Genomic DNA, 72,089 nt, shown 5'->3' on the forward strand with positions numbered 1-72,089 from the left:
GTTCAGAGCTACAGAAACATAAAACCTATTCACTTTGGTTTTCAGCTCACAGAAACGAACATTTAGCTGCCTCTTTGAGGTCCATTTCGTATTGGTAGGTTAGAACTAGCCAATTCATATTTGTTCAGAGCTAGAGAAACATAAAAACCTATTCACTCTCAATTTTCAGCTCAAAGAAATTAACATTTAGCTGCCTCATCGAGGTCAGTTTCATAGCAGTAGGTTAAAAGTAGTCAACTCATATTTGTTTTGATTTTCAGCTCACAGAAATGAACATTTAGTTGCCTCATTGAGGTCCATTTCGTATTGGTAGCTTAGAAGTAGCCGACTCATATTTGCTTTGATTTTCAGCTCAAAGAAATGAACATTTAGCTGCTTCATTGAGATGCATTTCGTATTGGTAGCTTAGAAGTAGCCGACTCATATTTGCTTCGTCTTTCAGCTCAAAGAAATGAACATTTAGCTGCCTCATTGAGATACATTTTGTAGCGGTAGGATAGAAGTAGCCAACTCATATTTGTTTCGATTTTCAGCTCATAGAAATGAACATTTAGCTGTCTCATTGAGGCCTTCGTATCAGTAGGTTAGAAGTAGCCAACTCATATTTGTTTCAATTTTCAGCTCACAGAAATGAACACTTAGCTGCCTCGTTGAGGTCCTACAGCGATGAGCTTAAAGCAAAAGAACCCCAATCCGATAGGAAGAGGAAGAAAGTACCTAGAAAAGAGGACAAGGGTATCGACGGTATGGTGAATATCCCTGATCTTTGATTCTAGGTTTCTCTTAATAGGAGATTTTATGCATAACCAACTCTTACCTGAAAGTACTGAACTATACTTATGTCATTACACACTAAAAGCTTGTAAAAACTTATGTTTAATGGTAATTCAAGTTGTAATACAACCTATTTACTAGTTGCATGCTAGTGTCAAATTTGTATATGTTAAACTACTTTGAGAGTCTTTGTATCTCTCTACTATAAAATCGATTTTTTTTTACATTTAATTTTGAAGCAAATAGGTAAAATTGTATCCAATAGAACGTTGAAAAAAAAAATGATAGATTTGTCGTATTTCAAAGTGACTTTGAAAAAAAAATTGAGTAATTTAGTCATTGTTCGAGTTTTGAAATATGTTGAATTTTGGTTTGGTTTTTTTTACGAGTCACTTTAAAACATTACAAGTCAATAATTTTTAATGTTGAAGGTTGATGTGGTTTAGAATTTTACACAAGATAATTAATATTGTACTAGTATATGCATTATTTTTCTACTGGAACTGTTGTATATTGGTATTGGTCCGTTTCAGTATACCATTTTGAATTTAGTAATATTTTTGAAAAAAATTTAATATATACATATAAAAATATTTAAAATAACCGATGAATGGTACTAAATAAATTTCAAATATAAAATATTGATGCATGTACAATGTTTCTTTTAAAATTTTTATTATTTATTACCATTTCGGACAATAATTAGATTTTTTTTTTTTGCACGGATTTATGCATAATATTTTGATCGTTACAACCAAAATTGGGTGGAACAAGTTGAAAATTTAAGCGGCGCAAAAAAAAAATCATCAATTAATTACTAAAATAATACGCATAGACCGAAATAGTCATAACTGATGCGGAACTGAAAATTAGTTAATTAAGTATTAGTTGTATTAATCCTAATGTTCGAAGCAAGTATATGTAAGGTTGTTTTGTGAACGGATAGTTATGTTTATTTTTAAGAATAAAAAGAATCATAATACAAATCATTGAGATTTTATTAAATAATATTAAATACAAACATTCGAAAATAAATTAATTATATTTTTATTATTTGTTTATAAAACCAATAAATTTTCCTCATAATTGACGATTATACGAATAAAAACTATCTCAAAGGTGCATCGGTTGTTAGTATGTTTTATAAAAATATTGTTATTTAAATAAAATTAAAAATATTTAATAATCACAACCACAAAAAGAATAAAAGTTTTAAACTCTTGTAAAATATTTTCATTTAATTGTTTTGAAGTTTAAAACTTATAAAATTATTTTTAAAAATAGTGTTTCAAAAATTTTAAAACTTTTAAATATTTGTTTATAAAACCAATAAAACTGTGAACTATATATAAAAATATTCCACCATGTTGTGATAAGATAAATTATTAATGAATATTGAAGAGGAAAGGAATATATAAAATGGAAATCAAAAGGAATAAAAGAACCGACAAAAGCATGTTGGAAAAGATATTAGAATCCATAATTAGAGGTACTTAAAAAGTGAACATGCCATGCTGTATTTTTCTAAGCATTTTTTGTTTGGATAATAGACAATGGATTAGGTTAATAATGATGGACATAAATTTGATCCATCACATGGATCTTTATACTATTTCATGCTTTAACTTGTGGGGTCCATTTAAGTCTGCCTAATTTAGGTTTTCCATTCATTTTGTGGTGCTGATTCAATTGGGGCATTACGCACTTTATATTTAAATTAAGGTTGGATTTTTTTTATTTTCTTTTTCTTTTTAGGTTTAGGGTAATTAATTTTTTTATTTTATTTTATGGAAAATGGACTTCATTTAATATGCTTTTTTTTTTTAAATTTAGGTCTGGTATTTTTTTAATCACTAATCGGTTAGGGTTTTGATTCGGAATAATATGTCGAATTGGTTAACTCGAGATTCGATTGAATTGGATTAAAAAAATCAGTTGAATAGGCGGTTGAGTTAATTTTCTCTATTTCTTAAAATAATATATTTTTAAATTTTAAATTTTAATACTTTATTCAATTTAACCAAATAAACTGGTTGGATCAATCGAACCAGTCGAATCGAAAAATAATGATCTAATTGATTCGGTCACCAAATTAATTATAAAACCTTGATTTGAATTGAAATTTTAATTTTATTATAAATGAGATTTAAAAAAATGAACTCGAAATTGCTAATCACCTTATTCAAAATTATATTATTTGTTATAGTTTTTTTACTAATAATTTCATAAAGATATATTATTTTGTTAGAAATTGAAACGAAGCTGAAAATTCAATCAACAAATTATATTGATTTTGTGGTGGTAATTGAATTGGGATGAGACATTTTAGATACAAATTAAGGTTGGAAGTTTTTTTAATTAAAATTCTCTCAGGTTTCTTAGGGTTTAGGATGATTAAATTAATTTTGGATTTTTATGAAAATGAAATTAATTTAATATGCTTTAAATTTTATGTCTAGTTAAAGTTTGGAATTTTTAGTTTAAATAACTGTTTGTAGAATTGGATTGAATAGTTGAATTGGAAATTGGTCTGAGTTTTGATCTAAAATAAGATGTTGATCGGTTGAGTTGTAAATTAATTAAATTAGTTGAATTGGACTAAAAATTCAGTTAAACTGGTGATTAAATTGAAATTTTCTAATTTCTTGATTGAACGAAAACATTGATTTAAATTAAAATTTTTATTTTTAATCAAATTTAATTTATATTTAGGAAAAAAACCCTCAAATTTATTCTATCACCTCAATCAACATTATATTATTTATTATATTATTTAATAATAATTTAATGAAGGTGAAAATTTTAAATTTCAGAAACAGATTTAAGTAAATTTATTATATGACCCATTTGAGGGTTAAATAAAAGTGTAGCAAATATTATCCTAATTTTATTTAGTGTTTTAAGACATCATATCCATGGTTTCATGGAGTTGTCTATATTCTTATATTGCTTTAGGATTAAAAGATTATTATGTTGAAGTCTCCCCTTTTTCATGAAAGGTCCTTATATTTTTCAAAGATTCTATGATTTCTTTGACTCCTTTTCTTCCTTCTTTTTTTTTTCTATAAAAGAATTTATAAAATTCTCATTTCCTCCATTTTTTTTTTTTGTTGTTCAAACATTTCCATTACATCCTTGGAATGAATGTTTGTAGGATGATCTATATACACATCACTTTCCACTACATAAATTAAAAAAAAGCCAACCAAGAGATAACCCCCAAATATTAAATTAACATTTAAATAAATTTTAAATTTTAATTTTATCCCTCAATGAAGTATTGGTTAAATGATAAAATTAAAATATTGTATTTAAGTTTCAATTTATATGGATCATGTGTAAGTTTAGTCTAAATTTATTCGGGTAAATTCAAAATTTTTTAGGCAATCGATATCGAGTTATAATTTTTAAGTTATGTATTAATTTATAATTTCATCATTTTGAAAAGACTAAACATATATATTTTAATTTTGGGAGTTAATGTGCAATTTTATTAATCATTTAAAAGAGAATTAAATTTATTTTAATTTAATTTTGAATATATTCAATTGATAATATTAATTTTGATTTGTGATTATTTAGATGCATCAATTGTAATAGAATCTCTTCATTTTTTTTTACTTTTGCATTTAAACTCTTATATATTTTTTGGTAGATAAAGACCGTTTAAAGTAAAAATCAAATAATACAGTAATATCTCAAAGAAATAACATAATCTATCTCAATTAAGCTTCTAGTTGATTGTGGGCGATTTTCAAACTAATGAATTTATGTGAATTTGTTGCCATACACTTGACAATATAATCAGCAATAATATTTTGGAACCTTGGAATATGACGAACAGGAACATTCCAGTTTCGACTTAACAAATGATGAACAAGCCGTAATTCAACCAAATAACTTTCCACAGCTCCGTCGACTAAGATCAACTAAGATTTACTTTCAACTATCGATAACCCTTTCTTCATGATAAGAGTAGACCTTGTAACAAGACTATTATCTCAATCTTAAAAATTAAATATTTTCCTAACTACATCTAAAAATCAACTAAACACTTTGCGTCTACATCCCTAAACACTCCCCAATATTTACCATGCATCAATATTTCATTTAAAACACTTATTCTATTTATACAAAATACAAATTAAAAATAAAATTCAATGGTTTTATTATTATTTTTATTGTAAATTTTGCTCTTATCAAAAAATCATGTTAGGTGTATTTGAACTACTAATAGATGAATGACACGTGGATATTAAGACAAGGACGTAAATCTTATACGTGGAGCTTTACAAAACTAGATGGCGCCGGATTGAAACTAGCTGGCTGGCGCCTTCAAATTCTCATGCCCGCCTTTGCTTGATTTCGTAAATCTGTTATTATTATTTTTTATAAAAAATTATTAGAAAACAGAGTTAAATATGAGAAATATTAATTATCAATTCTAACGTAAACAAAGCAGTTCATAATTACCTACAAAATTTCTCTTCATAATTAAAACAATTTATTATTGTTTTCGGGATAATTGCATTTCTCGTCCTTGAATTATGATCTAAAATCTAAATTACTATTTGTACAACAAAACAATCTAAGCGAGTCCTTAAAGTATTAGTATCGTTAAGGAGGGTTGACTTATTCGTGAGAAGCCCTTGAAGTGTCAACCACAGGGTAGCCAACCAAACTCTAATAACAACATGTATTGTCCTCGTGTTGAGGTTTTGTCTCCCTCCTCTGTCGAGAACCTTAAAGGGTTCTTGAAAGGGGGAGCATCTCGATTAGCAGAGATACAACTTGTAAGGTATGACACATAACATTAATTATGTAAATCAACTGTGCTCAAGGCACTATTTTTAAAATCAAACTAGGAACCAATTGAGATACTAGTCTGGAATAAGGGGTTGGACTAGTTAAATAGATAGGTGAACTAGTTTTCTCTAATATATATAATAATTTATTCAATTGAATTAGATAAAATCGATTAGGCTAATTGAATCGAGAATTGGTGGTTTGATTGGTTTGACTACTAGTTCGATTCTGCAAATCTTTTGGCACTCGAATTCAAACCACCAACCTAATATAACTCAAGTGGAACCATACTTGCAAGTATGTGACTTATGTCCCTTGGCACCTAGGTTGATATTTAAAAAATTCAATTACAATATTTTAAAGTTTGAGACCTCGTTTAGTAAAATTAACCATATTATTTATTTCTAAAAATATCTTTAAAAAAAGCAGCTCAATTTATTATATCCCGGTTACTACTAGCCACCAAAATTTGCGGTCGTGTTTTAAGGGACGGAACTTATTTATTTATTTGGTTAAAATGTACAATAGGTCCATGTATTCTTCACAAATTTAAAATTTAATTCATATTTTTTATTTTTAAAAATTAGTCCTTTATTTTTCTAATTTAATTGTTAACATTGTTATTTTTTTGTTAAATTTGTTTGTATAATATTTTGAAATAAAAAAACTAACTTAATAATAATGTAACTAAAAATGACGTTAGAATAAATATAAATTTAACAAAATAATTTTAACAATAATAACCATTAAACCTGAATTTTAAAATAAAAAAATAAAAAGACTAAATTTTTAGAAATAAAAATATAGGAACTAATTTTAGATTTATGAGAAGTACAGGGATTTATGGCACATTTTAACCTTATTTTTTAATCGAGAAATGTAAATAAATAAATAAATAAAAACAAAATATAAAAAGCCGTCGCGCCAGCGCGCCTATTTATTTTTTATGTTCTTTTTCCCTTCAAAGGCAACTAACAAAGCAAAACACTTTTTTTTTTCCGTTTAATTAATTAATTATATATATTTCTCTCTAAAATCCAAAAATCTAAAATTGATTCTCTCTCTGTTTTCTCTTTTTAAAGGGAAAACTCAGCGACCGGCGAGAATCCAAATCTCGCCGGAATTTCGCTTTTTCTGATCGTCAGAATTTTGTATTTCTTCCTTTTTCTTTAAAGCTGCCGAGAGAATTGAATTTCATTTTTTTTTTCAAATTGATGTTAAATGGTTATGTAATTATGGTTTTGTAGAAGAAAACAAAAAACCAACAAAAAAAAAAAGGGGAAAAGTATTCTCTCTCTCTTGTGGTGAGTAATGGCTTGCAATGCAGGGAAAAAGATGATGAGATCCCTTGCTTTGTCTTCTTCCTCTATGCCTTGATTTTTTTTACCCTTTTATCTCTCTCGGAATTGCTCTTTTTTTTTCAAAAAAAATATTTGAATGAGTGTTGCTTTCGACCTGGGTATCAATTCATGCAACGGCTTGCAGAAATTTGAACAAATTTTGTTTTGGCTTCAAAAGGTAAGGTTTGGTTTCTGTTTTATTGAGGTCAAACTTTGACAAATTTGGGTTTTTAAAGGTTAATTTCAGACTTTAGGCATTTTTCATGACTAAATTCCTCGATCTGATCAAATTTAAGAAATGCAAGATTGGGTTTAAAGTTTAAACTGGTGCTGTAGGTAACAAATTTCTTTTCAGGGTTGAAGTTGCATAAATCATTTGTTTTGTTTTAGCTGCCTACAAAAAGGTCGTGGGAAAAAGGGAAAAGAAAAGGAAACTAGAATATAAATATTGGGAATTTAATGATTTTTTATAAAAAATTTGTAATTTTTATTTTGGTTCGCAAATGGAAAATTCACCTTAATCAGCATCATGTATGTTTCTTTTATCACTTTTAAATTAAGTTCCCCATAATCAACATGTACCTTTTCTTGGAAACCCAACGGGGGTAATTTCATTTGGTCGTTGGTAGGTAAGTGGCTGTCCTTCTAATGTTACATGTTTCAATTTATTTTTGAATTACCACAAAGTAAAAAAAAAAAAAAAAAATGGCCTCCTGTTCTTCCTTTAAAAATGCTTTTAAGTTGCCAAATTTTTAAGAAAGTAGGTAGCTTTTGTGTCTATCTTCTGTTCTTTCTATGATTTTTGATATATTGAAACGAAAGAGTTTAGAATTTAAATTAGTAAATTCATGTTTCTTTCAAAATTTGAACTTCTTGTAATGTTATATTATCTTTATTTTATGAAAACTTACAAGTTTATTGATTAGGAATTACTGGTTGTTGAATGCTTTTTGATATAAGGCCATCAAGTCAGGCGGAGTTGCAACTGACAAATGTTGGGCTTTTAGCTTTCAGTTTTTCAGATTGTCTGGTGTTAAAACCGAAAAATGCCATTCGAGGTCATGGATCAAAGTAATGCATCGGCATCAGCATCGGCATCGGCATCGGCATCATCCCGCTTTTTAGAAGACATTCTTTTCCCAGTTGAGGTATTGTAGGGAAAAATGATGCACCCAATTTTTTATATTTCTTTATATTTTGAGTTTATTAGTGGGTCTTTTTGTCTTGTTTTAGACAAATTGTAAGGTTCCTGTATGTGCTTCTTTTTGAATTGTGAACATTTTCTTCTCGTTGAAGCTTTCAAGTCACTGTATCAAAAAACAGTAATTTATTTCATGTTGTTTAACATTTACTTCTGTTGGGCAGAGACAAGTTGGATTTTGGAAGCCGAATACAATGTCTGATAATCAAGGTGAGAACAAAGATATGGACAAATGAATTGCTTGTTCTCTCTGCTTCTAATTGGTTTATTTTAAATGCATTGATTGTTTAAACTGGTTGTCAATTTCTTGCCTGTAGGCTTAGATTAGAAAAACTTAACTTGTAGCTTTTGTCATTGTTAAACTTAATAGATGACCAGTTCAGTCTCTTGGTTACTACGATGACATATGCATCCTTGACTTAGGGATGACATATGGGGTGTATTTAAGAATCACCGTTAACCTTTATGGTTTAGTGAATACTACAAATATATTAATTCCAAAAGTGTGTGATATACTCGGTTTAATTGAGAGCCAACAATTGGTGTTGGTCTTAGTTTTTTTCCCCTTTTGCAAATGCTGTATTTATTGTCAGAATTCACCCCTTGTGAGATCTCTCTGGGAACATGAGGTTTATCCCTTGAGATAGCATACATGCATATTAACCTTGATAGGTTTAGTAAGTTCACTTATTTTTCTTATTCTTGTTAGCAATATGTTTCTTGTTTTATGGAATTTTTGCCGGTGTCGCATGTAAAACTTTGGATATCATTTCTATATCTCGGATATTTTAAAATGAAAACTTAATGTACTTTTCTGTGCAAAAAACCTTTTGCATGGTTTGTTTCCTGTTTGTGTAAAAAAAATTCTGGTCTTTGCAGACAAGATTGTTGGTTCATCTCCGATGGAACAACTGTCTACTGACTATATGGAACAACCCCCATCAAATTTGGCCAGAGATCAAGAAGAAAAGTTAAGCATTGGTTGGAAGGGAATTACCAATTTGTCTGAGCATTCATGGAATTCTGTGAATCACCATCCTAAATCAATGTCAAATCTGTATACAAAACCAGCAGAGAACTTGAATAGAAACAGGACCTATGGCAATGTGATCCAGCATGAAAGTAGCCTGTTTTCAAGTTCATTCTCTGAAGTATTTAATAGAAAGTGTAAGTGTTTTTACCACAAGCATCAAGCTTCTGTGCATATCTATGGGTGTCTGGACTCATGCGTCAAGATGCTTTTGCATTCCATGTTTGCACTGTTTCTCTCTTGATTTTCTGATATCAGATGCTTATATAGCTTTTTATGTGTTGAATCTTTTGATTGATGACTATTAATTTCCTACCATATCATTGCTAAAATTTCTAAAAGAAAATATGAAATTGTTAATTAATCACTTCTTGGTTTGTCTATTTTATTAATCTGTTCAGACACACACACACATGTATTTCTCTATTTGCCTTTTTCTCTACTAGAGGTTCATCCCAGTAGGACATTTTCCCATCTGACTGAAAACCATGGCTGATATCATTCTTCACTGCAATGATTCCTTTTCCCCCAATTTTTTCTGGTTACACACTGTCTTTTTCTTTTCATTAGCGTACAATTAATAAATTTTTTATCTATGATTTGCTTTGCTTTTGTCTTTATGCAGTGAGATTATTAGGGAATGATCTATCTTGTCAACATGCCAGTTCAGCTGCTCCACACGTTGAGGAAGAACCTTTCAAATCTATGGAAGAAGTTGAGGCACAGACTATCGGAAATCTCCTTCCTGATGAAGATGATCTATTCTCTGGGGTGATTGATGACTTGGGACTTAATACTCTTGACAGTAAAGGAGATGAATTAGAAGACTTTGACCTATTCAGCAGTGGTGGAGGAATGGAACTAGAAGGGGATGATCGTGTATCCATGGTTCCGAGGAATTCTGATCTTCTTAGAGTATTCAACATTCAAGGGGGTTCAAATGGCTTAATTGTTGGTGAACATCCATATGGTGAGCATCCTTCTAGGACACTTTTTGTTAGGAACATTAATAGCAATGTCGAAGACTCAGAGTTAAAGACTCTCTTTGAGGTTCGTGTTCCTTTGAATCTGATACATTGTTTATTGAGACTTTCTGCAAGCAAATCCATCAAATCTCATTTTAAAGGTACATGTTCTAGTAAGTTAATTGACCAACCTGTTTTCTTCTGTCAGCAATATGGAGATATTCGAACTCTCTATACTGCCTGCAAGCATCGTGGGTTTGTTATGATTTCTTATTATGATCTAAGAGCAGCCCAAAATGCAATGAGGGCTCTGCAGAATAAATCATTGAGGCGTAGGAAACTTGATATACATTATTCAATTCCAAAGGTTTGGCTTCAACCAATTTGTTCTGGATGGTTATGTCTTCTTTTATTGTTGTTACTCTCTGTTGTTTCAACTTACAACCTTGTTTTGTCCAATTTGTTTCATCTTCATGTGACATGTTGCTGCTTTATTAATTTATTTTCCAAAATCTTGTGACCTCAGGAAAACCAATCTGAAAAAGATGTGAACCATGGGACGCTGGTGGTTTTCAACCTTGATTCTTCTGTTTCATCCGATAAACTTCAACAAATATTTGGTGCTTTTGGAGAAATTAAAGAAGTAAAGGGTTCACTCAATTTCCTTCAGCTTCACAATTCCCTTATGTTTGGGATGATAATGTATCTCATGTAATAAAATTTTGTGGCAGATCCATGAAACTCTGCAGAAGCATAATCCCAAATTCATTGAGTTTTATGATGTTAGAGCTGCAGAAGCTGCTTTTCAAGCACTGAATAGCAGTGACATTGCTGGGAAGCAGATCAAAATTGAACCAAGCCATCTATGGGGCATTGGACGGTAATATCATAAACTTATTCTCTCCCTTTCCATGATCTTGGCTCCTGAAAGTGGGAATTTGTTTTTATTTTTAACATTATGATTCTGTGCTAATTGTCTACTTCAATATGAATATGGGGTTGGTAAATCATGTTTGGTAACTTTTGGGATAGCTTATTTGCATTTTGTGCATCTAAGTTGTATTCTGTTCCTTATTCTTTTTTCTTTTAGTAAAAAAAAGTTCTTGTTTTCTGTGGCCTCTACAAGTAATAATACATCAGAATTCCTTTTGCAGCTTTACACAACAGCCTGAGTCAGAGCAAGATGAACCTAACCTATGCAAAAGCCCTTTTGATGAGTTATCATCGGGAAACTGTGGTATGATTTCCCCTTAAATTTCTGCCATCTGATCAATTCATTATAAACTGTTGTTTCAGAGCAAATGTTTCTGTTGCTTCATATACTCATTCTGACAGTTTCTCCAGGATTGACTGCATCTGGCTGCATGGATAATGGGTCTACCCAGGTTGTTGCACCTGTGAGTACATTTGCTGAAACTCATCGAAGTTCTACTGTGCCAATTAACTTAGCCTCTCCAGCAAGAGTGTCACCGATAGGAAAACCCTTAAGCTTTCGGGAGCCCGACCACGCTCTAGATGAAATGAAGTTTGCTAACCAAGGTGTACCAAGTTTCCATCCCCATTCTTTACCTGAGTATCATGATAGCTTAGCCAATGGTATTCCATTCAATTCCTCTAGTACCATAATAGACATGGCTAGCAGCAGCAGTCCCATGATGGCTGAAGGACTTGATAATAGGCATATTCGAGGAGCAAGGTCAAATGGGCACCTAATGCAACCTAATGCAGGGGGTAAGCTCAGCTGATTATGGTATCCAATATTAATTAAAATTGTTTCCCAGCATCTTTGTTGCACCCCTTTGTGAATTTATAGGAATTTCATAATTCAGTATGTTAATATTTTTTATAAAGCTCACAATTTATTATGTTAAAAGTTCTGACTAATGTAATTCTTCTTTATTCTTGAATTCAATTATGATACTTATGCTTTGGATTTTACTTTCCTAAAACTAACTTTGTGTTACTGATAAATTCCCTAGTGTTTGGGTCATCTGGAAATGGAAGCTTGTCATGTAATGGAAACCATTACATGTGGAACAACTCCAACTCGCCCCAGCAAAATCTGCCAACTGCCATGGTTTGGCCAAATTCACCATCGTTTGTTAATGGCATTCATGCTAATCGCCTTCCACATATCCCAGCATTTCCTAGGGCTCCTTCTGTAATGTTGAATGTAGGATCACCTGTACACCACCACATTGGCTCAGCACCACCAGTTAATTCTGCATTCTGGGACAAGCGGCATCCTTATATCGGGGAGTCTCCTGAAACTTCAGGTTTTCCCCTTGGATCTCTTGGAAGCGTGGGCTTTCCTAGTAGCTCGCTATCACATCCGGTGGAATATGCTTCCCACAACATTTTTTCTCATGTTGGTGGAAATTGCATGGATTTGACAAAAACTGGTGGGGTACACTCTCCTCAGCAAATGTGCCACCTTTTCCCTCGCAGGAACCCTATGATGCCCGCATCTCTTGATTCTCCTAATGATCGTGTCAGAAACTTTTCATACCGCAGAAATGAATCAAATACTAGTAATGCTGATAAAAAACAATATGAACTTGATATTGACCGAATCATACGCGGGGAAGACAGCAGAACAACGCTTATGATTAAAAATATACCCAACAAGTATGTGAACTGCTCCTCAGTCATTTTACTCTTTATGTATAATGCCTTGAATTTTTATTTTTATTTTTATTTACTATTCAAATAATTTATTTCTTAGAATATTTTTTCTGTTTGAACTTTCTCATGCTTGAAGAAAACCGTGCGATGAATTATCTTAAAGTTGCAGATAGCCTGTGATGATTAACAGCACTTTGCCTTTATATCTCATTGATGCTACAAAATGGACTAATTGTCGATGCATCACTAATTTTGCAATGTAGTTTCTATTTGACTACTTGACATATTGGTTCTGGTTCATTCAAATTCATCATTTATAGTAATATGTTGAAGTGAGTTAGCGAAGGTGGTGAATGCTTAATGAATTTGATGTGATGTTATGCTAATGTTCATCCTTTGGATTTTTTATTGCTTGTCCTTTCCCTATGTTTCTTTTTTCAAAATGATTATCAACTTAAGAAAAATGTTGATTTGCGCAGGTATACCTCAAAGATGCTTCTGGCAGCCATTGATGAGCACTGTCGAGGAACTTATGATTTTATTTATTTGCCAATTGACTTCAAGGCAAGTAACTCAATTGGTCCTTTAAGCATTTTCCATCCTCGACATTCTGATACATGCTTGGTTGTGCTACATTTACTTGTAGTTCAATGTTACTAACCTAAACTTTTACAAATAATTATTTTTTGTCAGAATAAATGCAATGTAGGCTATGCTTTCATCAACATGATTGACCCGCAACATATCGTTCCCTTCTATAAGGTTTGATAAATGGATGATATCTCACACTAATATCTCTTAGCTCTGTAAAATATTGTCATTTGCATGTGTGTTGTGTGGTTATATTTTGATAAATCAAACCTTCGGGTTAAACCAATACATCTTTTCAGGCATTCAATGGCAAGAAATGGGAGAAGTTCAACAGTGAAAAGGTTGCGTCTATTGCATTTGCTAGGATCCAGGGAAAGGCTGCTCTTATTACTCATTTCCAGAATTCGAGCTTGATGAATGAAGATAAACGATGTCGCCCTATTCTTTTTCACACTAATGGCCCAAATGCGGGTGATCAGGTAAGCTAGCTTGACACCATAAACAAGCGGTAAAACTACCGTGGAAGCCCTCGTTCTAGGAGTCAAATTGCATTCTGCCCCATTTTCTCAAAAAATGGGCAAATTAATCCTTGTATGTTAGATCAAAGAGCTAATTGGTTCTTTCTGTTAAAAATTTCATCCATTTTTGTTAACAGAAGGACTAGTTTAGTCTTTTGATTTAATGTATAGGGACTAATTTACCCTTTTTTTGAGTAAAGTGGGCAAAATTCAATTTGACTCCTAGTACGAGAGTTTCCATGGTGCTTTTACCTAAACAAGCTCATATCTGTAATGGAGATGGATGTTTCGAGTATTTAATTCCTACTTCTTTGCTTTTGTAGGAGCCATTTCCTATGGGTACCAATATTCGACCAAGACCAAGGAGACCTCGAACAACTAGCAATGACGAGAGCCACTGCCAAGGTAGTTCTTCAACTTTAGCTAACACAGAGGAATTTCCCAATGGGGTCGACTCATTGTTGGTTTCTTCCAAAGATTCTGATTGAGCACTCCACTTATCCATCTCTAACTGCAGAGTACTAAAACTTTTGTAGACAATACTCTGTATTTGATGGTGGACTGATGACTCTTTTTTGGCTATAGAGAATCAGTTTCAGAAAGCAAGATGCATAACCAAAACTAAACTTGAAAATTTTTGTTTTTTTATCAAAGCCCATAGGCCATTATGAGTATAAAGACTCGCGTAATGGGGGCTTCAAATTTTGGATAGTCTTATGACCGAAGGGTATCATGTTGTATAGAAGTACCTGGGCTTATGCACCAACTTTAGGGAATCCTTTGTTGTTTCATTTTTGTACCTGAATTATGTGAATCTCATTTTTTTAACCCCGGGGATTCTCAAATCCGTATAATCCCTGCTTTTGGTCTATTTGGGGTGTAATTGCTTACAGAGAAAGAGAGAGAGAGAGAGATACAGAGAGCAAGAAACAGTATATCTAAGTTTTCTAGTTGTGGAATTTTGAAGCTATTTGTTTACCTTTAATGGAAATATATTCTTGTTCTTTTTTTGGTCTCTTGTATGTCCTCTCTTATTTCTATGTTCTGTAACATACAACTTGGATGACTACTTTATGGTGAACTGCTTTCGTTCGTCGAACTAAGACCCAAAAATAACAACTTGGTTCGAAAAATGTTGTATAAGAGAAGCATTAGATCTTTGTGTAATTTTTGTTTCAATATTTGCCAGATTATGTTAGTAACAGCAACAGGAATTTTAAGGAGGTTTTTGTCTGAAAATGAGGCAAAGGTGAAGCTGATAATTGCAGATGTTTCGTACTTTCATTAGCCATGGAAATTAGTTGAGTTCTTGCTAGATCTGTCAATTAGACAAATTGGGTTGCCTTTTCAAAGGTTTTTAAATTTGTGGGTTATTTCAGTTTTGAATTATTTTGTGTTAGTTGAGTTTTCGATTCAGATTATCTCAGTTCAATTCAGGTATTTTGCATCATTTGATCAAATTGGTTTGAACGGGTTCGGATTTGAATTAATTGGATCAAATACTTTGAGTTCAAGTCAGAATTGATAAATCTAGTGTTAAATTGGTTTCTCATAATTATGAGGAATTTATATAGAGTTAGAAAATTCCATCATTAATATATCAAATTATTATTATTATAATTTTCAATTAGTCTTCTGATCACCTACTCCTTGTGTCAAATTAATGATTGGTTAATTATTTATATATTTATAAAAGAATAAAATGAGATAATTAGAATTAAAAAAATGTTAAAAAGTAATATAGAAAAACTAAAATAATTGCTTAAAGTTACTTCAAACAACATTGTGTTATTTAAACAAGTAAAAATTAGTAGTGTTTACTTAAACAAATAAAACGAGAATTGGTAAAAATAAAACAATTAAATTCTAATATTTTTAATTTGTTAATTGGACCATCGGAATAAACCAACAGCTTAGTCGATTCCACTATCGATCTAATTTAACCACTTAATTAATTTTTTATTTTAAAATATTATCAATTAAACATCAATTATCAAATAAAAATAAATAAAAAATTACACATTTAAAAATTAGACCCTTTTAACGCCAAGAACGCGCCCTAATATGTGAACTTGAATGAAAAGGAACACCAAAGGGGTTTTGGGGTTGAGGAAGCCGAGAAGGTGTGGCACTGTGAGGTGAAGAAGAAGTGAAAAGAAATGAGTGACGGTTCAATGATTTCAAAGAGAGTTAAGCAAGAAGAAGTATATGAAGAAGACAAAAACGACTTAGTAGAGCAAGAAGAAGCATTAGTGGCTTTAGTGGAACATCGCGCCAAAGAAGTTGAACTTCTTCGCCAACGTGTCTCCTATTACAAATCTCAGGTTCTTCCTTCCTTCATTTTTTTGTTTTGGTGGAAAATGATTTTTGAGTGTCTTCTGTGGAAAAATAATTTTTTTTGTGTAAAAATAAATAAATCTTAAATTGGAATAATAAAAGGGGAAAAATGACAAATGTAAGTTAAATATTTTAATTTTTTTTCTTCTCATTTTTCAATTTTACTAAACAATAGATGAAAAAAAGTAGTTTTTTCTCTTTCGATTTTTCATATTTTTAATTTTTTTCTTTCCATTTTACTATGTACGCTTTAATGCCTTCTCTTTTGAGAAACAAAAGTTTAAATAAGTGACATTGAAGTGAAAGGACCAATCTGATAAAATTTACCACTTTTTATAGGCTGTTATCAGTAGTAGAATACAAAGAAACTCTCTTTTCATTGTTTGTTAAATATTTTATTATGGGGTTTATGAGATTATCATGTTGTTTAGAGGCATACTGTTAGTGAACCAAATTGCTTGCTAATAATGTTGTTTCTTTTATCTTGTTGGCAAGTGTGTTGTAAATTGTAATGAGATAAATGTACTATGGAGGCCCTCGGATTGTATTTTGCCTCTTCTACTAAAAGAAGGGCAAATTAGTCCCTGTACTTAGATCATGGAGTAAATTGGTCCTTCTAATAAAAATTTCATCTATTTTTTCTGTTAAAAATTGGTTTATAATTGTCTGGTTATTCTGTTAGCCATGCCAATTTTTAACACTATAAATGGATGAAATCTTTAACAAAAAGGACTAATTTGCTCTTTGATCTAACTTACAAGTATTAATTTGCCTATTTTTTGAGTAAAGGGGACAAAATGCAATCAGACTAGGCCTCTGTAGTACTTTTACTGTGCATTTATATCAGATTGCCTTGTTTTATTGTTTTATTCTTCTTGCTTTTTTGAAACATAGCTTCTTGAAGCTGAGGAGAGGTTTCAAGATTCACAATCTAAATTGGCTCGCCTTCGAGGTCGACGTTTCCTGACATCATCTAATGCTTCGTTGTTGGCTACTAAAAGGGTGACGGTAGAGCAGAGAATAGTCAGTCCTGAACATATAAATATAGGTTCTGAAAACCTATTGCAACCAAAAACGGAACTCATAATACCTAACGTAAGTCCCAAGATTTCACAACCTATAAAACCGGAAGAGTTAGTTGCGAAAACTATCATTGATCTCGAAGAAACTGCTGCCTCTAATAGGGCTGTAAGAAAAAGAGCTAAGAAATCTAATACAAGTTCTACTACAGATGTGGAAGTTGTTGAAATTAAAGATGGAGGAACTAAAAGGAAGTTTGGTAAGGCAATCACCTTGAACTAGATTTTGATTACTTATTTCAATGTTGGATTTTACTTGAACATTACAAACTTCCTTCTCTATAGAAAAAAAGGAACACAAGGACTTGATTCCCTTGGTTGAAAGTAGCTCTTCACCAACATTAATCAGATCCTATTCAAGCAATTTGATCCCAAGTCAGCACAAAAGAAAGTTGAGAAGTGTTGCTGTGTGTCCGGTGAATGATCAGCTTTTTGTAACCAGGTATGTTTTTTTAATAATTGAGACGGAAGGTATGCCTTTCATTATGAGAAAACTTTTGTTTTAGGAGCATGATCGAAGGCCCAATACACTTCATTGTTTGAACTATTAAGCATGCAAAATTCTATAGTTTCTTTATATTCTATGGATCTTATTTTTTCTAGTGTCTTGTATCACGTGCAGTGCTTTGGATGGATTAGTCAACTTGTGGCAAATTCAAGGTAGAGGGTGAGTTAAGGCAAAATTTTCATATAATTGATCTTCAAATTATATCATGGTATGCATTTGATACATGGGTTTATCTTTATATCCATGATGGATTATGAATATGATACATTTGATAGACGTAGTGAAGCATTCATTTTGCCGAAAGGTGTTAACTGTGACATTTCTTCTGCCCTAGGGTAAAAGGGGAGGGTTGTCTTTTAAGTACCTTAGCTAGCATGATAAGGTTAGTGTGGTTAGAGCATGTGAAATGGAGGAAAAGGATAATTGTGGTTAAGGCTTAAATTGTATGCACCATTTTTGAAATGAGTGGTTTATCTTCTAACTCTCTATGGAAAATACAATATCAGGTTGATTTTAGGCTGAGCTCTTCTGAAATTTATCGGTATGATTCATTGATCCTTTTTCCTCCCCTTCATGTTATGATTTAGGCAGGTAAAAGTACCATGGAGGCCCTTGTACTAGGAGTCGGATCGCATTTTGCCCCCTTTACTCAAAAAATAGGCAAATTAGTCCCTGTACGTTAGATCAAATAGCAAATTTGTCATATTGTTAATAATTCTATTCTTTTTTATTGTTAAAAACTGGTCCTGTATGTTAGCATTAGGTACTTGTGACACACCACGTGTAATTGTTTGGTTATTTCATCACCCATGCTGGCTTTTAACAGTTGGAATGGATGGAATTTTTATTAGAAGGGACCGGTTTACTCTTTGATTTAATGTATAGGGACTAATTTGTCCAGTTTTTTTAGTAAAGGGGGGTAGAAGGCAATCTGACTCTCAATACAAGGGCTTCTATGGTACTTTTATTGATTTAGGCTGTGAGTGGCATGTTCATTAATTTTTCTTACTTTTTGCTTTGATGACATTTATGAGTAAATTGAAGAACTGACATGTTTAGATCAGGCTGTGATTTGGTGCTTATTGCAAATATATTTATCAATTGTATCAATTGAGACCTAAGGTTTTCTTGTTCTTTTTTTGTTTATTTGCATTGAACTTCAGATCATCAGCTTCTTTGCTTAGTACCACAAGTTGTGTATCGTCGGGAGAGAGAAGATGGCCAGAAGATATAGCGTGGCATCCACATCGAAACAGCCTTTTTTCTGTATACACTGCAGATGCAGGTGTTTCTCAGATATCGGTACTAAATCTTAAGAAAACAGAAGGGGTAAGTGTTATATATATATATGAATTTATTTCGAATTAATATATTCTTGGATGTATTGAGACTATGGAAGATGGTAAAAGTATCATGAAGGCTCTTGTACTAGAAGCTGGATAGCATTTTGCCTCTTCTACTAAAAATTTGGCAAATTAGTCCCTGTACATTAGATAAAAAAGTAAATTGGTCCTTCTGTTAAAAATTTTATCAATTTCTATTGTTAGAAACTGACCCTTGTATGTCAGCATAAGGTACATGTGACACATCACATTTCTCTGTTTGGTTATTCTGTCATCCATGCTAGTTTTTAATAATAGAAATGGATGGAATTCTTAACAGAAAAGACCAGATTGCTTTTTATCTAATGGACAGGGACTAATTTACTCAAATTTTGAGTAAAGAAAGCAAAATGCAAAATAGAAGAGCCTCCATGGTATTTTTACCTAAGAACAATATAACCTGTAATTCTTTTAGTAAGAACAGTTGTTTTCCATTTTAGTAGGGGACTATCTTTATATAAAGTCAACTATCGTTTTTCTTGCATGTGCAATGACAGAGATCCAATGTAACGTACTTAGAGGATAAGCCTCATGTTAAAGGTATCATCAACAGCATAACATTCACGCCCTGGGAAGATACCTGTTTTGTCACTGGTGGCAGTGATCATGCGGTGGTGCTTTGGGGTGAGCAAGATGAGAACGTATGGAAGCCAAAGACCTTACATAGAACTCTACATTCTTCTGCTGTCATGGGAGTTGCAGGGATGCAGCAAAAGCAGATTGTACTTTCTGCCGGGGCTGATAAAAGAATTGTCGGGTTTGATGTGCTTGCTGGAGGTGTAGACTTCAAGCATCTAATAGAAAGTAAATGCATGAGTGTTATACCAAATCCTTGTGACTTCAATCTATTCATGATTCAAACTGGGTAAGAAACATCTATTCTGTGACCAGAAAAGCTTCTTTATGTTTGTTGACCATTAACCTTTCGTGCTTTTTGAATATTGGTAATGAAATAAACCCGTAACACTTCAAACCATATTCCTAGAACCTTCATTTTGGATACATTTGAGTTAGGCACTCGGGCTGTTATGCATAATTGTGGTATTGTAATCAGTTTTGCAGTTCGTAATTTAAAATATCTAAGTTATTAAAAGTACTATGGAAGCCCTTGTATTGGAAGTTAGATTGTGTTTTGCTCTCTTTACTCAAAAAATGAGTAAAATAGTCCCTATATGTTAGATCGAAGAGCAAACTGATTTTTCTATTAAAAATTCCATCTATTTCTATTGTTAAAAATTGGTCCCTGTACGTTAGAATGTGGTATGTACGGTACACCATGTGTAACAGTTTGGTTATTCCGTTAACCATACTAGTTTTTAAACATAGAAATGTATGAAATTTTTGATAGAGAAGGACTGGTTTTCTCTTTAATACTAATGTATAAGGACTAATTTTGCTCATTTTTTTGAGTAAAGGGGGCAAAATGTAATTTGACTCTTAGTACAAGAACTTTTATAGTATTTATACCTATCTAAATCTTGGATATTTTTGGCCTATTGTTGCTCATGGAAGTGCTTGTATCCTATGCATATTCGGATATAGGTATAGTAATATGACCCTCCGAATACATATTGCGAGGCATATATTGTTAAGAGAGTAATATAACTTTACCTTCCAAAGTTTTAAACAATGTGATGTATCTTTTTACAGGGTCCATGAAAAGCAGCTCCGGCTTTATGATATTAGATCGATGTATGCCGAACTGCATTCATTTGGGTGGAAACAAGAAAGCAGTGAATCTCATTCGGCTCTTATCAATCAAGCTTGGTCTCCTGATGGTTTATACCTCTCATCAGGTTCAGCTGATCCTGATATTCACATTTTCGATATTAGGTACAATGCTTGCAAGCCATCCCAATCAATCCGAGCTCATCACAGACGAGTCTTCAAAGCTGTATGGCATCACTCTTTACCCCTTCTCATTTCCATATCTTCTGATCTTCAAATCGGACTGCACAAAATGTAGAAGTACCTTTCTGTATCTGACAGCATGTTCGTTCCCATGAGAGAGCAACTTCCGCATTTGCTCTCGTTTTGCTCTGTTGCTGCTTGATCCTCGTTTTTGCTTTTGAACTGAAGTCTTGCAACTCATCCAAGAAGAGGAGTTGGTCAATGAACATGTTTTTGATTCTGAAGCTAAACTTATACAGTATCGACAAACCAGTACGGAATCTGGATTTTATTGAATCAGGGGAAAACGTATAGCTCAAGAATGCTCAAAATTTTTAATGTTTTCCCTTTTTTTGGACGTTACAAGTATTGGTTGAAGCTCTACTGTTATATATATCTACTGTTATAATTGTAACATCCTATGTCCGATCCAATCGTCAGATCCGAACTATGAGGTGCTACGCTCAAGATCCGAAATTTCTAACACATTCTTGATTAGTAACATGTTTATATGTATTTCTCTTCCGCCATTTGAACTTAATGCAATCTATAATAGAACACGATTGTCTAATCATTCCTGCCATATGCAATCGAGTTTTATAATCACGTAGTATGAGTATTATAGAATCTCAATTATTTAATGAACCTTGCAGTGGACGTGAATTTACTTCCAATTATGCTAGAACCTCTGATATTTTACAAGTAATCTTCAACATACTGATCATTTGACTAAGCTGGAAAGAGACCTTCTAGATGCAGCTAGTTAAAATTACATCTAAGACCTGAGGCTTTGCCTTAAGGCTGTCCCATCGTATGCAGACTACGATTAAGAGACAATCTGTCATAGCTCGGCGGATTTTGGCTTGATACCTTCTTAAACTCTCAAATTCCTCTTTTTACTTGCAATTCATAGCAACATAATGGTATGTTCGATTGACCCTAGTAAGTAATTCATACCTGACGTTGACATAACATTTATTGAATTAGCAATTTGTTATTCGAAAACCACATGGCTTGCCGGTGTAAGAGCATATCCATCAAATCTTGCTTGCGTAGCCTTAACTGAATAGGTTCCATTAGTGATATTTCGTTGAGGCATAATCAAGAATGCCAAGGTAGAGACGTTAGTATGTTGGCGGGTAATTTCCGCCAATCCTTTCTTCCATAATTTTCCTTGCGGACCCTTTCGCTGTTCTTTACGAAATACTTTTTGCGAATTCTCACTTGCGTACTTAAGAAAGACACTCGTGCATCTATCTTGTGTCATACCTATGGTGAAGGGTAGATCATAGAGAATACCCTCCACCATGAACCATTATTAGTGCTTGATTTAACAGGCTCCAGTACGTGAATCCTTACTTTCAGCCGCATAGTCAGATACAATACTTAATTAAATAAACTGTTTTTTCATCTCAGAAGTATAGGAGAATATCCTTGCATCGTCCCCAAAAGAACCTAGTAAACTGTCATATATAATGTGACTTCCATACAATTTACCTGTACAGTGGGATCAATCATAGGATGTGCTACTAGCATGCGTACTTATAAATTTAGATTTGAATCTCTAACCGAACTTGCAACTTTCACCAAAATGAATTCCACAACTATGGTAGCTGCAAAACTGTAAGAATAAGCCGAGAGATCGTCATAATTTATATCCGCCTCAGTTTATTTGCTACCACGGGCACAATGGCCTACCCAAAATAATAAATCACCTTTTTGCGGATTCATACAAACGGACATAAGGTGAAATCATGTTTACAAGATACTTCTAGTGAACTTTCCTCACAACATCAGTCCTGGCGAACATTTCCCATATTAGATAGTCCTGACAGACTTCCACAAAAGATAGTCTTGACGGACTTCCCACATTTTGGATAGTCCTCACGGGCTTCCACATATACGGTATTGCTATGTCCATAGATTTCCATTCGTCCCACTAAGGACTTTTATACGTCCCACACAAGGGGGCTCTTATATATTGGTGCGCACCTTTCTTTGTACCATTTTGAATCTCCATTCTTGGCTCAATCCAACTGAACCTCCCACAAAGCCACATAAATATAATGCATATGCAATCTCATGCATGACCATCCAAACTTCCTCCAAGCACATAAATATAATGCATAACATACTCAAACACTCAGCCAACGAATATTGCCTATCATGTGACATATAATGCGCCGCCAATCATACCATTCAAGCAACATAGTCATAATTACTCTCAGCCATACTACCCCATATCCTTTCACAACATGCATTATGCCAACATTTCATTCATTCATCCTGGATAACTCACTACCAAATGAGTATTTATCTATCTTACCACACGCAGCCACAATACATCAAATTTTCAACATAACACACTCAACGATTGTATATCTTTAAACACACCGCATATAACACGTTACCTCTGCTTCAGCCTTGAGTTGATTCTTCACTTTTAGAACTCACCTGAAGGTACGCCACATCCATCTACTAAGCCTTTTTCCCTTGTAACACGAGTCTCCTTAGTTGATACAACATAACAACTATTTCAGAATCCAACTAAGACCATTCGTTATCATAAAAATCATAATCTCTTTGTATGCAAGGGCGATATAAATGGTTGTCCGCCACTTTACTCAAAATAGAACAGAATCAATAATCAACTGAAATTTTTAACTACATTCTTTTACTTAATTCTGATAATACAGTGATATTAGAAAGCTTACCAGCTTACAAGATTTCCAGTTTCTAAGACTATATAAGACCTCAGTTTCTCCCCTTCATGCACGAACATTCCCGAGAAAAGAAAAAAAATTAATGATTTAATTGTAAGTTAAACAACTATTCTTTAATTAAACCCATTGACTATAATTTTATATATTTAGTTCATTTAAAATTAAAATAAATTACTAAAGGTTACATAGATATAAAAATTTTAATTACTTTTAATTTTAAATTGGTTAATAAAAAATATATTATTTAAATTTTACTAATTTTAATTAGAATAATATAATGTGAATTCTAAATAAAAGTACGGATGACTTTATTAGTTTAAAATTTTAAAGAATATTTACGTAATTGATTTTTAGTTTCAAGTTGACAAACGATAAATATCAAATTTACATATATACTTTGATAAAATATGCAATGTGATAAATGATCTATGATTTGGTGTAATTATAGATATGAAACTTTGATTATGATTTAAGCTGTATTATGAAACTTTAATTTTGATTCTATTATACACATCTCATAAATTAATACATTTATTTTTCAAATTGAATAAATATAATAATTTTTTATGAAATATGTAAATATAAAATGGTGCTACATTGTTATTTGTGAAAATTGAATCAAATTAAAATTCATATATGTAATCTAGACCTGATCATGAATCGGGCGGCTCGACCCGAACCGAAAGTCCATCCCGAAAAGTGAGAGGGTTTGAGAAAAAATATAGGCTCAAAAAATGAGTTTATACAAAAAATAAGGCCCGTTTAGAAAATGAGTCGGACCTCGGGCAAGACCCAACCCGAACTTGCAAAAAAAAAAACTGCTATTGTTTTTCCATTATTTTGCTATCATTTCACTATTATTGTTATTGTTTGGATATTGTATAATTCTTGTTTTATTATTAATTTTGTTATTATTTTAGAGGCATTTGCTTGTTAAGTTGTGCCTATTTTAGTGTTACTAAGACTTTTTTTTTTTTTAAATTTATTTTCAATTTGTTAGTAAACATTTATTTTAATGTTTTTAGTGTATTTGATGTATTATATTTTTAAAATTTATTTCTATATAAAAAATTTAATATGGTCGAGTCGGGCTCAGGTTTTAATGTTTTTATCTGGGCCGAACTTAGAGGTAAAATTTTATACCCATTTTTAGACCAAGCCTAAAGCCTATCAAACGGGCTTAAAATTTTGTTACGGTCCAACACGCCCCATAATCACCTCTAACTTAATTCCACAAGATTAAAACTCATGCAGTGGAAATTGGTCCAAAGTTAATAAATAGTTATGATATTTATCTCAAGTTCACACTTAAAATTTTTAGTTTTAAATCGCACAAGATTAAAATTTATGTAGCGCACATTGGTCCAAAAATAACGTATAATAATGATATCTATCTCAAGTTCACACTTAAAATTTTTAATTTTAACGATAATTATAAATTTAATTTGTAATAAACTAATTTATTAATTTGCATATAAATATACCAAAGTGTCTATCGTCGATAATAATAACTAATTTTCTTCTGTGAATGCTATTCAAAGAAGTAATGATTAGTTATAAAATGTGCTTCATCCCCATAAACAAACCAAATAGAGGCGTAGCCGGGGGAGGGGGGGTTGGCATGGGCCCCAGCCCCCCTAAAATAAAAAATTTTATTTTAGGCCCTTGAAATTTTTTAAAAATTTTAAATTAGTAAAAGTAAAATTACACTTTGGTCCGCCCTAAAATTATAAAAATTCAATTTAATCCTTTACAAATTATAAAAATATAAACTATAAAAAATTAAAATTTCATCCGGCCTCCCCTAAAAAAATTTTCTGGCTTCTCCCCTGAAACTAAATCCCAAATCTCACGATTAAGGAGTGAGATGAACAATTACCGCACCATATTTCATCATTAGTAATTTACTTCTTTAATAACAAATCAAATAATTGAGTTTTTGCTGCTTAAAAGCATAGCTTAAGGGCTAAATAATAAGCTTGTAAGTCAAAACTGTTAATTTATCGAAATGATGCATAAATTGCGTACAACACATGAGCTGTGATGTGTCTACATGTTGAACCATAATGTGAACCACAACTTTTTGTACATTAACAATTTTTCGATTTGACATTTTTCAAGAAAACTTGTAGTAAAAGAAAAACCTTCAGAAAAACATTGAAACATGAAAAAAAATCCACAGATTCATCCCTCCCTCAACCACCACACCCCCAAAAAAAAAAAAAAAGAAAATTAGAATCCACATTCTTCTCTCCTCCTATCATCACTTCTCCCCCTTTTTATCACAAACGTCAAAATAACAGCACCACAATACTACGCATAGAAGTAGTCTATCAAAAAGAACAGTAAAAAAGAAAAGAAAAAGTCATAACCATTGTGCAATGCACTCCCCTAAGCATGTCTCTCCTTTGTAATAGCATCTCAAAAACCACAATCAAAAGTAGCACAAATAACAACATAGAGCTAACCATACATCTTTTTTGGCCAGGCAGATTATGGTGATTCTTGTGACAACAAGCTGTAAAACAAGTAGAATAAACCAAAAAGCAAGAAAAATAGAACTGTAATCGAAACATGAGAAATCATTAACACCACAAATAAACATCAAGACTTCATTATTTCTTCCCTTACTCCATTCTCTCGTGGTCAACTTCTATCAGGTTTGTTAAAGGGAATGTAGCAGTGTGCTATCTCATCAACAAGAGTTGTAACTTGTGAAATGACAATCTTTGTATCTTCAATCTGATTTATGTGTCACAACTCATGTTTAACTCAGGCATTAACTCATATTTAACTCAAGTATCAATCTGTGGTTTATCTTCATAATTGACTTGAGGGTGAATTTGTTTGATAGAATTTGTGCCCTTAATGTAATTATTCCGTCATATATTACTTATAATATTTCAAACTATTTGAATTAATAAAATTTTTATATGATTAGTTAATATTTTTATATGAATGTCCTAAATGTTATTTTTTTCATGAAAAATAAAATGATTAAGTAAATATTAATTCACTTAATTAATATTAAGTTGTATCATAAGAATTATGTGTAATGGAGAAGATAATTAATAGATAATCTAAACGGTCTAAACTCTATAGGGTCATAATGAGCAAATGACTCATATTAAGACTATTATGTTTGTCTTGACTATTGGAACTGAATTGACTCTTAAAAATAGAGATGTAATTATTCGGACTAACAATGATTCAGATAGGATCCAAATTTACTTAATCCTAGACTCATTTATAAATTAATTCATTTACCTAAATACTGATAAGTGAATAATTGTATGTACAACTTATATAATTTAACACAAATCACGAACTCAAAATAAATATATAAATTATTATTTAAATCGAATTATTATAAGCTATGTAAAATTTAACATAATACAAAAACTAACATCAACACAATATGCATTTATGGACATGTTACAAATAAACTAAAATAAATTTTAACATAATCATATACTTTATCAAACATCAAAAGTGTTATATGCAATAATAAAATATATTAAATTCTCAAGTGGAGAATATATATTTGAACTTTAAAAATAACATTGTTGAGACTAAAGATAGCAAAAACTCTAAATATGAAGAATAAAAAAGCATAAAGGATAAAATAAAAAATACACTTCACCCAAACTAACCTTCTCACCTCTTGACCAAATTTAGCTGTCCAACTAATCATACACTCTAGATCTCAAATTAAGCCATGACAGTGGGACAGCTTTTAAGAATTGATAGATCTGAAATATTGCTGAATCTAGTTGGTTCCTTCGGGTATCACTCCAACTTGTCATTTAAACCCGATGTGAATGTACGAAATAATATGACAGATATAATACGAATGGTCTTGAAATAATATTTGATGCACATTAAAACATGAAAATTAACAGCATGTTTCATCAACTGCTTGGTTTAAAAGTTTCCTAATCTTTCTCAAAAGCGGTCACACACAACAGTAGGATAATAAAACCGGGGTCCATTTGATCATTTAAATTCGAAATAGTGAAAAATCATCAAACCACTTACATGACATCAAGGATTGAAGGGGTAGGGGTTGATGCGCTTGCGTGAAACCACTTGCTGCACTGCCGATGAAGGTGATAAACCCAAGGGGATCCGAGCGTCGACGCATGTGGTTTCTGGACCCAGAGCTTGCACATTATTCTGAATCACTGACCTGTGATATAATGAAGACCTTGCTCTTGTAGATTGATGGTGCTTCTTTTTTCTCTCATGGTAGACAAGTTCTTTAGGCCCCATTGGACTCCCAGGTGTTCGAAATTTCCTCATCTTCCTCTCTAGTTCCCATACTAGATTGTTATCGTTTGCATTAGCTTCCTCCACGCCTAACAACTTTATACAAATAAAACAGTAAGAAAAGAGATTATATCAATCAATTACTATACCGAGCACATTTGCCTCTGTTTCTACCTTACTAGTGGACCAAGTGATACCCTGACATATTCAAAAGAACATGAGGAGAAAGTGAAACAATGACTTAAATTGCCTTCTAATCATTAAATCTGACGGAAAAAAGTACCATGGAGGCCCGAAGTTAGATTGCATTTTGTCCATTTTACTAAAAAAATGAGCAAATTAACCTCTATACGTTAAATTAAAGAATAAATTTGTCCTTTATTAAAAATTCCATCATTTTTATTGTTAGAAGCTAGTTTCTATGCATTAAGATAAGGTACACATGGCACCCATGTATAACTGGCTGTTTATTTTATCAACCATGCTAGTTTTTAACAAAAGAAGTTGATGAAAATTTTAATAGAAAAGATTAGTTTGCTCTTAATTCTAACGTATAGGAATTAATTTACTCATTTTTTAAGTACAGGGATCAAAATACAATCTGACTTCTAATACAGTGGTCTCCACGATGCTTTTACCTAAATTTGACTAATTTACTCAAACCAAGTTATTAGGGGCAGCAATTATTAGTGGCAGGCCTTAAGCTGTACCCATGCATCTCTCTAGTCTGGAAAGCAATGAACCACAATTACAAAGCACAAAAAGGCAGGAAATTAAACCTTGCTTGAGGCAAGTTGTTCAATATGATGGTTTTGTATTGCAGCAATGAACTCATGGTATTGCTTCATTTTCCTAACTTTTTCTTCGGTCTCCTTTAACTTGCACAATGCCTTGATCCTCCCCTCCTCTGCTACTCTGACCTTCTTCCTTGCTTCCTCTAACTCAATCCTACCATTTCTCATACATCTTTCCATCTCATCCACAGTGTCCAGCAAACGTGCACATGTTCCAATCTTCAAATCAGCTCTCAGGCCTTTGACATACTCTACCATTGGGTTACACATTCGTTCAGCTAAGTCTTCCATTAGTCCCTGCACGTTATCCTCAACTGAGCTAAGTACTGCATCTGTTTTATAAAATATGAGTTGAAGAAGCTTCTGCGTGATTAGAAAGATGTCATGGTTTTGACTATGAAAAGCAGATATATAATAAACTGCTTTGCGGAAAAGGTTTTGAAGGGAGCCCCGTTGAGTGGCAAGGCTTTGAAGAATGTCATCCTGGTGAGAATTGACTTGGTTTTCCACTTGTCTAAGCAGGTGGACAAGCTGCAGTAACTGTGTTTCTTGCTTCTCATAAAATTCTTTGCCTGCTATTATTGCCTTAGCAGCACAGTTTTCTTCCTGCAAGGATAAAAAACTGGGTTATTGAATGTGTAATACAAAGGTGTATAATACTCAACTTGTATTTTTTTTTCTACTATTGTTAATATCATCACTGACATCATTAAAAAATCCAATAGTAGGCTAATATAGAATATATTAAAAAGAAAAACAAGAGGCTAACCTGAAATTGTTCTTGAATGACAATATAGTGGAAAACAACTATTTTAATTACCATACTTTCACAGATATAAAAAAAACGAAGTTTCAAGTTTGAGTTCTTTAAAAAAATTTAAAAATTCCACATCATTCAACCAACAAAATCTTTCTAAAGATATTAGTGATCTAAAATATAATATGAATATTTAATTATGTCAAATTAAAATATAAGAATTAAATTCCCGAAAATGAGTATAATACATGGATGAAAAACATAATTTGACCCAAGAGAAATGACATCAAATATTCTCTTTGGCTATACAGCACCATGGCAGAAGCTCCAATCCAAATCAAAAAAAAAGTAGGAGCAAGATAATCTTCATCGGATTATATACATTGATAACATTTGAATGTAGTCTACGAGGGTAGTTATGTATTAAAACCTCACCATAAAGCCCAATATTCTTGGCTAAGCTTTTCTCGTGGATTTAGATCCTTATTCCTAACTTTTCTAATGTAAAATTTTAGCTAATGAATGATTAGAGGTGAGAGGACTTTAAGGTACAAAAAATGGATGCCAGGAGATACTTGACAATACTTTCCCTAACTGATTTGATAATAAGCTAAAAGAAAGATTAGAGATTTTGAACTTGATAAATGTACTTAAATGTTCTTGAAGAATGAAAATTTATGTATTAAACTACCTTTTTGTAAATCTGATCGTTCCATTCTCCTCCAGCTGCAGTTGGTGATTCAGGTGTGAGACTCAGACCATTCCTATGGAATTCCTGGCTCTGCCATGAAACCAAAATTCAAATTTAAAACCTAATCTTAGAATTGTTATTTGTTTACTGATTTAGTTTTCAAAATTTCTAGATTACAGGAGAGAAATCAGCATCGACGATGATCGCGGTGAACCGTCCTTCTTCAGCCATTTCCTCTGTTTTCAAACCAACCAACTTCATCAAAGGAATCGCCAAGGAAGAGAAGACATCCTCTGCCTGAAAAAAAAAACAAAATCAACAGCGATTCATCGTTTTAATTTCTTCAAAGAAACACGAAATCAAACGAGAGGAAAATCACGAAAATCAGAAGCAAATACTTCGGCCAAACCGATTTTGATCTGCGATTTGAGTTGGTGATAAGCAATCTTCACTTCCTCCTGCCGCGAAGCTAGTCTCGTAAGCTTTGCGCCGATCGAAGAAGTTGATTCAGATGCCGAATCCTGTAATCTCCGTCGATTCTCCATTTTTTGGCGGGAAAATTATCCAAACGGTATTTCAAAACCTTTTGATCTTAACTGTTACAGTTCTACAGGTTTAAAAATTTTGGATACCGACGAGTTTTATATTAAGAATTCTCCAATAATAACAGAAGATAAATAAAAGACCAAAAAAACCCTTCAATTTAACAAAAAAAAAATTATTTCAGTAATTATCAAGTTAAGATTGAATTTGAACCACTCAAATTATCGAGAGAGTTAGATTGATGCATTTTAATATCTAATTCGAGCATCTTAGAAACCTAATCAAGTTTTCACTATATCTATTACTATATTATGGAAGTTGTGGGTTTAGTTTATCTACTTTTATTTGACCAATTTTAATTCTTATATTGTTCGACTTGATTAATTTTAGTTATAATAATTTTTGAATTTTAAAATTTTAATCCTAATCCAAATAATTACAGTTAAATCTATTTTTAAAATTCAATTACTAATCCTATATTACACATATATTTGTATATTTAGTTTATATTATCAATTAAACCATTCTAAGGTCCTATATTTGGCACAAACACAAGTCATTAATCCATAAACTAAATTTTTAGCGAGTATTATGTGAAAATAACAAACCGACATATCATTACATATATGATAATATGTTTGTTCCATCAGATTTTGAAAGCAGTAGAATTTAACTTAATAAATTTAATAATAATATTCGGTGAATATTGCAATTTAAAAATTCGAAAAGTATAAATATTAAATTCACAACTTCCATAAAGTACAAGGGCTGATAGAAAAATTTAACCAATCGATTATTATACAGCGAGAGACTTGAAAACAAAGGCAGACAATTTCTTGCTTAAATTAAGTTCAGTTCGAAATAATGTACAGTATACATTATACAATCTGATAAACCTAAAATCTAGAGACGCTAAACTAAACTAAACTACATTAATTCTCAAAGTTTCTAATTCAGTTCCAACTTAAACCATACATATAATCTAAAATCCTCAACTGATTAATATAAAATCAAAAGCTTTTTAGAACCCCATATGATCATGTCCACCAGAAACCGAGCTCGAAGCAGCGGCAACGACAGCAGCACCATTACGTTCGGCATGACAAAGCTGTCGAAGCTTAGTCGGGACGTACCAAATAGCGAGACGAGGATGGGCGTTGAAGATGGCATCGATGTCCCAACCTTGGCGAGCCGCAATCGAAACTAGTGGTTTGTAGCAGGCTTGTCTCCATGCCCCGACGTTCTCGCCTCGCTCCTTGAAAGCTCTCCGCAGCGCATTCGACGCTTCCTCATCGAGACAATGTAGGGCGTAGCAATGCACGTAGTGTCGCATTTTAGGCTTGTTGATGTAGCTTGCCCCCGCTTTCTTAGCGTACCTAAATACTTGATTTGTCACCTACAAAAAAAGCAATTAAAAACCAATAAAATCAAACTTTATATCAACTTTGATTTTGTTTTTTTAGAGTTAAATGCACTAGACGTTATCAAACTATGATATTTTTGTTATAAATTGATCCTAAGCTTCAACATATTCTCAGTACATTCTAAAACTATCATGCTATATCGATCAAGTCATTATATTATTAAAACTACTAATTTAATCGTTAAAAATACATCAAATCTTATATAACATAATTTAAAATGAAATTTTAAAAGAATTGTACCTTTAAAAGTTAAAACTAAAAATAAAGTAAAATTGAAAAAAAAAAGAGAGTGAACAATAAAAGCTTTTGTAAAAGTTTTAAAAACTTCAAAATTAAGATTTTTACAATATTCTTTTGATAATATTTATTTCTATTTAAATTTTACATTTTAAATTATGCCATATAAAATTTGATGTCTCATTTGATAGTTAAATTAATGATTTTAGTAATAGTAGACTCTTATTGATTTAACTTTGATAATTTAAGAACATAATTAAAATATTTTAATGTTTAGAAACTAATTTAAAACGAGAGTTATAGCTTGAGAATGTACTATAAAATTAATATTTTAGCAAAAAAAAGTGAGATTTGAAATTAATAGGGTGTATAAATAGAGGAGACCAATTCGGTTTAGTCACCTTCAATTTGGGTGATTTTTTTCGATTATGGATCTAATTTGGTTTGTTATTTTGGCCTGTTTCAAATTGATAATCGATTAAAATAATATTTTGATCAATTTATTATTATTATATAAAAGAGAATGCAAGTTCGAACAATAGAAATTAATTATATAAAAAAGTTCACTATCATATAATAAAACTAATAAAACAGTTGATTAATATTAAGTTAAATTTTGTATTTTAATAAAACAGTAAAAGGTTGAGAAAACGACAAAACATGGTTATGTAAGAAAAAAAAGGAGAGTAGATGTCACATGGGGGGCATGCCAGCTCAATAAGGGTAAAAAAGACAGGAAATGATTTCAGATAAAGTACAGTTAGGGACCCTACCCTGCCCCCACCTGCAAATATTTTCTTTCGAACCCATATTTCCCAGACCCTACTCCTGCCCGTACCAGATCTGTCATATTTTCATTGTAACAGCTGGCTTTCAATCCCCCTTGCTTTATTGGGAACCTCTATGCCTATTTTCTTTGCTTTTAGATAGGACAAATTTTCCTTATATTTTTAAATTGGCTAAATAACTATTCAAGTCCTTCAACTAAATTTACTTTTGTTAAATGAACTCCCTTAACCCTTATTTCAATCTAATTGTTTTTGTTCTTTTAAATATGTTGTTAATCCTTGTACTTGTATAGAATTCTAGTTTTAACCATTATCTTGGTAATTTCTGTTTAAAATTTGTAAACTTATCATGTTTATTTTTGTCAACCTAATCAAAATTTCAAGCTAACAAATTTTGACAAAAATTACAATTTTAATATTTGTACTGAAAATTTTAAATATGAAAAAGTGTGAGGACTTAATTTTTAAGTTTTTAATTAGAGGACTAAATTTATTTAGTAGGGTATTTTGATAAAAATTTAAAGACTAATTAACAACACATTTTAACTTTTTTAATAGTTTACTTAGACATAAATTTAAAGGCAAACTGAAAAACTAAAACTTGATTTGAGTTTAAATTAATTAAAGTTTAAGAGTTTTAAAATTTTGTTTACAAAAAAATCCGCTTTAATCTTCAAAGTTAGAATTCAACTCGTTACATATTTTATTGATACTAAATTATGATACATTCATGATGTAGGTGAAAAAATTATATAAAAATATATTTTTAAAAGTTTATGTAAAAATCAAAAGAAATTTTAGTTGAAACGGCAAAGTCAAAATTTTAAATACTAAGATGTCAAGTTTAAATGTTTTTATGTGTGACGGACAAATTTTTCATTGTAGTAATACCGATTTGTAAAAAGAAAAACATAAATTTTAATAAATTTTTAATTAAATTAAAATTCAATTAATTAATGATATCAATTTAACCAAATTTCTAATTATGTTAAAAGCATCCATGTTGAACTTGATAACATATATACATAAATTAGCAAATAAAAACATGCTTAGAAAAATTAACAAAAATAATAGATTTTATATTTGATGCAATTAAGATGTATAAGTTTATACACATGATGACACATAATGAAAATAAGTTAATTAATTTTTAAGATTTTAAATAATGGATGGAACATAAAATTTTATAATGTCTATGCATAAAATATTGATCCAAAACAACAAAGGTGAAACCTAATGGTTAATATTTTACTTATATATAAAAATTCATATTATTATATGAAAATGTATATAACTAATATTTTAAACCAAATCATAAAATAACATATAATACAAAAACTAATTAAATAGGGTTAATATGAAATTTTTAATTAATTTCATATTGGTTTTAAGATTCATATTAACTTTAAAAAAACATTAAAAAAAAGGTTGATATGTTACCTTAGTGGGGCATTTTTCGCCACGGTCCTTAGCTATGTTTTGGACTTGAATCAAGAAATCCCGACACTGCTCGTAGAGATGGAAGAGGTAATCAAGGCCGTTCTTTTTGCCACGTGCTACCTCGCCGGGCTCCGTTACGATGAAAGGGTGCTCCCGCTGCCGCTCGTAACCACCGCCACCACCATCACCGTTTTCATCATCATCATCACCACCCTCGAATTCATCCCCGTTGTCAACTTCAACCACCTTTTTCTGCCCTTTCCTCCGCCGCTGTTGCTTCCTCCTTCCTCCACCTATTACCATCTCCCACGTTCCCCCTCCGCCGCTCCCCGCCGCCTCTTTTTCTTGCTGCACTGGCTCCTCTGATAACCCTGTCAACCACTCTTTTCAACGCCCCCCAACAAATACAGCAAAACTAACTATATACATACATATAATATTATTGCACCTAGGGATGGCAAAGGTGCTCTTATATATATATATATATTGACGACGAGCTTATTGCATGGAAAATGAGATTGTTTCAAAGCTTTCATACAAAACATTTACGTGTAATAGTATCTGTAATAAAAATGAACATCAAATACGTATATTACCAAAGAAAGAAAAACAGCAAAATGAAACTGTCAAAGGGAAGTCTTGTCTAGATTCTTTTAATTACGTAATCAAAGGGTTTTTTATTTATTTATATATATATAAAATAACGAACGAACCTTCTTGTGAGAGAGCATCGAGAGCGTTGGCGGCGGTGGTAGTGGTGGTGGTGTCACCTAAAACCAAGTGGCGCCGCCGTGAATCCTCTTCTTCAAGCCGTCTCCTTTCAGCTCTAACGGCGGCTTTAATACCGTACCTTTCACCGACGAGGAGTTCCCACCTGAATATCTGTGATACACTATTCATCATCTCGTCTAACTCTTCTTCTTTCATGCCTAAAAGGGTGTTTACAGTGAACCCTAACTCAGCTATCTTCGCCGCAGTATAGTACCTGATTCCATAAGCTTGAAATAACTCTTCAATACCCCCAAGTTCCCTCGGCCTCCCCATGTAAGCAGCAGCAGCAGCCACAGCCACCGTCTGCGGCTGAGGTACGGCGGCAACTGCTTCCATCAAACGAGCCGGCGTTGGTGCCATCATTCCCCTTGGATCCCACTTGAAGAAGCTCCCACTAGCAAAAGTCTCAGGGTCCATTTTTGAAGTGAAAACAAGAAAATAAAGAAAGAAAAAAATATTCTTATCCCTTTATGTTTGGTTGGCAAGAGGAAGCTGCCGGTTGATATAAAGACAGCAACTATGGAATTCCCAAAATACCCTTGCATGAATTGGTTTCTTTGTGTTGTTACAAGGGAACCGAACTTGACAGTTGGAACCTAACCAGTAACCAGTGAGAGAGACAGCAGTTAATGTTTCCTTTGCATGAGGTTTTCCTTATTCAATTTATATATAGGGAACGAATAGGAAATCGACACGTCAATATAGGTAAATGATTAGACTTTTTTAACGTACCCTGATATTAGGATACGGCCAGATTTTGGTGTTTTAGATGAGGACCTTTTTTTTTTAATATTGGAATGTTTTGAACCATTTGATTGGTGATTATAGAGACCCTTAGGGTAATTTTGAAGCATCTGTGAGTGCCAGATTATGTTTCCTTTGACTTTGACTTTTTCTTTCCTTTTGTTAGGGTGTTGAGCATGAGTTTTCGGTTTTAAACTTCCTTGGAGTTGCCCCATGGTCTGATTTTCATTTGAACCATCATTCTTTTGCTTTTTGAATGTACCCAAATTGCCCCACAATTTTTAGGAAAAATACTGTTCACCGTTGTTTTTCGTTTTGAACAGTCAATATTCTTCCTTTCTTCAATCCTTTTCCTAGCTTCCTTGATATCTTGCTTGTATGTATCTTTTCTTTCTTTCTCGAGTTCATAATTAATGACCTGAATATGTTACATGTGCATTGAATTCTTTAAATTAACAATTAAGTTTATATGAAGCGTTAAAAGTAGATAATGATGATGGTTCATATTGTAAATACTGTGAAGAGCTATTAAAAATAGTGGAGGTTTACACCTTAAGGGTATAAAGGGCAACCAAGGATGGTTGTTTATTTGAGTTGAGAGAATGTTTGTGAAGAATGTAAGCTACTTTTGATCTTGTGTTTGTTTCTTTTGTTTTGGTGTTGAAAGGAAGTATTTATTGAGGGAGGTTGGCTTGGTGTGGCTCCCAACCATTAAGTGTTAAATTCTATAAAAACGGGTGGTAGAGTGGTGAATTGTTAACTAAGAGCATTGTAGAGACGATGAGAGGGGACTATGTAAGATGGTCGATTGGAGAGTTTGCAACTTTGTGGAGGCGATGAATTGACAAGTGTTGACAAAAACTCTTCTACATATATATTTTAGTGATTGTGTTAAATTGCCTCATATAATGCGGTGTTCGAGCAAGGTCACAAAGTTGAGCTTTGTCGAGTTTTACCTTTAAGCGCTGATGATCACATAACTAATTAAAATTTTGATTAAGACAAGTGCACTTATCAATTAATAAATAGTTATGGTGAACAAATATATTATTCCCACGAGGACAACAAGTACTAGTATTTAACTAAATAACTCGAATGATTGATAACTAATTAATTCGAATGATTGATTAAAACTAAAATTAACTAATTTTATTAACTAATAGGCGCGAAAAAGAACAAATCACGAAAATAATCGAATAACAACCAAGAAATGAAACAATACCCATGAAAGAATCCACCCAGATTTCATCTATCACTATTAATCTAAATTATGCAATTTCTTTATTTAGTACCTTGATCCATAGAAATTCCAAAATTTTGCTAAGATCTCTTTCGAGCATAAGAGCAACTGACTCTAGGTTGATTAATTAGAATTTCTTTTAATTAAAACTCCTATTATCGCATTAACTCGTGCTATGGATTCCCCTATTATATTTGATTCTAATCTGGTAGATTTATGAAGCCCTAGTTTTAGGATTGCATGCAACTTCATTCAATTATGCAAGATTTAATCTTAAACAAGGTCTATTCAACTACCGATTTAAGCACATCAAATATAGATCAATACTCTAGAAATATCAAACCAAAAATTACACACACATAATTGAGAATAAAAAACTAAATATTTATTGCATAATCAAACAAAAAAATCCATCATAGGGTTCATCTCCCTTAGCTATTTAGAAAATTAGATCATGCCCGAAAATAGAAAAATCCGAGATACAATATAACCAAAAGAAATAAAGAAACTCATGGTAACTTCCTAAGAAATCAACTGGGAATCTTCAATATTGACAGAAATCTACTTTAAAGTCGGCTTCCATGGTGTTTTTCGAGTTGTTTTCTTGAGTATTCTTTGATGGCTCACTCCTATATATCTTCTTATTTTTGCCATATATACGTCTTAGAATACTTGAAAAACCTAAAAATCATGATTTTCCATTGTCCAGTGCACAATCCCGTGAAATGACACAGTCTATCACATGCTCGTGTAGGTCACACGGTTGTGTGGTCTGGCCGTATGAAATGGTTCAGCCCGTGTGGCTTTTGCAACTTGCTCTGACACTTCGGTTTTCATTCATTTTTTGCTCATTTTGCTTCCAAGTGCTCTATTAAGCATTAATGTAACACCCCTAACCCTTATCCATCGCTAGAACAGGGTTATAGAGCATTACCGAACTTTTTAGATCAAATGCGAACCTTTCATAACATTTAGTACACATATCAAAACCCAATCATAAATCACTCATATTGTCCATTGTATGATCTCTCGAGGCCCAATATACGCATTAGATGTAAATCGGGGCTAAACCGGAAGCTCAAAGAATTTTTCCCAAAATTTCAAAATTTTCTTCAGGTGCAGGGGACACACACCCTTGTGGCCAAGTCGTGTGGCTCACATGACCAAGAGACACGCCCATGTCTAAGGCCGTGTGGGCATTCGATGTGAGGCACACGGTCGTGTCCCAGCCCATGTCCATACCCATGTAACTCTCTGACTTGGGTCACACGACCAAACCTTATACCAGTATGTTGGGCTATGTGTAGCGAAATTAAAGTGTAGGGGTCACACGACCAAGCCACACCCCCGTGTGCTAGGCCATGTGCAAAAAACCTGGGCATTCTGATTCTCAATTTTAAAGATGCAGGGGACACATGACCGGAGCATATACCCATGTGTTAGGCCGTGTGCCATACACGACTGAGACACACGCCAGTGTCTCTGCCCATGTGGACGAAAATAGACCATTTTAGGGCCACTTTTCTCACCTATTTTGATATCAACCTATACACAATATTTTAATACTTCAATACATCCCAAACAAGCAATCAACACAAGCCAAAATCATGTTTTAAGCATGACAAAACATCACAAATACTCAAATACTTAAACTTACCTACTTGATCCATCTCATTGATTTTTCAAAATTACTACTAATTACATACATGAAAGCAATATCATTCACAACCACATTTCAAATTATTTCATTTCCAAACCAACCCTATACATGCCATATAAACTAAAGTATACGTTGCAAAAGCTACTCGATTAAATTGGATAGTGTGGCTTAATGTGTTGATCCGATCTCCCGACCTTACATTAATCTACAAGAACATTAAACAATACAAGTAAGCTTAATGAAGCTTAGCAAGTTCAATAGGTTAAACATAAATCTTACCAAACCTAATATAATAAATTAAATAGTAAATTAATCATGCACTCTTCCTGTCAAACACAACATAAATCTATGAACACACTTCTTTCAAATCAATATCAGTAATAAACGATAAATCTTTCAATTTCAACCACATAAGTCATTTACTAAATCTTACCGAATCGGAAAACTGCTTACGAATATGAGTACATTGTTATCAGAAGCTTTCAGGCTAAACAGAAGCACAAAAGTGCTAAACAGAAACCCATAAGGGTTGAACGGAAGTTCATATAGAAGAGCTGAATGCAAACACATAAGGGTTAAACAGAAGCTCAAAAAAGCTGAACGAAAACCGATTAGGGTTGAACGGAAACTCATATGAGTTAAACAGAAGCTCATGAAAGCTAATAGAAAACTAAACACGAAAGTTCGCAACAAATGTTGAACTTCGGTTAACTTGGGTAATTTTCCGTCAATTCTTCCTTTGTTATCTTTCACCACAGAACAATTGCACTAAATCCCACGTTCCATTCGTTTTGAGTATTCAATTCAAAATTCATAATTTTAACAATATTTTACTTTCATCAATAGATATAAATAAAAACATAACACCATTCATAAATTAAGTATATAACATTACAGTTTAACCATACGGACTTACTTGGGTTAAATTGTAAGATTTGTAATGGTTCAGGGACTATTCTACTAATTTCCCTTTTTCATTATTGTCTATAGGCTTTTGAACTAAAATATAAAATTATCCATTCATTAGCATATATTTCAGTTTCAATTCACTTCACAATTAATACCCCTCAATCTTCAAAATTACACAATTACCCTAACTTTAACGACTTTTGTAATTTAGTCCCTTATTAATTAGTCTATTAAATGAACTAATTTTTATCAATTGAAAATTTATCTAAATATTCTAGCCTATCATACAACCTTTGTTAAACAGAGATTTAATATCAAACCCTAACATTTTTTCTTTTCTCAATTTAGTCCTAAAATTAATATCATACAATAAAATTAAAGCTCTAAATCTATGTTATTTCATCAAAAAAATCCAATATTTATCAATGGTAACTTCCAAAATTTCCAATAAAATCAAAAACTAATGAAATAACTAGTTGGACCTAATTGTAAAAGTCTTAAAAACACAAGAATTACTAGAAAAAGGAAAGAATTAAACTTAAATGGAGCTAAAATAGAAAGCAAGCTTCTTAAGGGTTCTTCAATGGTATTTTTAGGCTGAAGATTGATGAAGATTTGCCTAGAAACTATTAAATCCCATTTTTAGCTATTTTAATTTTATTTCATTTTCCAATTATACCCCTTAATCACCTAATTTCATTTTTTTTCTGTTTATGCAGCCTCAGCCTTCCCATGTGTGTCTAATTGCCTTTTTAGCCCTTCTTTATTTACCATTTAGGCTATTTAATCACTATTTTTTTAATTAGTAAGTTTTTCACCTTTTTCAATTCAGTATTTTTTAATTAATTAATAATCAAAACGTTAAAATTTTTTAACGAAACTTTAATACTACCTTAATGACACTCCGTAAATATTTATAAAACTATTTACGGCTTGGTTTATAAAATCGAGGTCTCGATGCCTCATTTTCTAGACCACTTAACCTAATAAATCCTTATTAAACACAAATTACTAATTCAAAGATCTTCCTAAAACCAAATTTGACTCGTAAATACTTAATAATAAAATTTATGAGCTCACTCGTCGGATTTGGTGGTCTCAAACCATTGTTTCTTACACTACTGAAAATCGGGTTGTTACAATTAAAACATGAATTTAAAGGATTAGGAGCACAAAATTCACAATTAACATTAGATAATCACTTAAAATGTAACACCACCTAACCCTAAACTGTCACCGAAATAGGGTTACAAGGCATTATCGGACTTATACACTAGCATTTATAAAAACCGAATCATAAATTTGCATTTCCAAATCGAAACTTCTCAAATTACACTATAAAGTCCTTAATATGGGTCTACGGGGCCTAATACATGTTTTAGAAGTAATTCGAGATTAAACCGACAACTTTGGAAATTTTACCTTGAAGATAGGGGCACACACCCGTGTAGCCTGGGACATGGCCGTGTGGCCAGCCCGTGGGGTTCCCATGGCCGTGGGGCCAGGCCGTGGGCAGATCTGACTTGCACACACGACCGTGAGGACAGCCCGTGTGACATAAACAGAGAGCCACACGGCTTGAGAACACGCCCATGTGACTTGGCCATGTGAAAACATGATTTTTGACCATTTTTAAGTTATTTTCACATGCTAAACACATCTAATTCACGCCCAAACATTTACTAATAGTTCTTAAATCAAATGTCATTCTTTATGCCATTCAAACTTAGCAAATATTCATTCATTCACTTCAATACCTCTTAAAGATTATGTACCACAATTCATATCGAAATTATAAAACAATATCATGCTAGTCAAACTCATGTAAGTTTAACTTCCAAAATATGCATATTTCATACCATGTTTCAACGTGTAACACCCCCTACCCGTATCCATTGCTGGAATAGGTACGAGGCATTACTGGAGTTTACTGAACATTTTCAGATAATTCTGAGTCATTTATTATTCATATTTTGAAAATAACCATAACGTCTCTTTATTGAGCCCTCGAAGCCCCAAACATACATTAAAAACCAACTGGAATTAAATCGGAGTCATAAAAAAATTTCGCAAAATCTTAAATTTTATTTTTATCTAAGTACTTACTATTTCAATGCTTCTTATAATTAAACATGTTACCATTCAATCAATAGCTTGACACTTGTCTAAGCGTCAAACAACATCATTGTTAGTATACTTGCACATATTTCATCTAAATTCAACATTGATATACTTATTTTCTCGACATATCGCACTTGAGTTTAATAATCGTCTCAACTTACATAATTCCCTTGTATCAACATATCAAAGATAATCATATATGTACATGTCATGAAACATATCATGCTCTTACCGTTTCTTCATAAGCATATATCATTCATTTCATTATATCAATATTTCATGCTCCATCATTTCCATATATTTTATGTATATTTATTCCGGTAATAGTTTATATCAAACTTAACATAAATTATATTCCATGTACTTATACTTATTTCGTTTATCTATCTTCATAATTATTTCATACAACTATTTTGTACATATATTTCCATATGACCAGTTCTTGTAAATATTTCACACAACCATTTCATATAACCATTCGTCATCTGATACGTATTACCTGAATATCAATTGTTCAATAGATGTCATAGCGTCTCCCATCCACGGTCTTATTTATCTTTGACATGATGCCATAGTGTCTTTCAACTATGGTCTTACTCATTTTCTGTCATGTTGCCATGGTATCTTTCAACCATGGTCTTATTCATTTCATATCACGTTGCCATGGTATCTTTCAACCATGGTCTTATTCATTTTCTGTCATGTTGCCATGGTATCTTTCAACCATGGTCTTAGTCATTTCATATCACGTTGCCATGGTATCTTTCAACCATGGTCTTATTCATTTTCTGTCATGTTGCCATGGTATCTTTCAACCATGGTCTTATTCATTTCATATCAGATTGCCATGGTATCTTTCAACCATGGTCTTACACATTTCATATCAGGTTGCCATGGTATCTTTCAACCATGGTCTTACACATTTCATATCAGGTTGCCATGGTATCTTTCAACCATGGTCTTACACATTTCATATCAGGTTGCCATGGTATCTTTCAACCATGGTCTTACACATTTCATATTAGGTTGCCATGGTATCTTTCAACCATGGTCTTACACATTTCATATCAAAGAGCACACTCCCGCGAACCTCATCCTTACAGTGGGATTACCAGTCCAAGCTAAATCCCCTGTAATATAAACTCATAAAGTATTGTCGGGATTACGGTCGAGCTAAATCCCACGCAACGACAATTACTCTAATGAGCTTGGTCGAATTACCAGTCGAGCTAAATTCAGACCCTAATTCGGATTACCCGTCCGGCTAAATCCATTTTACACGTATTCTTCAGAGGGCTATACTGAATAGGATCACCCGTCCTGCTAGATCCTTTTACCGTCGATTCCTTTTCGGACATCCATCGAATTTTCCTTTCATTCAACCGGGATTTATTTTCAATTTATAACGAGTATTAGCAATATTTCATCAATTATCATGAATTGAACATTCAAATCATATTTTTATCGCATAACCACATTTTTCAAGTATTTAAAATACAATTCAGGTTACATAAACTTACCTCATTACTTGTTTGTGTTTATAATTTCATTAATCCGATATCTTTTCTTTTCCACGATCAAGTCTCATAGTTGAGTCGTCCGAATCTTTATAAATAAATTTGATCATCATTTTCATTCATTTAATATTCTAATGCATTTAATTAATGCTCTAGGAAAAATTACCATTTTGCCCCTAAACTTTTAATTAATGACGATTTCATCCTTAGGGTCAGGAAAATAAAATTCTTGCAATTTAATCCTTATTTCCAGCTATTATTCTCATACATATTGATAACAATCCATGAATTCTATAAAATATCAAAATTTTCAATAATTTCAAAACTTTTCAATTTAATCTCTAAAACATGTTTTCCCCCTATCTTGAACTAAATTAATAATTTCATTCAATTTTGTAATTTAAATAATAAAATTAATCCATTTCAAGTAATTTGGTCATTTCTGACATTTTTACAAAATTACCCATAAAGTTTTACTTTTATTCAATTTAGTCTCTGAGCCTAAAATATGCAAATTAGCCATGCTAAATGAATATTCATATATGTTTTCCTCCTCCTCCACTCCATTCCACATCCTTAATGTATATAACACACTTGTAAGTAACATTATCTATATTTTTTATTATTATTTACTTTTATGAATATTCAAGCTGTCCATCTGTGTCATAGTCACTAAATTATTCATATCTGGAGGTATAGAACTCTAAATTAATATCCTCTAATTTTCCCTAAAACTATACTCATATATATTCTTACCATAAAATTTTCAGAATTTTTGGTTTAGCCAATAAGTACAGTTTATTCTTTAAAGTTACCCCTGTTCTGTTGTCTGACAGTTCTGACCCTTCTTCACTAAAAATTAATTATCTCCTTGTACAGAATTCAAATGATATTCCTGTTTATTTATATTGAAAATGGACTCATTCAAGATTCTAAAAATATAAATTTAAGCCCCTAATTATTTCTATGCAATTTTTTATGATTTTCCAAAGTCAGAACAGGGGAACTCGAATTCATTCTGACCTTGTATCACAAAATTCATTATATCTCATGATTTACAGATCTATTACTTACATCATTTCTTCTATAAGAAACTAGACTCAATAAGATTTAATCTCATGTTTTATTCATCCTATAATTCGATTTCTAAAATTTTTGGTGATTTTTCAAAGTTAGACTACTGCTGCTGTCCAGAACTATTTTAGTGCAAGATATTAATTACCATGTTATAACACCCTTATTTTCTTTTTCTACACCATTTCTCATCACTTTCTCTTATTTTCTCTTCACTAACATATCAAGAACATAGGACCTTATGTAAGAAAACTCTACTATAACCTTATTTCCATGCTTTGTCAATAATAACAAACTTAAAAACATATTGAAATCTTGATATACTTACCTTGTTCTATTGATACTAATCTTTAACTTGATTTTCTCTTTCCTCCAGCTTCTATTTCTTGAATCCAACCTGATATTCTTGCTCCCCATCATCTCCTTGCTATCTTTGTCTCTTGATGGCTATAGAAATTCTTTCAATTTCTAGGTGAAAATAATGAACTTTTGGAGGAAGGACTAAATTGTAAGAAAAGGAAAACTTTCTTTCTTCTTCTTCTTCTCACGTTAGTTGCATGAGAAAAGTAGTCATATCATCCTCCCCTTTCTTTCCGTACATATATATATTAAATAAAATAATAATAAAATAATAAAATATTATTTAAAAATCAATTTTAAAGTATTAATAAACTAATATTTATTTATTTAATTTATCTAAAATATCTCCAACATCATCATTGTCTCTAGATTTCTCTCTCTTCCAGTTGACCATTTTGCCCTTTGTGATCTTTTAAAATTTCATTCTTGAGTCATCACTTAATTTGGTAAAATTACAATTTAGTCCCTCATAATTCTTCAGCTATTCAATTTGGTCCTAATTCATCAATTTTCCTTGGTTTCTAGATCATTCCACCCTTAAAATATTTGCACTATTAGTCCTTAAACTTTTCATATTTACACTTTAATCCTTTAAATTTTGAGTTTTTACTCTTGGGCCACAAAACTTTTCTCACTTTTACAATTTAATCCTTTCTTGAATCAATATGTCATAATATACTTCTCAATATTGACATAACTCAAAATTTCCCTTTTTGTCACTTTATTTCCTTATTTTACTATATCACGGATAATATTTTACTATAAAACTTTTCGGGGTATTACACAACGTCTTTCATGCTCATTCTTATCATTTACTAAATAAAATCTTAACAGCCTAGGTACATGCCATTTTACCAAAGGAAAGGTACTTCACCCCTTTGAGTTCGGGATTGGCTTGGATGCTGAGTCCTTAACTTTCTTTCGTACTTAATCCTGTGCATGGAAAACAAACCGTACGCTGAGTATACACTCAGTGGTATTTCTATAAACTAATACTTAAAACAATAATAAGTTATGTCTATACATTGTAACTTAAACTTTTTACTTTTTTAATCTTAATAGCTTCACCCCTTACATTCATTTTACATTTCTTCACTGTAGTTAAGCAATTCATATATATTTATATTTCATGTCTTTCGATAACTTAAACATTCGTAAATCAATAATAGTCACTTAATCGATATTAGAAAGTCTTCAGTACTTTCATTTACCCCTATTAACATAACTCGGACCTAAACGGATACTCGTATCCAACCTACACACCAGAGATAATATACAGTGTTTCATCGGCCGAAACCAGAATACACCGTAGGGTAACAGTAACAGTCATAGTCAGGTACGAAGTCCACTTCGGAACGAATCTGGAATAGTAACAGTAAGGCGAAACATATAGTGTCTCATCGACACACAGTCGGAATATCCCGGAACACTTCCAATCCTATGGCATGCCAATTGTATCCGACTAGCCCGACACTGTTAATAGGGTCTTCAAATTGTTTCATTTCAATACAGAAGTAGTAACAGTTTCCATCATATCATTCATTATACATTCTAACTATTAAAAATAACAATTACATTGTATTAGATCATTAAGCATAGTTTATAGAAATACAAACCGAAATTCTCGAGTTTATTCGATATCCTCGTTCACTTTCTCCTTTCCCTTTTTCGATGACGTTTCCGGTGCTACGTTGGCTACATAAAATTTAACATTTAAAGTTATCAATATATGTTATTTAATAACACACTCTTTAATTTCCATGTAACTTTTACTATATTTCCAATTAGGTCCTACCACCATAACCATTCTTTTTCTTCAAATAACCTTATAAATTTCATTTTATACCTACTTCAAACAAGTTTCAACTCTTAATATTCAATATAAAACATCAATTCTACAATTTAAACAATTTAATCTCTACTATAACAAAACTCATATCTATCTTTACAATTCAATCTTTCTCTCACTTCTAACTTGAATTTCTATCAATTAAACCAATAATTCTTTCACGCATTCAACTTAATCAACAGTTAAAAATTCAATAACTTTCTAAATTTCAACAAAATTCAAATAGTATTTCTTCCTAAGATTCTATAGACACCAAAATTACAAGAAAATGGATTAAATTGACTTACCACTTAAAGCTTGAACCTTAAAACCTTATTTTTCCTTTTTTTTTCTTTCCCTTTTTCTTTCTTTCTTTCCCTGTTCTGTTTCGTCCTTTTTTCTTTCCTTTTGCTTTATTCTTTTATTATTTCTTTTATTATATTATTAACTATTATATTATTATAATTATTAATTTCTTAAATAATAAGTAAATACATTTATTTACATACATTTGTACCAGTTATAATAATACAAATGTATTTATACTTACCACACACTTGTCACATAAGGCTTATTTGCTAATTTAGTCTTTTGACTTTTCTATAGTTAATAATTAAACCTTCACACTTTATTCAACTTAGTCCGTATACTTAATTAACCCTAATAAAGCTAAATTTACTTAATTAAAATCTAATTAACCTCCCACTTAACTTCGTAAATATTTATTAGAAATAGTTACGAATCTAGTTTTCAGAATCGAAGACCCAAAAACTCACTTTTCCAATGACCTTAAAATTTGGGTCGTTACATTTCTCCCCCTTAATAAATTTCGTCCTCGAAATTTACCTGAAAAGAGATGGGGGTACTGTGATCTCATTGTATCCTCTGATTCCCACGTTGCTTCTTCAATATTATGACTACTCCTTTTTACTAAGGGAACTCGTTTATTACGTAATTCCTTTACTTCACGTGCCAGTATCTTAACCGATTCTTCTTCATATGACAAATCAGGTCGAATCTCTATATCTTCAGTTGAAATCAGATAAGAGGGATCTGATCGGTATCTTCTAAACATAGAAACATGGAAAACATCATGAATTTTTTGTAATTCAGAAGGCAAAGCTAAACGATATGCTACCAGTCCAATTCTTTCTATAACCTCAAACGATCCAATATATCGTGGAGTCAACTTACCCTTCCAACCAAATCTCAAAATTTTATCTAAGGAGAGACTTTAAAAAATACTTTGTCTCCAACTGAGTACTCAATGTCCCGTTGTTTCAGATCTGTGTATGATTTTTTCCTATCAAAAGCTACTTTCAATCGTTCTCGAATATTTCTAACAGTGTTTTCCATTTCTTGAATTAACTCTGGACCAACCACTTTTCTTTCGTTCAGTTCCGTTCAACACATTGGTGATCGACATCTCCGACCATATAGAGCTTCATATTGTGCCATTTGAATACTTGATTGGAAACTATTGTTATATAAAAACTCAACTAATGGTAAATAATGTTCCCAACCTGATTCAAAATCAAAGATAATAGCTCGGAGCATGTCTTCTAAAATCTGAATAACTCGTTCGGACTGTACATCAGTCTATGGATGAAAAGCTCCACTAAAATGAAGTCGAGTACCGAGAGACTCATGCAACTGTTTCTAGAACCTTGATGAAAACTGTGGATCCCAGTAAAAAATTATTGATATAGGAATACCATGTAGTCTTACAATTTCTCGGATATAAGATTCTACCAACTTTTGAAGTCACTAATCTATTCTGACTACTATAAAATGAGTTGACTTTGTGAGTCGATCAACAATCACCCAAATAACATTTTTCTTACCAGTTGACATCAGTAACCCGATTACAAAGTTTATCGTGATGCAATCCCATTTCCATTCAGGAATATTAATAGGCTGAAGTAATCCAGTCGGAATCTGATGTTTAGCTGTAACTCGCTGACATGTTAAACATTTAGCCACACATTCCACTATATCTCTTTTCATACCTGGCCACCAATACAGTTCTCGTAAATTACGATACATCTTCGTTCTTTCAGGATGTAATGCAAAAGAACTGTCATGTGCTTCTCGAAGTATTAACTCTCTCAACTTTGAAGTAGTTGGATACAAAGTCGATTCTGATATCTCAAACAATCATACTCATCAATGCTAAAATTTTCTATTATATCATTCTGCACCATCTCTTTCTTCTTCATTAGCTTTTCTTCTTCATTAGCTTTTCATCTTCTAACTGTGCTGTTCTGATTTGATCAAACATTACTGGTTTACTCTCAATTCAGCCAAAAGACTTCTGTCATCAACAATACATGAGCTGTGCAAACATTGCTCTCAATTCAGTTGCAGCCTTTCTACCCAATGCGTCCGCTACCACATTAGCTTTACCCGGATGATAGTCAATAACACAATCATAATCTTTTAGAAGTTTTATCCACCGACGCTATCTCAAATTCAATTCTTTCTTTGACAGAAGATACTTGAGACTTTTATGAGCAGTGTAAATATAACACTTTTCGTCGTATAAGTAATGTCTCCAAATCTTCAAGGCAAATATCACTTCTGCTAATTCTAGATCATGTGTTGGATAATTGCATTCATGGGGTTTCAATTGTCGTGAATCATAAGCAATTACTTTTCCACTTTGCATCAGTACACACCCAAGACCATTTAAGGCAACATCGCTGTACACAACAAAATCTTTTCCCGACTCCAGTAAAATCAATACTGGTGCTTCTGTTAACATTTGTTTCAATGTTTTAAAACTTTTCTGACACTTCTCACTCCAAACAAACAAAACATTCTTTTGCAATAACTTTGTCATTGGTAAAGCTATTTTTGAAAATCCATTCACAAACCTTCGATAATATCCAGCCAAACCAAGCAAACTACGTACCTCTAACGCATTTCTAGGAACTTTACACTGAAGTATGGATTCAATCTTCTTTGGATCTACTCTAATCCCATCTGCTGATACTACATGACCAAGAAATACCTCTGTTAACCAAAACTCGCACTTACTCAATTTTCTATATAATTGCTTCTCTCGCAATATTTGCAAAACAATTCGAAGATATTGTTCATGTTCAGTTTCAGATTTTGAATATACTAGAATATCATCAATAAAAACCACTACAAACTGGTCCAAGTACGGTTGGAAAATCTGATTCATAAGATCCATAAAAGTAGCTGGAGCATTTGTTAACCCAAATGGCATCACCAGAAATTCATAATGCCCATACGGTGTACAGAATGTTGCCTTCAATACATTACTCTCCTTTACCTTCAACTGATAATATTTCGACCTCCAATCAATTTTTGAAAATACAGAAAATCCTTTTAGTTGATCAAATAAATCATCAATGCGAGGTAACGGGTATTTATTCTTGATAGTTACCTTATTCAACTGTCGATAATCAATACACAACCGCATCGAACCATATTTCTTTTTAACAAATAACATTGGAGCTCCCCATGGTGATGTACTAGGTCTTATAAACCCCCGATCCAATAAGTCTTGCAGTTGTACCTTCAGCTCCTTCAACTCAGTAGGTGACATTCGATATGGAGGTATTGACACTGGATCTGTACCCGGGTATACTTCAATCACAAATTCAACTCCCCGATCAGAAGGTAATCCAGGCAATTCTTCAAAAAACACATCAGGAAATTCACATACAGTTTAGATTTTACTGCATTGACTCTTAACTAAATCGAAATTAATAACATATGCTAAGAAAGCAGCACATCCTTGATAAAGAAGCTTACTAGCTTTAATTGCTAAAATAACACGAATAGTCCCACTAGTCCGAATGCCATTTACTTTAATCTGATCACCACTTTTATTCTGAATAGTGAATTTCTTTTTATAACAGTCCAAAATTACTCCATGTTCTGATAGTCAGTCCATGCTCAGTATAATATTAAAATCGTCAAACGGCATAATCAACAGATCAACAGAAAAAATATTATCCTAAATCATTAATAGACATTCTCGACATATCTGATTCACTAACATAGTTTGCCCCAATAGACTAGACACTTCTATCGTTGCTTTGGACAATTCAGGTTTTAACTTTCCCGTCTCAACTAGTTTTGTATTAACATAGGAATGTGACGATCCTGGATCTATTAAAACATAAACAGGTTCTGAATATAATAACAATATACTGTCACTACATCATGAGCATCCCCCTCGTCTCGAGTTCTTAAAACATATGTTCGGGCCAGAGCTCTTACTTCAGATTACTGTGTAGCATTTTCACTAGCCTTTCTAATTCCACCTCTAGCAACTGAACCACTTCGGCCTGAACCTCGGCCTCTGGAAACAGATTCAGATCTTTGTGATACCGTTGGTGCTACCTTACCAATTTTCGGACAGTCTTTTACAAAATGATCAGTGGATCCACAATGGAAACAACCCCCAGTTAACTTTCTACATTCTTCCCTATGTTTGTTTCCATAATATTCACATTCTGGAATTTCAACATTCTGAGCTGGGCTTCTGATACTGCCAGTAGATACAATAGTTTGTCTCTTTCGACTTCTGTCTCATCTTTCTGATCTTGAACTGAATCTTCCACTACCACGAGATTCCCTAGATCGTTTGAATTGTAGACTTGAACTAGTTGTTCTAAGACGTTTTCCAGCTGAATGGCAGTTTCAGACTTTTTACTATTCCCCAGTACTTGCTCAATCATTTTAACTCTTTCTACTAAATCTACAAACTCCGTAATCCGTAGAAGCATCAATTGCAGTTGGAATTCATCTCGCAGTCCTCTTAGAAGTCGCTTGCATCTGTCAGCTTCAGTCGGTACAAATTCAATTGCATATCTGCTCAGTCTCAGAAATTCCCGTTCATAATCCACTACGGACATATCTCTCTGTTTCAACATCAAAAACTCTTGTTTTTGGTCTTCCATATATGTCTCTCCCAAATACTTCTTCTAAAATTCCTGTTGAAAAAATTCCCAGTTTACCTATTATTCTGGTATATTCTGAATCACTAATTCCCACCATATGTAAGCCTCTTCTTACAACAGAAAAAAACACATACTAAACTTTCCTATGGTGTGCATTCTAATTGCTTCAAAATTCTCTTGGTAGTCTCTAACCAATTTTCAACTATTGTTGAATCAGTTTCCTTTTATTCCAGAAATTCTGTAGCTCCATACTTTCGTAGTTCCCTAATAGGAGCTCGTCGGGTAGGAGGAGTAGAAATAGTAGCAGGCATACTTCCTACCGCTCTTTGAAGAGCTTCAGCAATCATTCTAAATATTTTTGTATTATCTCTTCCAGTATTCAGTGGTTGGTTAGCTATTGGGTTTACACTTGGGGTTACAGATTCAGATTCATTTACATCACATAATTCATCTCTACTATACATTTCCTGATCGGTACCCTCGATACTTTCGTCAGACATCTTTTACTCACTATAAAACAGAGTTAATTTATCAGTATATATAAATCAACATCCAATCTCAACTCAAAGTTAACATAATAATGACATGTACCTCTAAACTCAATTTCGAGCTCAATTTAGTCATAGAATCGACTAAACTTAAGTAGCTCTGATACCACTAAATGTAACACCCCTTAACCCCAAACTGTCACTGGAATAGGGTTACAAGGTATTACCGAACTTATACACTAGCATTTATAAAAATCGACTCATAAATTTTCATTTCCAAATCGAAACTTCTCAAATTACACTATAAAGTCCCTAATATGGGTCTACGGGGCCCAATACTTGCTTTAGAAGTAATTGGGAATTAAATCGACAACTTTGGAAATTTTACCTTGAAGATAGGGGCACACGCCCGTGTGGCCAGCCCGTGGGGTTCCCATGGCTGTGGGGCCAGCCTGTGGGCAGATCTGACTTGCACACACGACCATGGGGACACCTCGTGTGACATAAACAGAGAGCCACACGGCCTGAGCACACGCCCATGTGACTTGGCCTTGTGAAAACATGATTTTTGACTATTTTTAAGTTATTTTCACATGTTAAACACATCTAATTCACGCCCAAACATTTACTAATAGTTCTTAAATCAAATATCGTTCTTTATGCCATTCAAACTTAGCAAATATTCATTCATTCACTTCAATACCTCTTAAAGATTATGTACCACAATTCATATCGAAATTATACTACAATATCATGCTAGTCAAACTCATGTAATTTTAACTTCCAAAATATGCATATTTCATACCATGTTTCAACATCTTTCATGCTCATTCTTATCATTTACAAAATAAAATCTTAACAGCCTAGGTTCATGCCATTTTACCAAAAGAAAGGTACTTCACCACTTTAAGTTCGGGATTGACTTGGATACTGAGTCCTTAACTTTCTTTCATATCTAATCCTGTGCATGGAAAACAAACCGTACGCTGAGTATACACTCAGTGGTATTTCTATAAACTAATACTTAAAATAATAATAAGTTATGTATATACATTGCAACTTAAACTTTTTACTTTCATAATCTTAATAGTTTCACCCCTTATATTCATTTTACATTGCTTCCCTGTAGTTAAGCAATTCATATATATTTATATTTCATGTCTTTCGATAACTTAAAAATTTGTAAATCAATCATAGTCACTTAATCAATATCAGACAGTCTTCAGTACTTTCATTTACCCTTATTAACATAACTCGGACCTAAACGGATACACAGATCCGACCCACACACCGGGGATAATATACAGTGTTTCATCAGCTGAAATCGAAATATACCGTAGGGTAACAGTAATAGTAACAGTAACAGTCATAGTCAAGTACGAAGTACCTCTTCGGAACGAATCCGAAATAGTAACAGTAAGGCGACACATATAGTCTCTCATCGACACACAGTCGGAATATCCCTGAACACTTACAATCCTATGGCATGCCAATTGTATCCGACTAGCCTGACACTGTTAATAGGGTATTCAAATTGTTTCATTTCAATACAGAAGTAGTAACAGTTTCCATCATATCTTCATTATACATTCTAATAATTAAAAATAACAATTACATTGTATTAGATCATTAAGCATAGTTTATAGAAATACAAACCGAAATTCTCGAGTTTACTCGATATCCTTGTTCACTTACTCCTTTCCTTTTTTCGATGACGTTTCCGGTGCTACGTTGGCTACATAAAATTTAACATTTAAAGTTATCAATATATGTTATTTAATAACACACTCTTTATTTCCATGTAATTTTTACTATATTTCCAATTAGGTCCTACCACCATAACTATTCTTTTTCTTCAAATAACCTTATAAATTTTATTTTATACCTACTTTAAACGAGTTTCAACTCTTAATATTCAATATAAAACATCAATTCTACAATTTAAACAATTTAATCCCTACTATAACAAAACTTATATCTATTTTTACAATTCAATCTTTCTCCCACATATAACTTGAATTTCTATCAATTAAACCAATAATTCTTCCATGCATTCAACTTAACCAACACTTAAAAATTCAATAACTTTCTAAATTTCAACAAAGTTCAAATAGTATTTCTTCCTAAGATTCCATAGACACCAAAATTACAAGAAAAGGGATTAAATTAACTTACCACTTAAAGCTTGAACCTTAAAACCCTATTTTTCCTTTATTTTTCTTTCCCTTTTTCTTTCTTTCTTTCCCTGTTCTGTTTCGTCCTTCTTTCTTTCCTTTTTCTTTATTCTTTTATTATTTATTTTATTATATTATTAACTATTATATTATTATAATTATTAATTTCTTAAATAATAAGTAAATACATTTATTTACATACATTTGTACCAATTATAATAATACAAATGTATTTATACTTACCACACACTTGTCACATAAGGCTTATTTGCTAATTTAGTCCTTTGACTTTTTATAGTTAATAATTAAACCTTCACACTTTATTCAACTTAGTCCATATACTTAATTAACCCTAATTAAGTTAAATTTACTTAATTAAAATCTAATTAACCTCTCACTTAACTTCGTAAATATTTCTAATAAATATTTACGAATCTAATTTTCAGGATCGAAGACCCAAAAACTCACTTTTCCAATGACCTTAAAATTTGGGTCGTTACATAAAAACACATTAATAATGGTGTTAAAACATGTTAATTTTAGCACTTATCAAACGTAGACATCGAGTGGTTCAATAATTGTAAGGGTATAACAAGAATCTATAATAAACACGAGGTTCTGCTTTTTGTGATAACATGATATAAATCAATTCTTATGGCAATATTGATAAAGGATTTAGTGATAAAGGTTGGAGGCAATTCACATAGAAATGCTAAGAGCCATCAAAAGATATTTTAGGTAACTTAAAAAAATGAAAGAAAGGTTATTTGGACAATTTGGCAATGTTGGGTGTAAAATGGTGTTTTAAAGAGATCTAGTTAGTGAGGAGAGTTTATATAGATCTATATGAGTCATTTGCAAGTGTCCTATGGAGAAAACTAATAGTTGAGGCTTGGTGGGCTTCTTGCATGTGCATTCAAATATGATTGAAGAGTTGATTGTACTATTGCTTATTCTAGTTGGCACTAAGGCTAGTGTTGTAACACCCAAATTCTGGTGGATCTAAAGTTTTAAGTGTATAGAAGTAGACAGTCTGTCTGACGTGGTGTTTTCTACCCAATACCATTTTGGCATATACGTGTGGATGGATAGTAATCACCACTTGAGTTGGTAAGAATTTGATTTCATGATATTCTGTTATATGAAGGAGGCATTCGTGTTAAGAGATAAAAGTGAAAAATAGGATGAGTATTAGCTAAAGGTATAGTTTGCCTAGATTGCATGGAAAACCGTGCTAGTTAAACTTTAAGTAATCAATTAGAAATCAATTGTATAGTTCAACCTGATAAGTTTGATGAAGGGAACTTATTTATACTTTTCTCAAAAATTGTAGGCCAATAAGAATGCAAGTTTTGATACGTATGACACCTATTAAATTCCACTGAGTAAGATAAGTCATATTTATATGTGAGAATGTGTTCTGAAAGGGGTTCTTCTTTCTCTTCCCCAAGTGGTATCTACTGAAACCTTCCTTAAATCTAAATGTATCCTACTTTGATGATCTAGAGGCTAAGGTTCTTTTATGATCAATAGTTACTTCGCATCAGGGTAAGTATTTCAACTCTGCATGTTAAGTTCTAAATAAGTAAATCTGCATTTGGTAACTGAACAGTAAGTCTATAAGTATAAGGTTTCTGCGTCGGATTGATAGCGATTGAAATGACAAGAAACTTGCATGTATAAGAGTAGTAATGGTGTTCTTATGTTTTATAAGCTGTGGTTGTTGCGATTTCATGATAGAAGTTTGAATTTGGAATTCAAGTTGTTGTACGTGGGTATCAAGTAAGTTCTACACTGACTCCTACATGTATATTGTCCATATTATGAGTCATCTATAAAAAATTGATTGAACTATGGATTTGAAGTCATGAAGCGTATAGTATGTGATGATTGGTGCATGAGTATTGAAACATTGAAGGATGGTTGAGTATGTATGTGTGTGAAATATATGTTATGAGATATGTGTTATGTTTAGGTGTATGTTTCTGAAGTAAAATGTTGAATTTAGATTGTTTCAATACATGAAGAGTTTGTGGGTAAACCTCACATAAACATAATAGTTAAGAATAGCCTTTGTGGCGAACTCTGAAAAGAATAGACTTTGGACCTTAGTTTTTTTGCAATTTTGGGCTTAAGTCTTGAGACAAGATGAAATTTCTAGGTTTAAGTCTTGAGATAGACAAGTAAGGTCTCGAGAAATAGGGTAAAGTCTTGAGACATTTGAACTCAGTAACTAAGTTTAGCTTAAGAGAAGGCAAGCCTCAAGACATGACCTCTGTGTCTTAAGACATGAGTGCATAATTCGTACTTTAAGCTTCTAATTGATGTTTTAAGGTTTGATTGAGCTTGGTTTTTGTTTGCAATTGTTTGTGGAAGTTTGAAATAGTTTATTTTATGATTACAACACATGTTTACCTATGATTTGATTGTATGACTGTTTGATTGGGTCACTTTGATGACTGATGTGGCATTCTTTATCTAACCAAACTTTTGAATTGGGTAAGGGGTATTTTACGAATGACCCATGGTCATATTCTAATTTTATAATCTATACAATGTTAATGGAAGGATACCATTTACTCTTTTAATCAATCTATGTTTCACTATTGTAAGTGAAGCCATGCCAATATGTCATGCACATGTCATGTGCTCAACGTACCAACTTTCGACTCACTACCATGAGAGCACGTGTTTTCAATATACTAGAGCACTAGAGTCATTCACACATGGCCATTCACTTACTCAAGATTCATGTAAGTCACACTAAGAATGTTGCAAGTGAATTAATTCATAAACGAATCTAGGATAAATTCAACTTGGGTTCTATCTAATGTATTGTCAGCCAAACAATCACATTTATCTCTCTATTTTTTTGAGTCAATCCAACTTCAACAACCAAAACAAACTATCTCCTCAATTAAACTTATAAATAATACAATAGTCCTTAGTTGAGTCATTCGCTTAATTTGACCCCATGGACAACAAAAAATGTAGATTTCCTACTAATATAAGTTGTGTTCTCACATTACAATCCAATCATGTAATTCAACTTAATACTAGTTAAACCTTAGGTAATCATTGAATCAATATTTACTTATACATTTTTAGTTACTTGCAAAAATCATTGAACCACTAGTTTTCAACTAAATATTAGTCGATATCAATATAGTAAAACCATCTAGTTGCTAACCTTGTAATGCAACTTAATATTAATATTGGGGAAAAGACCAATCCATTCAAGTTAGTAAAAGCTCAAAATCTTAATGAATAAAATGACACCAACAAAACTTCTTACTGCCTTTGTCAGGTATTCATCAGATCACTTTATTACTTACTTCAGACATGACGGAGGAAAAGGGCATTTTTTTATATTAACAAAGAGCTTAAAGCCTTAAGCCCAAGAAAACTAGTAACCTAAATGACCCAATTCTTACAATTACTCATATGGCATGGAGCAACTAGAAAATATGTAATTGTCAAAACCGAATAGCGACACCTAATGAAAATAAAATGAAAGAGCAAACAAAGAAATTTGAGACAAGTTTATTATATTAATGACATATGCTTTAACCAATCACGCGTAAGTCTTGGATTATTCTCTAAAAGAAGTTAAAAGGATAAAGAGAGGGGGAGGTTTCATAAAACAAAGGTATGAATTTAAATTATAACTTTGTATTAACTTAAACATAAGTAGATAATTGGCAAAATATTTTAATCATAAAATTTATATAAATTTATCAATTATGAACGATTTCATCATTGATTGTAATCATAAATTTAGATTTAATTACTTTCTCTTCTTTTGTTACATTGCTCGATTTTATTTTCTATTAGTATCATGAAATAAATAAAATATAGATTTTGCCTATAATATTCCAACTAACAAGTATTTGGTGTAATAATAAAGTATATTGTACTTCAAGGAAAGATAGAGATTTAAATTTTGAACATAACATTATTAAGGAAAATAGCAACAAATCTTAAAAATAGACTATAAAATCTATTCCCTTAAAGCTTCTTTAACAAACAACTTATATATATATATATATATATATATATATTTATGTGTGTGCTTTTTAGCTGTCTTGAATGGGAATCAATGGTAGCGTGCCACCATATATTTCTGGCAGTTGGCTCTCGTCTATTTCTTCAAGCAATGTTGATTTCAGGCTTTTGTTCTCAACGAATACTATCTGTATATTCCAAACAAAAAAAATTTCTATGTCAATCTACCATACAAGATGATTTTTAGTAAGCTAAATTTTTGTTAAGGGCAAAGCGAACAAATGTTTTAAGGCTGGAATTAAGTTATATATTTTACGATAATAAAAATATAATTTATTATTTTAACAGTTTAAATTTTATAATTTTTAAATATTTAAATTATTTTTTATCATTTTAAAGAGTCAAATTGAAATTTTATTATTATTAAATTAAAATTTTAAAAATCCTAAAAGAGCTAAAAGAGAAATTTCTCGTTTAAGAGGTTCGTGGTCTCTGCTAGCCACCGATTCTACCCTTGATTCGACACACATTTGAATATAGGTATAAAAATAAATTTTTTATAATAAGAAAAATAGTCAAGTATACTGGACCAAACATATGTAGTGATGACAATAAATAGTACATACAAGGACAAAGCTAGAAATTTTTTAGGAGGAACGATACTAAATTATATAGTTTTATGAGAGTTGAAATGTAATTTTATTATTTTATTGACTTATATATATATATATATATATATATATATATATATATATATATGTGTGTGTGTGCGGTTTTAAAATGACTAAATTAAAATGTTAACATTTTGTGAGGCAAATTATAATTTAACCAAATATGAGCTTAGGATTTTATGAATTTTGAGAGGTCTAAAGCAACAAATTTTCATTTTAAGAAAAGTCAGGGCTCTTGCTTGGCCCTATGCCCCGGGTGGGTATGTATAGATATTCATTTTACTCTATATGTTGTAGATTCAAATATTTAAAATTATTATAAATTCAGATTTAGATATCTAAATTCATTATCTCTTTACATTTTACTTTCTACAAGTTTTTCTTTAAAAAATATTTTTTGGCTTATAAAATTCGGATATTTAGGAAGGACACTTATTTAATTCAGACTTAGATAATATTACCTTCTTCCTGGTTTTGACGTCGATGAAAGGGTGAACAACTTTCCAGGCTGCCATGAAAATGTAGGGTGCATGCACTACGAACATCTTTCCTAATCTTTCTGGGTAGTAATCCTGCCCATTTTCATTAAAAAATATTACTCTTTGGCTAATAAATTATTTGGCTTTATTTTTGTTAAAGGATTTCCAACATTTATTTATATACTATTTTTATAAGTTATTGATTCAATGGTATCACAAATGAACTAAATATTAATTTATTTATGAAAGATTTAAAGGTAAACTAAAAAATAATCATTTTTGTTTGTCTCAAATTACATTTTAGTCATTTATGTTTGAAATATTACGTTTTAGTCACTTATGTTATCGTTTTGTTACGAAGTGGTCATTCTACTGTTAAACTCCGTTACCTCCCTAACGACAATCCTACATGGCAGTTCAAATAGATTTTAAATGCCAACTTGGATGTCTAGTTGCTGGGATAAAACTAGATTTTTAATTAAATAAATTTAATTTGGACTGCCATATAGGACTACCGTTAGGGAGGTAACGTAGCTTAACGTTAGAGTGACCACTTCGTAACAAAATAATAACGTAAGTGACTAAAACGTAACATTTCAAACATAAGTGACTAAAATGTAATCTGAAGCGAACAAAAGTGACTATTTTTGAAGTTTGCCCGATTTAAATATCATTCTCTTTTAGAAGGTTAAACTATGACATAAGTCCCTGTACTCTTTATAAATTTAAATTTTAGTTTTTGTACTTTTGTTTTTAATAATTTAGTCCATTTACTTTTCAGATTTCAAAATCTAAATCTAATTGTTAACACTATTATTTTTTAAAATTTATTAATGTGATATTTTAAAATTAAGAATAAATTCTAAAAATATTAAAATCTGTTTAAAATATAAAATTATTTTTAGCCTTGGGTTGGCTCAGCTTATACTTAAATATACTATATAAAATATTCAAGACTTAATTTATCTCAAAATGGGTCCATTTTATATAAAAATCATTTTAATATAGTGTATTTTGCAAGAAAAAAAAAACCGAACAGATTCAAATGAATTATAAGTTAAAAATTATCCAAATGAGAAATAAAATCTAAACTAATACATGATTAAGAGTTAAACCTGCAGGAGAGAGAGAGCAGAAAGGTATGCCCGGATGTCGCAATTTGCATATCCCCAACCTTCAAGATCTCCGATCACAATAAATTTATCTTGTCCTGGAGGTATCCTGTCCCCCCAACCATACTATCAATCGCTATTTATTACAATCATTTTTTATAATAATTAAATTTGACAAACAAAAATGGTTAAACTGTTGTAGTAAACACATTAGATCTGCATCATCCAACCTCGAAGGTACATTTAAAATTTAAAAAGTTTAAAGAAACATATTAAATTTAAAAAATAAATTTAGATAAAATATTAACTCTATTTAAAATATAAGTTAAGCTCAGGGCTTAAATATTTAAGTTTCAGCCAATCAATTTTCTAAATTATAAAATTTTAAAATGTTAAAATACGTTTATATAAAATTTAAATAAAAATATATAAAATTAGTAAATATAAAATTAAAAATAATATAAATATTTAAAAATTAAAAAATAATATGGGCAAGCCTAAAACGAGTTTAGGTTAGCCATTTACAAATATATAGATGTGAATAAAATTTTAAACTCATATTTTGAATCAGACTAGGTATGAACAAGTATAAAGTGTGTTAATATCAATTTTGTTTGAACCGGACTAGACCTGATCATGCGCCAGGTCGGATTAGGTTTGGATTGGGGCAATGTAAAAATTTTAGGCTCGGCCAAAAAATGGGCCTAAAATTCTACCCAAGCTCGGACCAGATTAAGAATGCTAAACTCGAGCCCAACTCAGTCCACCTGTATTAAAATTTTTATATTATTTTTTATATAAAAACAAATTTAAAAAAAATACTACATCAAATATACTAAAAACCTTAAAAGAAATGTTTTCCAACAAATTGAAAATACATTAAAAAGAATCTTTATACTTAAATAACACTAAGTGGTCGTAATTTAGCAAGCAAATGTCTCTAAAATAGTAGCAATATCCACCATAAAACAAGAGTTATGTAATATCCAAATAATGACAATAAAATAGTAGCAATATAATAGCGAGATAGTAGCCAAACAGTAGTAGAAAATAAAGTTTAGGCAAATTTGGGCCGGGGCCAGGTAAAAAAATTCTACCCGAGGCCCAACCCTTTTGAAAAACAAGTCTTATTTTTTATCTAAACCCAAGCTTATATTTTTACCCAAACTCTCTCACTTTTCGGGCAGACCTCGAGCCTAGGCAAGTGACCCTAACCATAATCAAGTCCTAACTGGACCGACTGATTGAACTGAGAACTGACTAGAGTATTAATCAGCGGGGACTTTAAATTGATTGACATGAAAACCGACATGAACTAGTTAAACAAGAAAATTGAATCGAATTTTTTTAATTTTTAATTTTTAATAATTTTAATCGGTCCGATGACACCAAAAAATTGATGATATACTCGATTTCACTATCAATCTGATTTAAAAATCGTCGGCTAATATTGTGCTTAAGCCTTATTCCACCAATGTGAGGGAGTGCGAATAAAAATATTATTACCTGGCCAGTATTTTGTCGAAAATGTAGACTATAAAACCTGTAAGTTAACAAAAAGCAAATTAATATCAAGATTATCACAGCCAGAGAGACTCTAAAAAGAGAAAAAGGGGTACGCTTGAATTCGTCGAGGCCGCCATTATGCTGGAAATGTCTTGCAGCAAGAAGAACAGAAATAGGTCGTCCTTTCTTGTCGGAACCTTGCAAAAACATCTTGTTCTGTTGGATTTCATGTGTGAGTTCTGATGGAGAAATGAAACCATTAGGAACAAAGCTTCGTCTCCATTTCAGGTACTTGAGGAACATGCTCGATGCTTTCTCCACATCTAAATCACGAGCTCTTAGAAATCTTCTCATTGTCATATCATCTACTTCCTACAAGAAGCGAAAGTTCAACTTGTCGGACTTCTGGTTCAATTTTTCAATCATAATTTTGACATAACAGAAGAAATCATGATTTTGCCTGAGAATAAAAACAGCCATTGTCGATATTAAGATCCAAAACTCAAACTTGTTCGATGTCACTTTTTGAACCAACTAGATTAAATCCGACTGTATAAATGAAAAACAACGAAAAAAACCTACCTTGGAAGAAGGATCTTGTGTTTCAACCATGCTTCTCATAAGACTTATTTTGGTGATTTCTTCTTCTTCCTTTGCTTTAGCGGAAGACTCAATGTTATTTGAACTCATCATCATGCTTGTCTACTTCCTTATGTTTTGTCTGTTAAAATCATTAACTTTCACAACTCAAAAATATAGGGCTGTATTTTTCAACCCCCATATATCAATTTTTCCAAGCAAAATTTATGACTCATTTTTGTTGTTATTATTAGGTTCAATTTTACTATTACTCCTTATACTTTTATTTGATCAATTTTAGTCATTGTATTTTTTGAATTAGTAAATTTTAGTCCTGGTATTTTTCAAATTTAAAATTTTTAGTCCTGACCCAAACAATAGCAGTTAAATTCATTTATTAGTACTCCTATACTTTTCAAATTTTAAAATTTTAATCTTAATGCAAATGACAGTTAGTAACCTATTAACTGGATTTTCAGTAAGTAATATGTAAAAATAATGAGTTGACATAAGATTACATATATGATAATATGTTTGACACAATATAATTTAGAAATAATGAACTTTACTTAATAAATTTAACAATTATTATATGGTGAAAATTGAAATTTTAAAATTTAAAAAGTACAAGTAAAATGATCAAATAAAAATACAGAGATTGAATCCACAACTTTTACTAAATAAAAGACTAATAGCAGCATTTAACCTTATTATTATTATTTTTAAAATTTCATTATTGGTGATGTTAGGGTTGGCAACACGTGTGGCTTTTTGATTGCTCCCAACCTTAGTTCAACTTCCATTCTTAATTTGAAATAATAGTTTTTGAGTTGTGTAAAAACTAAAATATATGTTACAATTTTTTTATCAAGAAATTATAATTTTAAAGAATAAAAATAACTATAAAAACTAAAGAAAGAAAAGCATTTTAGGAAATATTTAATTTATGTTTCACGTTATGGGTGAAAAAATTAAATAACAAATATATTATATTAAAGATCCGCATAAAAATAAATTGATACTGTAATTATAATAATAAATTTAATTATTTATCAACATGATGTTTTGGGTTTAGATTTTATTATGATCAAAATTTTGTTTTTTAAATATTATATAAAAATAAGAATATTCTCTTAAAAATATAACTTAGTTTATTTATACAATCCACAATTTGGATGTATGTATAAATTAAAATATATTAATTTATTTTATATTTTAAATAAAATTTTATTAATAATATGAATAAATTTTATGATTGTATGTGTTAGCAATAATCTTAATTACTTCAATTATTATTATGCTTTAAATTTTTAGTTTAAAACCCATTAACATATATTTTTATTTTAATTTTAGATTTTCAAGTATTTAATATGCATTTTAAAATTATAAATTTAATTTCTAAATATTTTGTTTCCATATTTTTGAATTTTTTTATAAATTTTACTTTTTACCTAAAAATTCACATAAAATTTTCAAATTTTATTTATTTAAAATCAATATAAAAATATAATAATTTAAAATAATAAGAGTTCACATGATATTAAAACAAATCGTCTTCATCAACCTTCATTTTAAACCTTCTAATATATGTATAATATGATATATGATAAAAAATATTTTATTATAAACCAATTTTAATTAAAGAATATTAATAGTAACCTATTGAATCTTAGTTCAATTGGCATTGATATGATTGTCAGTGTAAAAATATATAGATTTGAGTACACTAAAACATATTATTCTCTTATTTTAAGGGTTAAAAAAAATTATAAATAATTCTAAATATCATATAAAAAATTTATAGTAAAATTAATGTAAAAAAATGGTCACCATTATTGACAATCCCCAAATGCCCCCATCATCGAAGAAAGCCCACAACCTGGTGAGTTAATTTAATTCACGTCGCTGTCCAAAGGGTTAGACCGTTGGGATATTTAAGGACATTGATAACATTGATATGAGTTAGGTAGCTTTCTTGTCAACCTTCAACCAAAACAAACATTTAAGGTTTTTGATAAATGTTTTATATGACTATAAGAAAATTAAAAAAATAAATATTAAAAAAAATGCTAAATTTTAAAATTATTTGTGAAATAAAAATAGTTATACTGTTAGAGTACTAAATACGCGCCCTTTTCGAGATACATGCGTATTGTTTATGTTTCAAATCTTAAATTTTTTTATTCTACTTTTTGGATGACATTTCAAGTTTTGATTTATTTCATTATCGTAGTTTTAACTTCTAACTTGATAATTAAATAGAAAATATTTAACTATTTAACTTTTCGAATAAGATTTCAAATTTTTGGATGAAGAAATCGACAATCACTGGGAAAAGAGGGATGTAATTGAAAACCTTGAAATATTTGGTAGAGAATATGTAATAGCCTAATTTTCAATGGTGTCGGAACAGTAATTCGAGATCACTAAATCGGAAAAATGAGTAGGAAATATTATTAATTTAGTGAGTATAAGTTAAATGTGAAGTTAGGAAAAATTTTGAAGTAGTGAATAGTGTACTAAAAATAAATATTAAAATAATTAGAATCGAAAACGAGGTATCGAGACCTCAAGAATTTTAAATCGAGCCATAAATATTTTTATAAATATTTATGGAGTGTTAATAAGTCAGTATTAAAGTTTCGTCAAGAAATTTTAAAGTTCTGATAGTTAATTGAACAAAAAGGACTAAATTGTATTAAATGCAAAATTGTGAGAAATGATTAAATAGCTTAAATGATAAAAGAAAGAGGGTTTAAAAGGAAAATAGACCCAAGGTCACTTTGGGCTGGACGACAATGGCATGAAATCAGCAAGAAAATAAGGAGAATTAAGGGTAAAATTGGAAAATTGTAAAATTTACTTAATAAAGCTAGGACTAAAGTGGAATTATCTAGATTTCTCTTTATTTTTCTGCATTCTCATCAGCAAAAACACCATGGAAGAGTTCCCTTAAGCTGGATTTTCATATTTTTACTTGAAGTAAGTTAAATTCTTGATTATTTCTTGAATTTTTTGTGTTTTTGTGACTTTTACAACTAGGTCCACTTGTTAAATTCATTAGTTTTTGGTTCTATGAAAGAAATTGAAAGTTTCTATGAATATGTGCTGGAAGTATATGATGATTTGGCATGGAATTAGAGCTTTAAATTGTTTATATGCTGATTTTATTGAAAGAATTGAATAGAAAGTGAATGTTTGGGACCTAATTGTAAAAGAGTTTGAAGTTAGAGTTTTATGTAGAAATTATGAATTTCAATAGTTATTAAATAACTTATAATGTCTAGTAAAAGTATTAATTGAGAAAATTATCTTAATTGAGGGGTTAATTGAGTAAGGACTGAATTGTATGAATTGTGAACTTTGGGGCAAAATGGAAATCAACATTTTGCACTAAAACTGTTTTAGACAGCAGCAGTAGTCTAACTTTGAAAAATCACCAAAAATTGTAGAAATGGAATTAGAGGATGGATAAAATATGAAATTAAAGCTTATTGAGTCTAGTTTGTTATAGAAGAAATTATGTAAGTAATGGAATTGTAAATCATGAGATATGATAAATTTTGTGAGACAAGGTCAGAATGATTTCGGGTTCCCTTGTTCTGACTTTGTAAAATCATAAAAAATTGGATAAAAATAATTATGGGCTTAAATTTATATGTTTAGAATCCTTAATTAGTCTATTTTCAATAGAAACAAACGGAAACATCATTCGAATCCTATACAAGGAGATAATTAATTTTTAGTGAAGAAAGGTCGGAACTGTCAGACAGCAGAACAGGGGAGAATTCAATGAATAAACTGTATTAATTGGCCCAACCAAAAATTATGAAATTTTTATGGTAAGAAGATATGTGAGTCTAGTTTCAGGAAAAATTAGCGGATCTTAATTTGGAGTTCTGTATCTTCAGATATAAATAATTTAGTGACTATGACACGGGTGGATAGCTTGAATATTCACAAAAGTAATTAGTGAAAATTATGGATAAGGTTACTTACAAGTGTGTTATTTATACCAAGGATGTGGATGGAGAGGAGGAGGAGGAAAAAAATATGTGAATGACTCGTGTATAAATTGATCACATGCCCGATTATAATCGATAAGTGTTGGATTAGAAATGATATAATGTTTTATTTGGAATATTTAATATGAAATTATGATTATCGTTATAATACAAAAATTGAACTTGTGAGTTTATATGGCTAAATTTTGGTGATTATTTGTTAATTTTATGAATTTCATGATGTGTTATTTCATATGTATTGATGATAAAATCGTGAATAATGTAAAAGCATGAAAATTGAATAAATGATCAAATTGAGCATTTCAGTTCAGTGACAAGATTAATTGAAGGAAAAGACCATGGTTGGACCATGGCAACAAGTGATAAGTGATAGCTTGGCTACACTTATCTGATCAAAGACAAGTGAAAGTGATAAGTGATAGCTTCGGCTACACTTATCTGATCAAGGACAAATGATAAGTGAAAAGTGGTAGCTTCGGCTACCGATCGATAAAAGTGGTAGCTTCGCTGCACGATCGATGAAAAGTAGTAGCTCCGGTTACCTGATCAGTGAAAATTGGTAGCTCCGGCTACCTGATCAGTGAATAGTGGTAGCTTCGGCTACAAGTGACAAGTGATTTCCGTATAAGACCATATTTGGGATATGGCATCGGTGTGATATATGCTACTGTATAAGACCATATATGGGATATGGCATCAGTGAGATATGTGATTCGTGTACGACCATAGCTGGGCTATGGCATCGATATGTGATATGTGATTACGTGTAAGACCATAGCTGGGTTATGGCATCGATATATGAATATGAGTAAGACCATAGCTGGGCTATGGCATCATTATGTGAAAATGTGTAAGACCATAGTTGAACTATGACATCGAGAAAACGAAGTACTCAATTCCGTAAGACGTTCACTAATTTGACAAAGTTTGGTAAGTGTTTCATCGAATTATATGATACAGGAAGTACGAGTTGATAAGATATGAGTATAGAACTTGGTTGATAAATGAATTCATTTGTGATTATATAATTGTTCATCTTAAATGTACTGTCTATATGTATTGATAATTCAAACGTATTAATGAATAAAGTTCCGACATGGAATAAATTGAATACGAGACAAATAATTATGAAATTGAACTCGAAATTCATGAAAATGACGGTTATTGATATATGGAGACATGAGACATTGGTATATGAATATGAAAAATGTTTGATAAATGTGTTTATTCATAATTATGGAATTATATACCTCATGTGTACTATTTGCATAAAGATGATATTCCAAATACTTTGGTTATTTAAGCTTAAATATGAAACAGTATGAAATCAAAATAAGTTGTTATAAAAATATATTTAGATTACAGAGATATGACTGATATATGTTGTATGATTACATAACGTGAAATTGTGTATATATATGAAAAATTTAATGAGAAATGAGCCCATACACATTTCTTGTTATTTATATGAAGTGTACGACTGACAAGGGTGATGAAGTTATAAACAGAGAGTTACCCTATTCTTATTATTTCCTTAATTACAAGAATTTTTAAGGCATTCTAAGTTTGTTTACCCTATTTTTTTATACTTTAAAATTTAATTTTTTTATTTCTTCTAACCCTAATTTTGGGATATAATATTTTGAATAACCGAATTTTAATTGATTTGATCATATGCATTTCAACTCCTAACTTTGATCTTTAAATATAAAAGTAAAGTTACTTGTTGTAGAAAACTTAAAATATAGTGGGTTATCTCTCCTAGCATTGTTAACTCCAGTGCTCCATTGTTCTTGCAATGATACTTCCAGTGACTATTTCTCGTATCAGTCAACTCCATTGCTCCATTGTTCTTGTAATTATCAGTTTATCTCCTCAAAACAGATTTAAGAGCTTTGTACTTAAACAAACCAAATGATAGTCCCCACGACAATAATTGTCTGAAATGAATGGATCATCCATGACTTGTCCCTCTTTATTGCTTTTCTTTTCCCCTTATTTAGTTATTCTTTAATTTTCTTCCCTTCCTTTTTTCTGTCCTATATTCGGATTTATTTACTTAACTCACTGTTCTAAGTCTTGATTGATTTAGAGCTTTAAGTACTTTGATGTCAAATGCATTTAAGAGTGAAGATAGAAAATTTTTAGATGGTTTGAAATTAAATTTTGAATTTTATATTATTAAAATATAATTTTATTATTTGAATAGTTTATATTTTTATAATTTTTAAAAATTAAATTAAATATATTATTTTAGAGGAGTTAAAATGTAATTTTATTTTTATAATTTTAAATTTTAAAAGTTTAAAAACTTAAATGAAAAATTATATTTTAAAGGGGACCGGGACAGTACGCGTGCTTGCACCCATCCATGCTTATGTTCATGCCGTCAATTTGAAGCACAAATTTTATTGGGCTATGCTGGTAGCGTTTATTGGAGTTTGGGATGAAAAAGCAACTACTCAATAAAATTGTTTGGTGATACCTTAAATCGAGGGACTTGTGCTTCTTTAATAATCGAGTACGTAGTATTATTTATTATTTTATTTAGGTTGCGTTTGATTAATTAAAATAGTTTATAAAAATGGTAATTTAATAAATTGATTGATTTTCTTAAAAATTTGATATTTTCTGTTGTTTGAATTATTCTCTGTAAAATACTTTTTATTGTTTAACAATTTTTTTAAAATTATTTTTATAAAATAAACATAAATAAACATATTTGTTACAAAATATTATAATAACTTTTCTTTTGCCAATCAAAATTTATTTTATAATAATATAATATATGGGAATGGATAGTGACACGTTATGTAACACTCCCTACTCGTATGCATTGTCGGAATAGGGTATGAGGTATTGCAGGAGTTTACGAATTAATTAAATTTTTTTTAAAAAAACTCAATATAACCCCTTTATAGATATCTAACCTTCCCTGCAATTTTAAACCGAGACTCATCCAAATCAACCAATCCAATTCAACATATTTTCAAGATAGATTCATGCATATTTTTAAGATAACCTCATCACACATCAAAACCAAGATTTGTTAGCCATACAATTGGTTGACATTACATTCATTTCACAGAATCATTTACTTTATTAGCTTATACATGCCATTGATTTCCAAAATAAAGTTTTTTTATATACCGAAGTCCTGAGGTTGATAGTGTGATGTGTATCAGATCAAATCCGACCTCCGAGCTCTTAACACTACAAAACAGGGAAAAATGAAACAGGGTAAACACTTTGTGTTTAATAAGCTCATGTAACAAGAATTATACTTACCTAATATTTTCAATACAATACAATAAACATTCATATATCCATTCAATGTATTATTACCTTAACATGCACAAACTCAACATTCAAGTTAGTACAATAATTTCCATGTGTCACTAATATATATACCATGATCGATGAACTCATCAATACCATGATTTCCATTCCCTTATATTTTTTTTTCATATTTATCCCGTTGAATTTCTCGAAATTTCGATGGATTTTCAGATATACACTTTTAGTGTACATTTCCGGGCCCGTCAATTCATATTCATGTACGCACATTTCCATTTCAGAAAGCACACTCCCGTGAACCTCATCCTTACAGCGGGATTACCAGTCCAGGCTAAATCCCCTGTAATATAAACTCATAAAGTATTGTCGGGATTACCAGTCCAGGTTAAATCTCCTGTAACTACAATTACTCTAATGAGCTTGGATCTGAATTACCAGTCCAGGCTAAATTCAGACCCTGATTCGAAATCCATTTTACACATATTCTTCGAGAGGGCTATATCAGGATAGGATTACCCGTCCGGGCTAGATCCTTTTTACCGTCAATTCCTTTTCAGAGATCCATCAAATTTTCCTTTCATTCAACCAGGATTTCTTCCTCTTTTATCAAATATGTCAATGTTTTATAAAATTTCATATAGTGAACATTAAAATCATATTCATATCAAAAACATGCATTTCAAGCATTTAAGAATATAATTCAAGTTACATGAACTTACCTCGATACTTGTTTGTAAACAAAAATCTACTAATCCCGAACTTTTTTCTTTTCTTGATTTAGCTTCGTATTTGAATCTTCTAGATCTAAATCAATAAATTTAATTATCAATTTAATACATTTCATGTTCATATGCAACATTCTATATAATTCCACTATTATTTAGAGTTCATTCAAAGCTGTCTACTTGGGTCATAGTCACTAAAATATTTTTATCTTGATCTACAGAACTCCAAATTAGGATCTGCTAATTTTTCCTGAAACTAGACTCACGTATCTTCTTACCATAAAATTTTCAGAATTTTTGGTTTAGCCAATAAGTACAGTTTATTCTTTAAAGTCACCCCTATTCTGCTGCCCAACAGTTCTGACCTCTCTTCACTAAAAATTAATTATCTCTTCATACAGTATTAGAATGATGTTCTCATTTGTTTATATTAAAAATAGACTCATTCAGAATTTTAGACATATAAATTTAAGCCCATAATCATTTTTATTCAATTTTTTTATGATTTTTCAAAGTCAGTATAGGGGAACCCGAATTCATTCTGACCTTATCTCACAAAATTTATTATATCTCAAAATTCAAAAAATATTGCTTACACCGTTTATTCTATGAGAAACTAGACTCAATAAGCTTTAATTCCATTTTTTTTTAATCTTCTAATTGTATTTCTAAAATTTATGGTGATTTTTCAAAGTTAGTCTACTGCTGCTGTCCAAAACTGTTTTAATGCAAGCTATTTATTGCCATTTTTCCCCTAAGCTTTTAATAAATAATAAATTCATCCCTACTCAATTAGCCTCTCAATTGAGCTGATTTTTCTCAATTAACATATTATTCCATCACTTTAAACTACTTTATAACCTTTAGGAATTAGAATTTCAGCAATAGACTTTAATTCCAAATATTTTCACAATTAGGTTCTAAAAATCAATTTCTATTGAAATTACCTAATAAATCATCTCATAAATAAATAAAAGCTTCAATTTCATTCTATTTCACCATAAAATTACAGCACTCAACCATGGTTACTTTCAATTTCATCCATGAAATCAAAAACTAATGAATTTAATAGTAGGACCTAGTTGTAAAAGTCTTAGAAACAAAAAATTACAAGAAATAGGCAAGGATTAACTCACTTGGTGTAAAAATTAT

General features: G+C 31.4%; 7 protein-coding genes across 15 annotated transcripts in view; 3 read left to right on the forward strand and 4 right to left on the reverse strand.

Moving 5' to 3' along the window:
* The window catches only part of LOC108484875 (protein MHF1 homolog), a 3,374-nt gene extending 2,369 nt beyond the window's left edge, over window positions 1-1,005 (forward strand). Inside the window, exon 4 of the mRNA XM_017788765.2 lies at window positions 622-1,005. Within this exon, the coding sequence (XP_017644254.1) occupies window positions 622-770 (149 nt within the window). The 3' untranslated portion in view covers window positions 771-1,005. The remainder of the gene's footprint in view (window positions 1-621) is intronic.
* Window positions 1,006-6,498: 5,493 nt separating this feature from the next.
* On the forward strand, window positions 6,499-14,865 carry LOC108457155 (protein MEI2-like 1). Of its 8 annotated transcripts, none has more exons than XM_053031309.1 (15): window positions 6,499-7,098; window positions 7,881-8,068; window positions 8,286-8,331; window positions 9,001-9,288; window positions 9,777-10,201; window positions 10,325-10,483; window positions 10,643-10,759; window positions 10,848-10,996; window positions 11,271-11,353; window positions 11,461-11,847; window positions 12,096-12,744; window positions 13,221-13,305; window positions 13,435-13,503; window positions 13,632-13,811; window positions 14,174-14,865. In XM_053031309.1, exons 2-15 carry the CDS (start codon window positions 7,967-7,969, stop codon window positions 14,336-14,338), a joined length of 2,904 nt encoding a protein of 967 aa, XP_052887269.1. In that variant the 5' UTR covers window positions 6,499-7,098; window positions 7,881-7,966; the 3' UTR covers window positions 14,339-14,865. The 8 variants fall into 8 exon arrangements, with proteins under 8 accessions (XP_052887269.1, XP_017611535.1, XP_017611544.1 ...); XM_017756046.2 differs by having other exon boundaries at window positions 6,505-7,098; window positions 11,452-11,847; XM_017756055.2 differs by having other exon boundaries at window positions 6,505-7,098; window positions 7,928-8,068; window positions 11,452-11,847.
* A 1,010-nt stretch (window positions 14,866-15,875) lies between these two features.
* Window positions 15,876-21,617, forward strand: LOC108471128 (uncharacterized). Its single transcript, XM_017772722.2, has 7 exons — window positions 15,876-16,174; window positions 17,082-17,466; window positions 17,552-17,708; window positions 17,889-17,933; window positions 18,938-19,103; window positions 19,654-20,021; window positions 20,807-21,617. Exons 1-7 carry the CDS (start codon window positions 16,010-16,012, stop codon window positions 21,120-21,122), a joined length of 1,602 nt encoding a protein of 533 aa, XP_017628211.1. The 5' UTR covers window positions 15,876-16,009; the 3' UTR covers window positions 21,123-21,617.
* Window positions 21,618-27,675: 6,058 nt separating this feature from the next.
* Window positions 27,676-30,922, reverse strand: LOC108487291 (uncharacterized). Its single transcript, XM_017791596.2, has 5 exons — window positions 30,679-30,922; window positions 30,458-30,577; window positions 30,281-30,370; window positions 28,818-29,438; window positions 27,676-28,134 (listed from the first exon to the last, which is right to left on the reverse strand). Exons 1-5 carry the CDS (start codon window positions 30,823-30,825, stop codon window positions 27,814-27,816), a joined length of 1,299 nt encoding a protein of 432 aa, XP_017647085.1. The 5' UTR covers window positions 30,826-30,922; the 3' UTR covers window positions 27,676-27,813.
* A 713-nt stretch (window positions 30,923-31,635) lies between these two features.
* Window positions 31,636-35,957, reverse strand: LOC108485190 (floricaula/leafy homolog). Its single transcript, XM_017789034.2, has 3 exons — window positions 35,426-35,957; window positions 34,713-35,083; window positions 31,636-32,219 (listed from the first exon to the last, which is right to left on the reverse strand). Exons 1-3 carry the CDS (start codon window positions 35,898-35,900, stop codon window positions 31,845-31,847), a joined length of 1,221 nt encoding a protein of 406 aa, XP_017644523.1. The 5' UTR covers window positions 35,901-35,957; the 3' UTR covers window positions 31,636-31,844.
* A 3,483-nt stretch (window positions 35,958-39,440) lies between these two features.
* LOC108476287 (uncharacterized) lies at window positions 39,441-51,876 on the reverse strand. Its single transcript, XM_017778462.1, has 7 exons — window positions 51,387-51,876; window positions 51,204-51,275; window positions 50,484-50,602; window positions 49,435-50,117; window positions 47,783-48,003; window positions 39,561-39,681; window positions 39,441-39,453 (listed from the first exon to the last, which is right to left on the reverse strand). Exons 1-7 carry the CDS (start codon window positions 51,874-51,876, stop codon window positions 39,441-39,443), a joined length of 1,719 nt encoding a protein of 572 aa, XP_017633951.1.
* Window positions 51,877-58,397: 6,521 nt separating this feature from the next.
* On the reverse strand, window positions 58,398-63,120 carry LOC108480610 (uncharacterized). Of its 2 annotated transcripts, none has more exons than XM_017783662.2 (6): window positions 62,894-63,120; window positions 62,425-62,683; window positions 62,312-62,348; window positions 60,809-60,914; window positions 59,676-59,786; window positions 58,398-58,731 (listed from the first exon to the last, which is right to left on the reverse strand). In XM_017783662.2, exons 1-6 carry the CDS (start codon window positions 63,005-63,007, stop codon window positions 58,615-58,617), a joined length of 744 nt encoding a protein of 247 aa, XP_017639151.1. In that variant the 5' UTR covers window positions 63,008-63,120; the 3' UTR covers window positions 58,398-58,614. The 2 variants fall into 2 exon arrangements, with proteins under 2 accessions (XP_017639151.1, XP_052886440.1); XM_053030480.1 differs by having other exon boundaries at window positions 62,425-62,771; window positions 62,894-63,023.
* Window positions 63,121-72,089: the final 8,969 nt, after the last annotated feature.

Source organism: Gossypium arboreum, chromosome 7 (genome assembly GCF_025698485.1).
Source record: "Gossypium arboreum isolate Shixiya-1 chromosome 7, ASM2569848v2, whole genome shotgun sequence".
NCBI lineage: Eukaryota > Viridiplantae > Streptophyta > Magnoliopsida > Malvales > Malvaceae > Gossypium > Gossypium arboreum.

Excerpts from the sequence above, each read along its gene's own strand:
- LOC108480610 (XM_017783662.2), bottom strand. The coding sequence starts at position 63,007 with ATGATGATGAGTTCAAATAACATTGAGTCTTCCGCTAAAGCAAAGGAA. Across the intron at positions 62,684-62,893 it reads CACAAGATCCTTCTTCCAAG|GAAGTAGATGATATGACAAT; the intron begins GTAGGTTTTTTT and ends CGCTTCTTGTAG. Across the intron at positions 59,787-60,808 it reads CTGCTCTCTCTCTCCTGCAG|GATTACTACCCAGAAAGATT; the intron begins GTTTAACTCTTA and ends GAAAATGGGCAG.
- LOC108471128 (XM_017772722.2), top strand. The coding sequence starts at position 16,010 with ATGAGTGACGGTTCAATGATTTCAAAGAGAGTTAAGCAAGAAGAAGTA. Across the intron at positions 17,467-17,551 it reads AGGAACTAAAAGGAAGTTTG|AAAAAAAGGAACACAAGGAC; the intron begins GTAAGGCAATCA and ends CCTTCTCTATAG. Across the intron at positions 20,022-20,806 it reads CTATTCATGATTCAAACTGG|GGTCCATGAAAAGCAGCTCC; the intron begins GTAAGAAACATC and ends ATCTTTTTACAG.
- LOC108457155 (XM_053031305.1), top strand. The coding sequence starts at position 7,967 with ATGCCATTCGAGGTCATGGATCAAAGTAATGCATCGGCATCAGCATCG. Across the intron at positions 13,306-13,434 it reads ATTTGCCAATTGACTTCAAG|AATAAATGCAATGTAGGCTA; the intron begins GCAAGTAACTCA and ends ATTTTTTGTCAG. Across the intron at positions 13,812-14,173 it reads GCCCAAATGCGGGTGATCAG|GAGCCATTTCCTATGGGTAC; the intron begins GTAAGCTAGCTT and ends TTGCTTTTGTAG.
- LOC108476287 (XM_017778462.1), bottom strand. The coding sequence starts at position 51,876 with ATGGAAGACCAAAAACAAGAGTTTTTGATGTTGAAACAGAGAGATATG. Across the intron at positions 50,603-51,203 it reads GCTAGTGAAAATGCTACACA|AATTGCCTGGATTACCTTCT; the intron begins GTAATCTGAAGT and ends TGTTTTTTGAAG. Across the intron at positions 50,118-50,483 it reads CTGAGTTGAAGGAGCTGAAG|ATTTTCCAACCGTACTTGGA; the intron begins GTACAACTGCAA and ends CTTATGAATCAG.
- LOC108485190 (XM_017789034.2), bottom strand. The coding sequence starts at position 35,900 with ATGGACCCTGAGACTTTTGCTAGTGGGAGCTTCTTCAAGTGGGATCCA. Across the intron at positions 35,084-35,425 it reads CGATGCTCTCTCACAAGAAG|GGTTATCAGAGGAGCCAGTG; the intron begins GTTCGTTCGTTA and ends AGTGGTTGACAG. Across the intron at positions 32,220-34,712 it reads GCGAAAAATGCCCCACTAAG|GTGACAAATCAAGTATTTAG; the intron begins GTAACATATCAA and ends CTTTTTTTGTAG.
- LOC108487291 (XM_017791596.2), bottom strand. The coding sequence starts at position 30,825 with ATGGAGAATCGACGGAGATTACAGGATTCGGCATCTGAATCAACTTCT. Across the intron at positions 30,371-30,457 it reads TCGATGCTGATTTCTCTCCT|AGCCAGGAATTCCATAGGAA; the intron begins GTAATCTAGAAA and ends GTTTCATGGCAG. Across the intron at positions 29,439-30,280 it reads ACGATCAGATTTACAAAAAG|GAAGAAAACTGTGCTGCTAA; the intron begins GTAGTTTAATAC and ends TTATCCTTGCAG.